The 54,705-nt window shown below is 35.4% G+C and overlaps 1 protein-coding gene across 2 annotated transcripts; it reads right to left on the bottom strand.

The window, feature by feature from the left end:
- Positions 1-6,717: 6,717 nt before the first annotated feature.
- LOC150095943 (galactoside alpha-(1,2)-fucosyltransferase 2-like) lies at positions 6,718-38,183 on the bottom strand. 2 transcript variants are annotated; one of them, XM_090409245.1, is made up of 2 exons: positions 37,870-38,183; positions 6,718-8,025 (listed from the first exon to the last, which is right to left on the bottom strand). In XM_090409245.1, the coding sequence occupies exons 1-2, from the start codon at positions 38,015-38,017 to the stop codon at positions 7,115-7,117; spliced, it is 1,059 nt and encodes a 352-aa protein (XP_090265371.1). In that variant the 5' UTR covers positions 38,018-38,183; the 3' UTR covers positions 6,718-7,114. The 2 variants fall into 2 exon arrangements, with proteins under 2 accessions (XP_090265371.1, XP_090265372.1); XM_090409246.1 differs by lacking the exon at positions 37,870-38,183 and adding an exon at positions 37,180-37,315.
- Positions 38,184-54,705: the final 16,522 nt, after the last annotated feature.

Genomic DNA, 54,705 nt, shown 5'->3' with positions numbered 1-54,705 from the left:
AGGAAGTACCTGAACGCTAGACTTTTTTAAATTGTCAGTTTCCTTATATTAACTAGAAAAATAAGCTTATTATTCTAACCGGAAGAAAAAAAAGAATCAATCAACAGTATCAATGTACTCAATTTACTATTACGTCGTCAAACATGTTAACTTTTCATTGCTAAAAAAAGCTTGGATAAGTGGATTTACAGAGAGGATACGTGCTTGTCTTTATTAAAATAAACAGCAGCGAATCTTAATAAAAAGAAGACCGAGATTTTCACACTGTGTAAACATCAATGATCTATAAATATCCGATGACTCATGACCTTTCTGTAACTTGTCAGGCATAACTTCTGAATATACAACGATGTTTAGAGAAACAACCTCATGTTTATAAAACGCAGCGATGTTACGCCCTCGCACGAAAAAAAGATATTTATAGAAGATACAAAAAATATTTATAGAAGATATGAAAGATTAATGGTGCTACATGATAGCAGAAGAAAGCAATTTCTTTATAAATTTTAATTTTATAAAATAAAATTTTAATTTTATAAAATAAAATTTTAATTTTATTTCAATAACATAAAATAAAATTTTATGCTATTGAAAAAATTAAAATTTTTTCAATGAATTGATAAGTTGCAGCAGAAGATCAGAGTCTGATTTGCTACAGCTCCTATCGAAATCGAAACGCAAGCTGAATTATCCGTTAACATCTTTTGTTCCCTAAAGGCAGAATACATTATTTAGCCCTAACTTTTGAAGACTATTAGGCACTAGTCTCCTCTTAGATAATCACAGAATAACTGGCCCAACATTGTTAGTGATTTTAATTGGCATCCCGAGAGGAGAGTAGGAAAGACGCCAGCCGCCATCTCGTGGTCCCTCACCCATATAGCATTATTTGAAATAGCGCGAGTTCTACGGTAGATTTTCTTGACTTTATGGGATGAAAAACCTTTCAATAAAAGAAAATGTTATCCAGCTTAGAACCGTCTTTTTTTTAGTCTACCTAGCGCTATGGGTGCAACCGTCATTTCCACAGATCTACACAAGCCTTCTCAATTTGCTTATATGAATACAGTTGTTATACTTTATTTCCGACTCGTTCAACTTTGGTTGCATTATATGATCCTTATGGACAATACCATTACATCACTGAAAACAAACCAACATCAAACTGATTACGAAAGCAAAATAACAACAATATACTCGGATGTTTCGACTATTTATGCGATGTACTTGTTAAGGCGATACTGTGAGTCAGGAAGCGAGTTGGCAGAAACATTAAGCATTTTTGCCAGTATAATATGAAGATACAAAAAGTAAACTATTGTTTATTTTTTGTATCTTCAACCCAATTCGCTTTATTAGAGCTTTCCAGTTATCAGGACCTATTTAAAAGTTCACATATTTCGTTTGACCACGTAGTTCAATTAACGTTTACAGCTCCAAAGCTACATTCAAATTACTTTTCTCTACCACTTAATTTTGAAATAGAAATTACAAGAGATGTGTAATAAGTAGGATAGAGATCGAAAAGTGCAATATTGCATTCACTTATAATGATCTGTATACCAGAATATTAGGCGCTATTATAGCCCTGTGAAAAGATCGTTTTCTTAGCTGTAGACCAACGAAAGATGGTTTTCAAGTTAGTCGACCATTAGAAGAGGAAGTAGGATTTTTATTTTCCAGTCAGACCATATGCATCCCTTTTTCTTAGAGATGAGTAAATGTTATTTAGAACAAATACTTAATATCGAGATAATTGAAATCTCGAAGTGTATTTTATTTGAAACTTCATTCACTGTCCAGTTTGTTAGCTATGATAGAAGAAGGACATTAAAATTTTTAAAAGAAGTTATTAGGAATAAGTAATGTTGTTAAGACCTTTTCGACTGAGTATAGAATGTTTAAAGAAAGTTAGCCATAACAATACACAAGAAATAACATGGGGTAGGCGGTTCGGTTTTTTTTTTTTTTTTCATCCATTGTATGATCTATGCTTCTCTAGCAGTCTTCGAAGTACATTTTTGTTTGCTATTACTTTATTTTTCAGCTTTTCTTGTCTTTCCATCACTGCATAGTCTGAAGAACAACGTCATCTGCACTTTTTGATTCTAAAAGAGATGGATTTTCAAATAAAAAGGATCATTAAAAATAATTACAAACATTATTTACAGAAGTAATTAGTGCTTGTAATTATGACCGCTTTACTTTGAGAGATGAAAAATCTCACTAGATTACGGGAGGAAAAACTTCTCCCATAACTTATGAGAACGGCTAGTTCACTTTCAAATGACAAAATTGGGTTTTATATGGAGATTCTGACCTACATGCTTCCAACCAGAAGGGCATGGTTATCATCGATTAAACTGATGGGAGCAGAGATGTATCCTCTTGCAAAAAGAAGAAGGGGAAAAAAAAGTAGGCTAAGAAAAAATATACTCATTGGGAACAATCATAATAGCGGAGTTCAATGGACAATGTAACGCTGCTTGAATACAATGAATTAGTTGTGCTATTGTCAGTTGATATCTGACTCTAGAAAGTGGGAATTACAAGCAAAAGGTAAAACTAGATTCGAAATTTGAGCCAAGGGTATATAATCTGGGGATTATACGCACATTAAATACCGATCAATACCTAAAACATCTGACATTGTTTGTTGAGTTAGCACCTGCCTTTCAAAGTCATGGTTGGCCGTTAGTATTTGTTTAACATCATAAAGATTTGCTTTCCATTGCCATTTTTGATATAAACATGTTAACTGTTACCCAACCCTTGGCTTATGTACAGAGAATACTATTTTAAAAGGACACATTCACTTAGAACAGTGTTTCTTAACGTGGGGCGTAAGCTCCACAGGGGGGAATTTCAATATTTTGGGGAGCAACTAGAAAATAATGTTGCATTCGTCACCTCATCACTGATATACTAAAAAAACTCACCATTGTCGGCGATAAATTGTCGATGTTTCAACCCTGACTTTCCGAGAAAAAGCTGACATCACTAGTACAGCAGTCAACATAAATACAGCATCAAGAAGAACTCTCAGAAAAGCAAAATGACGAGTCCATTAGCAACATAAAAGGAAAAATGGCATGGCTTTCTGACGAGACAGAAACGAAATACCGAAATTCAACTAGTTTTGCAAAAAAAAAAAAAAAAACTGTTGCCCTTCCCGTCGTCATATTTAGTTGAATGTGGCTTTAGTGCTGTAAATGACTTGCTACTGAAAAATAGAAATCATCTGGATATCACAAACCATGGGGATTTGAGATTGAAAATGACTAAATCAGCACCTCAAATAAAAACTCTTTGCAGCAGACATCAAGCTCAAGGATCGCATTAACTTGGATTTTATTTTCCCGAGTTCAGTTCGATTTATGTTTTTTAATATACAAAGTGTAATATAAAATTTATATCCATTGAAGAAAGTCAAATTAAAAACAGTTTTACCCAGTGCTTTTTTTTCTGGAAAAAAAGGTGCCGGTACTCAGCATGAAGATTTTATTACAGCAACTTCTATATTTTTAACATATCCTCCAATATACCCTCGTCGTCTCTAGATCGCTTCTTGTTTTTGGTATCAACTGCAAAATGACGACTTCCGAGCACCCATGAGTACACATATTTGCTAGGGTTGAACTGAGTGAGAGGAGAACCTACTATCCTGATGAACATCAGTGCAGAAGTTATCTGTACAAGCAGAGATGACTTAGATGAAGGTCATCTAAATAAAACCCCTTTTCATCTGAGAAAAACCCCTTTCACATTCACTGGAAGATATTGCAATTGTGCCCAAAGTGTGCTTTAGAGGAAGTAGTATATTTTCTTGAAGATATTCACGGAAACCACGAACTGCTTCCCTTTCATTTAAGTGAAATTTCCATGCTAACTTTTTCATTTCAGCTTCACCAAATGTCAGATGCTTGCCAGGGTTTTCTGGCCAATACTTGGAATCTAAAATCTTAGCACATTCAGGAAAATCAGCATCATCTCCTTCAAGCAGAAGCTTTCCAACAGCTTCTTTTGGACTTTTATAGAAAGCAGATGATCTTATTGCAGGACTGTGTCTTTCATTTTTGTGGAGCTCAATCCCTTTGAACTTCATGTTCTTCTGACTTTGAAGAGAAATACTGTAGTACGGACCAGGATTTTCAATTCTTTCTTCAAAAAGTTGAACTGTATGCTTTATCTTCATGCCTGCTTTGTACACGTCAATATTTCTCTCTTGTAAATCTAGACTTAGTGAACTAAGTTCTTGGATAGCATCACACATAAGACCCAAATCAAGAACAAACTCGCATGACGTTATTTTTCTTAAAAGGCCCTCATAAATAAAGCTATCTGTTTTGCTTCTTCTGATGTCTTCTTTTGCCTCCAGAAAGTGACGGACGAGGGCTTCAAAGTCTTGCACACTGCAGAAACAGTGCGAAAGCTAGAGGCAACCCAGCGAGTGCTTAAAATTCTGCCAATTTTAAGAAGTTGAAGTTCTAGAGTCGCTGCACATTCCTCTAGTTCCCTAGCAATCTTAGATGAAGCATCATAAGTCACATTAAGTTTGTCCACGAAACTCTTAAAGCAATTAATTCCTGCCACATTGTTGACTGTGTCACTAACAGACAGTTCAAGACGATGGCTACACAATGCCAGAAAAAAACACTAGGAAACTTCTCTTGCATTAGTCTCCTTACACCATTATGCACACCAAACAACACGGCTGCACCATCATAAGTTAAGACAATAAATACTCCTTTAAGTAATCTTCAGATAATCCTAAACACTCAAGATGACTAATTAAAGAGTTTAGAATTCCTATAGCAGTTACATCTGATAATTCGATCAAACACAGGAGCCGAAAGTTCAGGAAGAACTACACGAACAATAACAATTAATGTCGTTTTGTTACTCACAGTTGTCGATTCATCAATAAGTAACGATATTTTGTTCTTGGAGTTCATTATATTGTCTATTAATTTTTTTCTCATTTCATTTGCGATATGGCTCACAATGTTAATGCAAGCATTTGCAGAATGAAGAATATACCCCATGTCTAGGCCATTAAGTTCCTGTAAATTTATTTCGTCTTCAAAGTTGTTAAATGATTGATTTCTCCTCCCAACTTTGTAAGCGGTTCGAAACACTTTTCCTGTTACGTCTTTATTATGAGACGAAGTATTTAGGAAAACTTTCTCTGTTTCGTTTTTTTTTTTTTTTGCTTCAGATTTTATTTTTTGGCATGCTTTGTGCGCTGCACTCTCCTTATGATCGTAAATCTTTTTTTTTTTTTTTTCTTAATGACATTAACTGTTGTTTGCGAGATTCTCCAAAATGACTGATTTTACCATTTGCCCACTCCGCTGAAATTTTCGTTCCCATGTGTTTATCGACGGCAAGACTTCCGACATCACGACACACTTTACAGTCGAACATTTTATTCTTGACATACAGCCACTCGTTTCTCTCGCAGAAGTCATTTTTCTGCAAAAGTGTTCAACATTCGGGCCAATCATTATCAGAATCTGCTTCCTTTTGACCACGTTGATCTTCGGTCTTGGTTTTACGATCTTCTTCACCAAGTATATTTTCGGTGCTAGTTTTCTGTTTTACAGGCTCACAAGTACATTCAAACAATTTCTGCTTCTTCAGCGTTCCTTTTTTTTATATACTCACTGACATAAAGTAACTACTTATTTTACTAATTTTGAACAATGTTTGCACTGATTTAACTTAGATTAATTCAAAACTCACGTGAACACCTGCCTGTTTCAGAGTGAATATAGAATTGATAAACCGATATTGGAAGCAATCAGAAGTGAACACAACTTCCTGTTTCCGGTTTACGTACCAATCTATGAAACAGGAAAGCAGACTACCAACTTATGAGTAATCAAAACTGAAAATTCAATTCGTGAACACAATACCATCTACCGGAATATTTATAATACATTTTGCTGTCAATAAATCGCAAATTTTTAAAAACTTAAGAAAAAAGGTGCCGGTACTGCGTATACCGTTGAGTACCGCCAGAAAAAAATCACTGGTTTTACCTATTCCTTTTTTATTTAAAGTACATGCATTTATATTATACTTTTTCAGAACTTGGCTGACTATTACGCTAGAGGGAGGACTTCAAACTCTTTGAGGTGTTGAAGTGGGGCATAATCCAAAACACGTTGGAAAACACTGACTTAGAACAAAACAAAACAAAGGTTATTTCAGATTTGTATGCTGAGTAAATACATAAAACAGAACCACAAGTTAGTTTACTTTCTGTAGCTTCGTATTAACATTTTTAGTCATCCAGATTTTGGATAAATTAAATTAATGCAACTAATAATTGTTGAGATGAGAGAAATCGTCATTGAAGACTATAATAACAGTCTTTCTGAACTTGAAGAGCGTGTAGAGAACACAGTTTTCTCTCCTCGATTATTTCTTCCCCTCTCTTCTTTGGCCTGTGATTTCAGGAGCACACAGAATACATTATCCATCTCGAAAGGCTTGCGTTTTTCACTGGATCTCAACATAATCCAGCACTTACAGGTTATTTTGTAGCATACGGTCACTGCTTTTAAGTTATGGCTACAGATCCGTAGCCCTAACTTTGATTCCATCATCTACAGACGGAATCGATGTTGCTGTACATTCAGAATGCCGTCTACCGTCACAATTTAAATGTTATACCAAAATGTAATTAAATTAATACGAAAGTGAACAGTCAAATCTTCAACTATATCACTTTAATAACAATCACTTTTATATATTTAGAAAATCAAATATTATAATTCGGTTCAATGTACTTATCTCTTTATACACTCGAAATAGCGTTAGTTTAAATTGTATATTAACAATGAAAAAATATAATTTAATAAATATTGCGAGGCAAATAGTTTCATCTGAAAATTGGCAAACTTTTGCGTTTTAAATAAAGAGAAAAGTTTTTAGCTGTTTCTTTTACAATGGAAATATTCACAATGAAGTGATTCATGATAAAATCTTCGGTAAAGCTGGACATGGAATTCTTATCAAAAAGGAGATGAACAATAAGTACTTTAAATGATGAAAGACTACTAATAAAATGGCGCTGTGCACAAAATAATTAGTAAAACATCGTCCGCTAAAAAAAATCCCACCATGATTTTTCTTTCTTTTTAGCTTTCTCTTTCCTGGCAATCGTAAATGAATCCCAGAATCCTGCAATTGTCGTATTGATACCTATCCAGTTCGGAAGATAAAACATATCATAGGGAACTTGCTCAAGAAATTCGCTACCTGGCATTAAATAGTCATCGTAATAGACCACTTCACCACCACAGAGATAAGATGCCCAAAAACCGAACGTTCCATAGCTCATGATAGTGTGATTGCAACTAGCGAGTACTGCCATGTCGTATCCTGGTTTTGGAGGGTTTGGGGTAATTATGATATCCAGACCTGCTACCAACTTTTTGAAGTTTGTCCTACTATCACTGACTCCAACAAATATGGCATCGGGATATTTTTCCCGAAAATAGTTCATGGCTTTTTTAAAATATTCGCGATCCACTTCCTTACCACCAAATGCTGCTAACCATCTAGAATAGTCCCCACATCGGTAATGAACTCCTACAAATGTTGCTGTTGGTTTGTCTTGTTTTGCAGCTCTTAAAGTTTCTTGGGCATAGTCTGTTATGTGTTTGTGAAAGATGAATTCTCGTAAAATTTCTTCTCGTACATGATTGTAGAATGTATATGAAAGTGGGTAGAGGTAGCCATTAAGGATATTAGCATTGCGAGGAATATGCGTGTCTTTAGTCCTTAGGATTGGGCCAATATGGTATGGCTTCTTATAATTCTCGGGGAGATTGTTTATCTCTGGAATACTTAATTGGAAATAATCACGGAAGTGTTTTAGATTGCAATATTGAGCATAAGGTGTCCTGTTATTTAGTTTGCTGAGTCCTAGAAGAGTGGCATAAGTTCCCATTTGATTACCCAGTCGTCCATAATTGCAATGAATTGTAAGGGCTTCAGTATCATCTAAGAACACTGGAAGTAAATAAAAAAAAAATGTTAGTTAACGACATAAAATAGATAAAATTCTAAGAAAAGGTTAAATAAAATAGAACATCAGCTACTTATCTGAACGTTTCGACATAAAAACCGTAATAGACTACCGTCACTGCTATATGCACAGTACAGTATGGTATGGAAGTTTCCAGATCGTGTACTCACTTAGGATTTCGCTATGCGCCATATTGTCTGTTAGATGTCGATCCACGGTCATTGTTTACAAGAATGCTGTTCAACCAGGTGGCGGGGAGGAAGGGTCTGGTTTCATCCAGCCAGCGAAATAAATTCAAACATTTGTCATAATTTTAAATAAAGTACACATTACTCTCAGATACCGGATTTGTTTGCATTTAAAGAATATTAAAGCGTTCGGAAAAGCAGCTACCGTTTGGAATTTAAATAAGTAGACAGACGACAACCAATAGTTTGTCGAAAAGCTACTTCGCATCGCAACAAACATCAAAGTGAACATAAAAAAACATTAGCCCAGAAGCTTTGTCCACAATACTCTAATAATTAAAACAATTTTTTTAATATAGTCTTCTTTAAAATTTATTAAGTTTTTAAAGAATTATTGATACATGCTTAATTTATTAAATACGATTACCATGAACAGTTATTCATAGATATTATACATTGGAAAATTTGTTTCGTGGCTGTAAAGATTTTTGTCACAAAGACTTGCGAATTCTCTTTAAAACTGTGTACTTTGGCGAGGAGGCGCTGCAGTCGTGACAGAAGCAGACGACGCTTAGGACTTGATTAGCAAAGTTTCCGCTGTGTGTGGTATCCATTTTTTTTAAATGTGCCCGAAGTGAAAGAATAAGTACAACATTAGTGTTTGAAGGCAAATTATAATGTTTTTGTAGTTTCAAGAATCTTGTAAAGCAAGTTTGTGTCAAGTTTTTCAGAAATAAATAACATCACTAGAGTTACATCAGTGAAATGCGTATGAATGTGTTCTAAAAGTATACGTATAAGCGAGCATTCATTCTGCGTAATGATCAAGACTTTCACCAGCTTTACCACTCATCACAAGTCCGAATTTTACTGGCGCAGTCGATAGGACCTACAAGGTGAGAGCAATTCGTTATGTAAATGCATGCTCCCATGTTTTAGAGTTCTATTTTGATTATTTGGGCGAAAGTCTGTTTTAATACAAAACAAAAAAAAACAAAAATAGTGTTCGTAGTTTGTTCCATCCTGGAACAGTAGTAGTTTTGATTTCTCGCCAGAGAAAGAATACGTCAGTATTCAAATTTTGTTCCATCCTGGAACAGTAGTACAACAGTTTGGATAAATGAAAAACACGCCAGTGTTCAAGCTATATTTTCGTCCCAGATAGTTCAGAATAGTTGTTTTTTTTTTTTCATTTTAAATTTATTTTGTTCTGCAGTTACCGATTTGTCCTGTTTTGCATGTTAGTTCCATCTTGGAACAGTCAGAACTTGTGATTTCTCGCCAGAGAAAGAACACGACAGTGTTATCATAGTTAATTTTTGCATACTGTTTTGATAGTTGTTTCGAGATTTCAGTTATTATATAGTAGAGGTGTAAAATCGGAACTATTTTTTTGTTTTGTTTTTATATATCCACATATATATATATATATATATATTTGTGTATTTGAAAGTGTAGTAAATTGTGTAGTTGAAGTTTTTATCTGATAATATTGTAAGATTTATCTATGTTTACAAATGATATGTTGAATTTAATTATGAGTCCCATAATCGCCAAATGTATACATCTCTTTTTGGGCTTTTAAAAAAAAAAAAAAAGAAAAAAAAAAGTGCAATTGATTCTTTTTTTTAGGGTGATTTTTTTTTTATCAGTAAAGAGAGTTATTGTTTAGCACCATGACTTATTTAACCAAAGGTAGAAAGGAAGATTTACGTAAATTGGCTGAAGAATTGGGAGAGAAGACAACTGTTGAAATGAAAGTGATAGATCTTAAAATGATTATTACGGGAAGTAAATTTTATGAAGAAGAATTTGTTAAAGGGATGTTGGAGACGATTATTAGTACCAGACTCGAGGAAGAACTGATGAAGAAAGAATTAGAAGCTCAACGGCGGAAGGAAGAACTAGAAGCCCAATGCCGGAAAGATGAATTGGGGGCCCAACAGAAAAGAGAACAAATGGAGTTCGAGTTGAAGAAACTGGAAATTGAAGCGCGTGTTCAACCAACCTCAACTCCAGTATCCAGTGACAATAAACCATATTTTCTTGAACTAATTAAGCTAATGCCTAGGTTTAGATTACAAGAGGATGACATTGTGATATACCTATCCCTGTTTGAAAGACAAGCTAAGAGAACAAAAATAGATGTTAAAGACTGGATATCATGTCTCTTGACTTTGTTACCATTTGAGATTGTCCAATTAATTGGTAGAGAGTCAGAAGAAAATTGCGAAGATTATGAATATATTAAAACAATTCTACTAAAGAGATTTAGACTGAATCCTGAAAGTTTCAGAAAAAAGTTTGTGATGCACCAAAAGGTTGCTGAAAAATCTTGGAGGGATTTCTGTTATGAAATAACTAATTATTTCGAAGAGTGGATTGGTGGCCTTGATATCAAGGATTTTGAAGGGTTAAAAGATCTAATTATTACGGATCAACTGAAGAAGAAAGTACCACATGAAGTGAGAGAACATCTCTTAGACGACTGGACAAAATTCGTTTCTCCAACCAAGTTAGCTGACAGATTGGACGAATACGACAGTGTTCGTAGTACATCAAGGAAGCCCATCGGAGCTATTCCGAAGGACAAGGTTACTGAAAAGTTTAGACCTTATACTCCACCTGCTGAGCGAACATTCAAAAATAAGTTATCTCCCTCTCAAAGTCCACCGAGATGGTACCAGCCGTGGCGAAATGATGATTCATACAAGCCTCACTACAAACCAACTTGTTTTACTTGTAGAAGGGAAGGTCATATTGCCAAGTTTTGTATGAAAAATAGTCAATCAAAAGGTACTCCTACTACAGCACACAGTAACCTAGTTCAAACGTCTACCACTGGGAATGACGATAAATCAGGTGTGTTGACTGCCAAAATTTCCATTCCAGTATCCAAATCAGTGGACATTGATCGAAATGTAGATGATTTGAAGGTGGTCAAAATCAAATGTGGAAGTAGGGTTTTAAATGGAATAATAGATACGGGAGCGCAAATATCGGTAGTGCGCGAAGATTTAGTGGCAGATACGCCCCATGATGGAGAAAGTAAGATAGAAATATCTTCTGCTTTCGGAGAAAATGAAATAACACCCTTAAGGATTTTTGAAATGAAAATTGATGATAATTTACATGGTAATGTTCCAGTCACATGTGCTGTCTCAAGAAAACTGGTTACCGATCTGCTACTGAGCTCCTCTGCCTATGAAATGCTGGTCGAAAGCGTCGAGCTACATGAGAGTAGTCATCATTGGGAGACACCGGTTCTGAAATCAAAAGATTTAAGCGATAAACGGTCAGAAGATGATGAAGATGAAGACATGCCTTCGAAAATAACCAGTACAGCATTGGCAGTAAGTACGATAGAGTCCCCACCAGGTGAAGAAAATGAGTGTATACCAGAAAAAACAAAATTCGAATTCGGCAAACTTCAAAAGGATGATGAGACGCTTCGAAGGTGTTTTGAATGGGCAAAAAGACAGAAAAATTCCTATGCGTTTGACAATGGGGTTCTGCTTCATAATGAACATATTTGTGGCGAGAATATTAGACAAGTAGTGCTACCGCGTGTGAAACGAGAGAATGTCTTAAAGATGGCACATGAAATCCCTCTTGCTGGCCATCTCGGCGAAAAGAAAACCCGTCAGCGAATCAAGTACTCATTCTTTTGGCCTACCATTAAACAAGACGTGAAAAAATATTGCGAAAGCTGCAAGGAATGTCAAATGAGAAGGACTGCTACATATAGAGATAGAATCCCCATACGACCTATCGTCAGACCAGAAGCTCCGTTTGAGGTATGGAGCGTGGATTGTATCGGACCGTTAGAACCCCCATCGGGAAGAGGACATCGATTCATAATATGTGCTGTTGATTTATGCACTAGATGGGCCGAAGCCATACCTGTCAAGGAAATAAGTGCTAAAACTACATGTAACGTTCTAATGAGGATATTTACTCAGACTGGATTTCCTAAAATGGTCTGTACCGACCAAGGTACGAATTTCACATCTAAACTCACTCAAGCTTTTGAAGATCTGCTAGGCATAGCTCCACGTTTTTCCACTCCAGGACATCCTGAGAGTATGGGCGCTGTTGAACGTTGGAACAGAACTTTAAAAGAGATGATGAATAAGAATATACAGGAACATGGAAGAAACTGGGATTTACATCTTCCCTATCTTCTATTCGCATACCGAGAAGTACCACATAGCACTACTGGGTTATCACCTTTCCAGTTGGTATATGGAAGATTACCTCCAGGCCCCTTATCTTTGTTAAAAGAAATTTGGACTGGTGGACGAGTCATCCCAACTGCTGCCTCTCGCTCGGTTGAAAATTATTTACAAGAGCTTCTTGAAAATCTAAGAAAAGCTCATGAAATTGCATCCGAGAATGCCAAAGGGTCTCAAGAACAATACTCCTCCAGATGTAATCTTCGTTCCAAAGAAAAATCCTTCATGGTTGGTGAAAAGGTTTTAGTATTGTTACCTTCATCCTCTCATAAGCTTCTAAATACTTGGACAGGACCTGCTACAGTCGTCCAACTTACTAGACCACATTCTGCGAAGGTTGAGATGAAGGATGGAAGTATCAGGGAGCTCCACATAAATAAGCTTCGACCATATATTCAAAGAATTAATCATGTCGGTCTAGTTTTCGAACTAGATGAAGATTTCGGAACACTCCACTATGCACCTGTTGACAAGATGAATAAATCAGTTGAAGATATTAGGAAACACCTTGAGGATATGGAAGCTCTCTTGACGGAAGAACAAAAACAAGAACTTTTTGACATCCTCCGGAAATATGCAGATGTTTTTAGTTCCAAACCTGGTCATGCCAAAGTTGATGGACACTCCATCAAAGTTACAGAGAACTGTTCCCCTAAGAGACTCAAACCCTATAGGGTGCCAATCACTCTACAAAAGGAAGTAGATCGACAAGTCAAAGAACTGTTAGATATGGGTCTCATTGAGCCAAGTGTCAGTGAATGGGCTCATCCCGTTGTTTGTGTGGCTAAGAAAAATGGAAGTGTCAGACTATGCATTGACTTTAGATTGCTGAATAGTTTTACTATTCCAGATGCTTATCCAATGAAAATAGCTAGAGATTTATTATTTGAGGTAGGACAAGCAAGATTTATCACTGTAGTTGACCTCACCAAGGGATATTGGCAAATCCCTATGGAAAAGGAAGCAAAGCCCTTCACCGCATTCGTGACGCATTCTGGTCACTATCAATGGAATGTCTTACCGTTTGGAATGAAGAACGCTGGAAGCACATTCCAGAAATCATTAGATAAAGCACTAGCTCCTCATAAGGCATACTGCCGATCTTATATCGACGATTTGGCTATATTTTCTAAAACATGGTCTGAACATCTCACCCACATAGATGAAGTCTTCAAAACATTAAGAGAGGTGGGTTTAACAGTAAACCTAGAAAAATGCGAATTCGGGAAAAATCAAGTGAAGTTCCTAGGTCATTTGATTGGATCCGGTCAACATTCTCCAGACCCAGAGAAGGTCGAGGTTATAAAAGGTTTAGCGACACCAGCAACAAAGAAGGAAGTAAGAAGTCTACTTGGACTGGCTAGCTACTACCGTGACTACATACCACAATTCTCCCAAATTGTATTACCACTGACAAATCTGACTAAGAAAAGTGTCCCAAACAACATTCCTTGGACTACTGATGCTGATGAAGCTTTTACGAAACTCAAGGAAGAGCTTATAAAAATGCCTTCTTTGCATACTCCAGATCTCGACAAGCCGTTCCAGTTGTATACGGATGCATCAGCAACAGCAATTGGCGCATGTTTAGCTCAAAACAACGAACAAGGAAAAGAATTGCCCATTGCTTTCTTCAGTAAGAAACTAAATTCCTGTCAAATGAAATGGTCAACCATTGAAAGGGAAGCTTTTTGCGTCTTGGAGGCATTGAAAAAGTTTGACACATGGGTATTTGGTGCTGAAATACAGGTAATTTCAGATCATAACCCTCTGACCTATCTAACTAAAAGTGCTCCTCATGGTGCCAAGTTGTCCCGATGGGCTTTAGCCCTACAACGTTATAATCTGACTGTTACATATAGAAAGGGTAGTCGTCACGGTAACGCTGATGCCCTTTCCAGATTAAAAACTGATATAATTAATTAATGCTATTGGCTTGTTTCTTAATAATGATTATATATTTTCTTGATGTTTAGTTAATGATAATTATATAGTTTTTTTTGTGTGTGTGGGAGCTGCATCGCACCATAAAGCTCTCACCTCATTTCTTGTATTTTAGAGTCAATTACTCGCCTGAGTTTTTTTTTTTTTAGATGCAACATCGACACTCCTGTGACGGATGTGCTTCCCCCAAAGGGAGCTGTAAAGATTTTTGTCACAAAGACTTGCGAATTCTCTTTAAAACTGTGTACTTTGGCGAGGAGGCGCTGCAGTCGTGACAGAAGCAGACGACGCTTAGGACTTGATTAGCAAAGTTTCCGCTGTGTGTGGTATCCATTTTTTTTAAATGTGCCCGAAGTGAAAGAATAAGTACAACATTAGTGTTTGAAGGCAAATTATAATGTTTTTGTAGTTTCAAGAATCTTGTAAAGCAAGTTTGTGTCAAGTTTTTCAGAAATAAATAACATCACTAGAGTTACATCAGTGAAATGCGTATGAATGTGTTCTAAAAGTATACGTATAAGCGAGCATTCATTCTGCGTAATGATCAAGACTTTCACCAGCTTTACCACTCATCACAAGTCCGAATTTTACTGTGGCCATCATCTTTTTTATAAAAATGGACCTTTTTATAATAATTGTAACTTTAATAAAAAATAAAAATGACATATAGATCGTGGATAGAACGGGTTCATATAATTATTCTCAGCTATTTACGTACAATAAAAATATCTAATTTAACAAACACTTGTAGTATAAATTGAAGATTTCTTGAAGGAATGATTTAAGTGGACACAGGAACAAACATGTATGAAAATTGGAGACGATTCCATAACTTATACAGGACATCTGTTTATTTGTAACTTATAATTTTGTTTCGTTTTGCCCATAAAGATAGTCGGATTGCAACCAAAATTGAAATCACTACAGATTTCGATAAAATGCAGATAAAAAATTTCTTCAAATTTTATCAGCTCAGATAGGAGGGAAGTTATTACTTTCATTTCGAATCAGTTGAACCTTCAAAAAATAGTTTCGATATAAACCAGTATTGATCAAGAGCTGCTGTATGCGTGTGCACAGAGATATCAAATGAATCTGATAGTTATATATTTAATCATAATAGACGGCTACCAAGGGCGCTTTTCTTTCTCTCTCAAGATAAAATAAAACTGGATAGAGTGAGTGGGAGAGAGAGAGAGAGAATTTATTTTCTAAGCTGCGCTCTTGTTTTTGGACAACTCTATAATATGAATATTTCTACAAATTCAGTAACTAAAAGAATTTAATCGAATGAAAATACTTATATATTTTAAAAAGAATTAATATATCTTAAATATGAAATATTTTTTAAACTTAAATGTATATATTTTTTTTTCGTTCAAAGAGTTAAAATTATACACCCCCCCCCCCCCCCACGTGACAGCCAACATAAATAAAGGCAAAACTGCAATACACAATTTGAGAGATTTTTGATTACGCAAAACTCCAATTATTTTCACGCTGCGTTTGTAATTTGCGCCATCTATATTTAAACATATGACGAATTCATTTGATGTGCCTACTATAAATCAACAGACCAAAACCGATTGAATTAAAGTATATAAACGTCATAAAATCACAAAAGAATTTTAAAGTCGAAACATTTTCAAATAGTTTAAAATAAATATTTTCTATCTTCTGCGAAGTTAAGAGAAGTCATTGGTTTGAAGGAATCTTAAAATAGCCAGGAATCTTATTTTTATTGCACGACATTTTGCTGCTATCTTTGTTCAAGAAAAGATCGACTTTTTCCAAAATTCTTTGATGGCGAAAAATAAAGGGCTGCATAAAAATATGTACTGCGCTCTTATTTATTTTTTTCATGTTTGATAATGAGGAAACAGTCTTTTATCTTCATTTTATTTGTACTTCGCAGTTCCAATAATTGCAAATATTCCCGAGTTGTAAGATCAGCGTTGCCTGAAGAATTACGCATTGAAGTTTCTTTAAAATAAGGAATAGAGGGAGGTAAAAAATTACCATTTATAAGGAAAGCGCATGTTCAAATAACTGTAATAAACAGTGGAACTTTCCCTAACAACTTTTAGCTTTAAGTACCAAAACAACTATTCGCCCTTGGAAAACCTTTGTATGGCTACAATCCAAAGCACTGTACTCTGTTTACAATCATTATTTCCGCTAACGGAAATAACTGCGTATTGTTGGTAGTAAAATTATTTATTTCTTTCGCCATGTAAGCGCCAAATGAAATAAATTAACAAATAAGTAAAAAAAAATAATAATAAAAATAAAAATCACTAAGGAGACGATAAATTCATAAATTATTCTAGAACTATAAGCTGAATAAGTAGTGGGTTTTTTTTTTTTAACTTTAAAATTCGCTTTTAGGTTTATTCTAGAAATTGGCAATAAAGTGCCAACTGAGTTCTAGTCAAATAGAATTCCATCATTAACAGCATTATCATCATAACACTAATTACGGGTATAGATTATATTGGCCTGTTCCGGTCTCATTATCCATCCTTTTTTTGAGGTCTAACTTGCCTTCTCTTTCCAATTGGCTTATATTTTAGTATTTGTTTTGGATGTCGGGTGTTGGCCATTCGGTTTGCATGTTCAATCCATTATTGTTTATAATTGTTTAGTTTTTCTTCTATTGATTTTGTTTTTAGTTCTTTTAAAATGTCTTCGTTCCTTTTTTTGATCTAATAATGTGTATTTTGCAGTTCTTCTCATAAATCCCATTTCACTTGTTTTTATTCTTTGTTTATCTTGTTTGTCTATTGCCCAAATTTCACTGCTATATAATAATGTGGGCACTGCTAAAGTATTGTATATTTTCAAGCGTGTTTCTTTTTGTACTATATTTGGGTTGAGTGTTCTATTTATCAGGCCTATAATCAGTAAAAATTTTGAAGTTTTTAATTTTGTCTTTTTCTCCTTCATATGATATTTCACATCCAAGATAACTGAAAGTTACTTGATAGAATGACTTGTAATTTAATATGGATGCTTATGACAGATGCACGAACTTAGAAAAAAAATTGCCGATAGTGTTGTGATCTGTGGTCGAGGCCAAGAAGTTTTCAGCCCACCCTCGTAAAGACCAGAGACAAGGCTGCTTTCTAAGGATCAAAGCATTACAACCCAAAGTTGTGCCTATAAGTCTGTTTATGATATTTTTCCTAGTATGGATTCGATTTTGGATTAGAATCTTGTTGCGGAAGTTTATTGGCTCTTATGGTTATTTAGGTGGAAAGCCGAAAAAGTAGTTTTAGTTGTATTAGGGATAGTCCCCATGTTTTGAAGTAGTTTTGCAGTGAGCTCATAGCTTTGCTCACATTTCGTAAAGGCTTTTGAAGGTATTGTCTTGGGTAGTGATTGCTATGTCATAAACATAGATATTCAACTGGCTGTTGGAGGGATGCCACTTGTATACAGGTTGAATAGCTCTGGGGCTAGGAAAGATCCTTGTGGCATTTATGCTGTAGGATAAATGTTTTTCTTTTTTTCTTTCTTTTTTTTTTTTTTTGAATTCAGATGAACATTTATTTTTCTACTGGAGAGCATTTGTTCTAGTAGTTTAAAGACTATTTTGGGGATTTTATACTACGCCTATATTTTCCATATGGTGACATAGGCTGATAAGTTTGAAAAAGTAGTATCTGTTTTTTAAGGCCTTTTGGTTCCAGCTTCTATGTGGGTCATGAGAGAGCAGAACCTGGTTGTAGCAGCTTCTGTCAGGTCTAAACCCAGTCCTGTTCATTGGATAATATAGCTTCCAGTTTTGGAGAAACCCTAGATTTCTCTAAATAAGGAGTACTGAGTAGTGCCATAGGTGATAGTTATTATGGTCATCAGTTGGGTTTTGTCGAGACTGTTTATTACCTTCGATTCATTCCAAAGTTTTGAGTAATTTTTTATTGAGAAGAAATTAGATTGCCAGGTTTTTGTGCTTGGACCAAAGTAAGTAAGAAAATCAAAAGAATGCTATCAGAGCCAGAATCTACTTGTTTTGGTTAGTATGACAGCTGCATCAGCTTCATCTACAGTTACTGGATTGGAGTTTTTTTGTAGATGTAGGAGACATGATGAGAAAGCCTTTTTATAAAGGCGATGAATCTCCTTTTGGTATCTATATCTGTGACAAAGAACCGTTATAAGAGCTTTTCTACTGAAGATAAGTTAGCTATTCTAATCGAGTTAGCAGGTTTTTTTTTTTTTTTTCTTCCTGATGCTCTGGGTTTTCACCCTACATTGCAAACAGTCTGGCTGTAGAACATATTTACATGCATATCAATTTTGCTCATCAGTTGAAGATAAGAAGGAGGAGGGGTGATATGATTGAGACTTTTAAACTGTTGATAGGTGAGCCTGTGTAGCTCAGTGGATGTGGCGTTTGCACACCATGGCGCTTGGCTGCACGAAGGAAGACTTAGTTTCGAGTCTAGTCGGCAACTAGAGGAAATTTTTCTAAGCTTTTTTCGGCCGGTTCCCGAGTTAGTCGATCTCTGGCACGGGAAAGCGGGTTTTTCCTCCCGGAAACTCAAGAAAATCGACCGTAGAACCCACATTATTTCAGACATTAAAAATATATTGTGTTAGGGTTAGGGACCACGAGATGGCGGCACATTTGAGCCGTCTCTCTTCACTGTGTACCGCTTAATTAGTGATAGCCTTGGGCCATCTATCTCTGATTGGTACCAGTGGAGATTGAACTGCCCACTCAGTCTCCAAAAGTTAGATAGGGCTAAATGGCCTCGCCTACTCCCGTATACGGGAATAAAAAGGCGTTAGCTGATTTTTTTTTTTAAACTGTTGATAGGTGGTTACAGGGTTGACACTGGGGAGTTCTTTCGCTTAGTTGAACAGCGGGAAGGAGTCATGACAAAGGGCCATCCCTGGAAGTTACGAAAGGAAACTGAGAAAGAGGGTGAGGAGTGGTTTCTTTGCATGGAGGGTGGTTGAACCATGGAATGCATTGCCTGATGGAGTGGTGAGAGCGAGAACGGTCAATGCATTTAAGGCGTGGTATGATGGACTTTGTGTTTCTTAGAAAGGACCTCCCACGATGAGTCTTTTGACTCCATGGAGGCCTGAATAATAATAATAATAATAATAATAATAATAATAATAATAATAACCATTTTGCTTCTAACTGGAGTTTGTCCACAAAATGCCATTGTTTTAGTTTTATCTATGGAAATTTTCATTCCAAACTGTTCTACCATAATGTTTAAATTATATATTGCTCTTTATAAATTGTCTTCCTTATCTGATATTAATTAACCGCATTATTTTTATAATTAATATGTGAAAATTGTTATAATTGACCGAATGCAGTATAATATAGTAATGGTTGTCTATGGTCGTTATTGGTTAGGTTTATTTATATTTAAATACGCAAAATACTTCGCACACTTAGATTCTATACATAAGCAAGTTATTACTAGATACTGACTAGACGAATTTTAATCGAAACGAAAATTTGATATTATTTGGAAGACGCCAGTTACAGGTTAAGTTCCGGTCCCGTCTAGATGTAAAAAATGAGTGTTAGCAGGCTATATATACTGAGTTTTTTATTATTATTATTATGCCCCGCCCCAGAAACAGACTTTTCATCATAAGCAAACAGCATAGAATACATGCAGTGACATATACGTATTGCCCTCAGAACTATTGTGACTTCGGCCAGTTCGATAACATCTACGTATTACGCTATTAATTTGAACGATAGAACAATGCACCCTTTGATTAGAAAAGACTTCTATTCTCGTTGTGACAAAAGGAATTTTTATCTCATAGTTATGGATGGTAGTAGGGTTTTTTCCCTCCCGGAAATCCGGCTTTTTAATTCTTATCTCCATACAGGCAAATCACTCAAGAGAACATACGCAATTCCACACCAAGCCAACCATTTCTAGTGGCTATTTCACTAATCTATTTTGCAAATGTATTTTTCTTTCAATTGCATGTGCCACGGCTGGTTTGTCTGCTTTGCGAAATGTAAAACCGCAGAGTTTCAAGAACTTAACTATTCATGCCTTAAAACAAATCTTCAAGTATTTTTTTAAGTTTATTTATCAATTCTAATATTTTAAAATAGGCGATAGTAGTCAAACAATAACAGAGCTTGATAATATTATTACTATTATATGACATTTCCAAGGACTCATCGAGGGAGGGCATTGTGGGCAAGAGGAAGCATATAAATTATAAATTATTTATAATTATATTTTTCACATTATAAATAATTAAAAACGCCTCCTTCCCATAACTAGGTGATGTCACAATAGTATAAACTGAGTCATGTGAGAAGACAGTAATTTTATTTTTAATTAAAAACAAATTTTTAGGCTTTTTTAGAATAAGTGTTTCAGATCAGTAAAAATGTGCTTTGTCCACTCAAGTATAACTGAACACAAACTAGATTTTACGTTTACTTGTTTTGGTAGTCATGGTAACGAGTTTTTGCACTTCCAAGAACTCTCAGGAAGAAAAAGAAAACTGTTCGCAAGGCGTTTCCAAAGCTGTTTAGTTTCGATAGCAGGTCATGAGATACGTAGTGCTTCAGAAATCGAAGAAAATCGATTTAATTATTTTCCCTTTTGAATTTATATTTATTTAGATTTTCTTTGTCAGAAAATAACCAAAGGTCATTTTTTTCCCAGTATCAAAACACCTGTTTTGCTTTTAGTCTTTCTTTTATATTTTTTCGTTTCATTGACACATTCTTTAATACTAACACGATACATACAATGATGGCTTTTCTACGTGTTCAACACATTAATAGTCTATAGTTTCATGATAATCATCATACTTCGTAAGTCTTCCGCAAGAGAATTATATTGCTTATGGTAACAATAATGTATTTACTACCAGTCATAAAACAATTTATGTACTTTGTAGTTGTTAATAGGATTCTCTGATGAGCAACATGGGCTTGTAAATGTTTTGCTTTAGCAAGGTACTTGCATTTTATGACAAAATTATAGCGTGCTGGATTGTGCAAATGTGTTTTGAAGGTTTTCGTATGACAAAGGTGGTGTAAAAGCCAGAGGAAATGGTATGATAGTAGATAGATTATTCAGATACATATTCGTTGTCTAAACAATGTTGAGATACCCAATATGTTGTGTGTGTGTGGGGGGGGGGGGGAATCCAAGTATAAACAAGCAGAAAAAAACACGTGATATATTAGACAGAGAGAGAGAGAGAGAGAGATTTAAGTTTCCAAAGGGAGTTGGTGGAGAGTGGGAGAATAAGAAGCCATTATTGGAAGTTACGTAGGAATACAGTAAAGAAGGAAGTAAGGCGTACTTTTTTTTTTTTTTTTTTTTTTTTTTTTTTTTTTTTTTAACGTGTTGTGAATACCGAGTTGATGGTTCTATTTCACAGATATCGTATCTGTAAACTGGAACTGTTTTGTTATTAATAATCTATTCTATAATATATTTTTGTAACTAATAAAGTTGGAAATTGAATGAATATCTTTAAAGAACCCAAAGTCATCAAACGTATTATCAACGGCACAACTGATAAGTTTAAATTAATTCTTAATAATAATTAATATATATATCTGATCATTTGAGTATCTTTTAAATAAGAACCCGATTCAATATTTAATCTTATTAGTTACCGTAACGTCCTAGAGAATAATATTCAGTTATTTTTTGATTGACAAATAAATAAAATACATCCTTTTTTTTTTAATTCCTATTTGATGGAAAGTCATGAATTGGCAGAGGAAAAACAGAACTTATTGCAATTATCACTCATTATTATTGCAACAGAACCTCCCGATTTACGATTGACTGCAGAATAATAAAACTATACACATAACCAGTTTGAGAAATTCAGTTTTTTCCTAACGAAATAAAGTGAAAACCTTTACTCCGTCCTGAGTAAAAAGCTAATGAAAGATAAGGAAAAAATGAGTCATTGCTGGGGGGAGAGAACGTTCGTGTTCAGAATTATGATCACCACCTTGAAAGCAATTGTTCCACAGAAGTCGTGATTGCGAATGGGTGTTCGGTAGAGTGGTGAATGCATACATACACTGTCACACTTGTAGGGCGTTCCAAGTTGCACCTTGCCTTAAATGAGTGATTAGATCTTATTCCTGAATAGATTAACTGTCGAACTATTGGTGATACCATACAATACCATTGTTAGGGTCAGTAGAAGCAGGTAGTTGCCTTAAGGGTGCAGGTTCAAAGTACCTTGGATAGGCGTCACAGTTCAAATATATCTCCAACTGACGTATTCAATCATCACCGATGAGAGGAAAATGAAAATTTAAAGGACTAGGTAGACGCCCGAGATGTTAATTGGGAAACGATTTAGTTAATATGAGATTGACTCTAAAGTATCAAAATTTCGAATAGACAGTGTAAATATGTCATCGCAAGACAGTCCTTCACAACGTATATTATTTGCAGAGGTTTAACATTAAATTGTTTGATAAAATATTAGTACAAAAAAGGTCTTCATTGTTACCTACCTGATATTCATTTTTTTTTTTTTAAAGCAAATCCCAGATGTTTTGGGAGCGATAATTAAGCTAGGTTTTAAATTTATTCAATAATGCTTTACTCGGCATTTTACTCGGAGGAGTTTACGAATTTAGTTCACCCACTTCAAACCCTCTGCTTTTTTGGGAGGCTTGGAGTGACTTGTTAAGAAAAGTATGTTTAGAGCATCTGGATTATCTGAACCCTTAATCTATTGTACTAATTCACTTATAGTTAGTTTGCAATCCTTCATTTGATGGGATCGTCATCTAGAATTTTTTTTTAAAAAAAATTGTCAAAACTTCTATATATGAATATTCAGGACTTTATTTATGTCTTCGGCGATCACTGTCTTTCATAATTTGATTCCCGTAGTGTATGTAAATACTGCTATCACTAAATGTATTCCATTGCAAAAACCGACGGCAAAGCATTTTCAGCTCTCTATTTATCCTTAAGATTTTCAAACTCGAGATGAGTTGCATTATTTCGGAAATTTGTCAAGTGACTGTTGAATCATTAAAATAAAAAAGTAAAAAATTCACTTTTAATCATATATATTTTTTTTTTCATGAATTAAAATAAACTGATAAAATCCATATAGTCAGAGTCCGCGACAAAAGTAGAAAGTCAGGCTCAATTTATAAATCACCGACATTGAAACGATATACTGGATGGGTAAGTAATGTATGCTTATGGTATGAACTGGAACAAGGTTATCTGTAGGGTATCAAAGAGTAATGTGTGGAAGAGTTGACAGGATTCTCCTTGGACCATTCTTGTTTTTCTTGTATATTATTGACATTAGGGATGGTCTCTGGAGGGAAACATTCTATTATGTGTGGATAATACTAAGTTGGGTCGGGTGATAACGGACATTTCTGATACAGAATCCTTTCAGACTCACTTGAACCGATGATGCTATGTCCAAATGTTGATAATCGTCAGTTTAATGTTGCTAAGTTCAAGGTTATGCGTTTTGGGCTGAAGACATTAAAAACCGAGTATTATATCAATGGGAATTTGTTGTAAGTGTTTAATGAAGCTAAAGAATTATGGGTGATAGGGGACAGTAAAGCCACACTACCAAGATGGTTAAAGGCATCACGCCGAAAAATTCACTCATTTCACCTTGTTAAGTCCATGACTGGACTACTTTGCTTAGATATGGACAATTTGATTCCATAAAGATGAGGAAACTGTGAGAACTGGTCCAGCACTGGCTAACCAAAATTATATTCGACTTGTGGAGCCTTGCATATGAAGGTAAACTGAAGGAGTGTGGGGGTTAAAGGTTGGGAAATAGGAGAACAGATATGATAAAAACATACAAGATAGTAAGGGGGTTCTTACAGTAGCAGAAAGATTGGAAATTTTGCAGCTCATGACAGGTAAGAAGAGAAATTTGGAATCTGAGTAACGGTGAGGTCCAGGTTCTTTTCATGGCTATTCAGTAAATGAAATAAGCAATAAGCTGTCAATGGACATTGTGAATGCATCTTTCGATGAATGTTTTTAAGAAAAAAATATGATAGGTACTCTGGAATTACACCTTCCAAAGCCTTCTTTCAATGTGAATCTTGAAGAGCTGGTGATCAGGTCTGATCGAAGATTATTAAATAACGATGTTACATATCTTCAGAATATTTCATCCTCATTAGACGTTTTCCTTATAAAAGTTGTCTTCAAAAAACTTTGTTTTATAGGAATTTTCTGAAAAAAGTATTTCGTGTCACTCCTAAATCAAAACAATGGTAAAAAATAAATAAAGCTTATTGGGTGATAGGGCCAACCTGGTCTCCAACCCAAAGATTAAATTAGATCTGATTAGTAAAATATTTTTTATTTATATTAAAGTAGTTTAAAAGATATTGCTGGTTGCGTATTTTTAGAAGGTAGGAATGACAAGATATTCGGAGCTAAACTTGATTGAGCCGAAACGTACAACAAGACAAAGGTGTGGAGAATGAAGCTAAATTACGTCAAATTAAATGAGCATATTCAATAACCGAAAATGAAAATGGCCTTTAGATTATAAATGATTATGAATTAATATGAAAAGTAAAAATTAAGAAGGAACAAGGGCTAGCAAAGTATATACTCGTACATTATCGGCAACATGATGGTGTGCTGGACATATCACAGAAAACGTTGTCAGATGATAAACAACGCAAAACTGACCACGCGGCAAAGATTGTTACGTTGTTTAGGACCATATCTGTTTATGTTTAGGAACTTTTCGGTTATGTAACATTCTCCTACTTCCCACAGAAGTATTTATTATGGAGACGGATGAAGCAAGCTAACTTTTTTTTTTCGCAAGAAAAAGAAGAAAATATTATAAAAATTCGTTTAAGATAACTTATGACCCTGAGGGGAGGGGGATGTTTTTTAATTTTAGTTTCTATGGTGCATAGACATCAAGGGTCATACTGCGCCAGGACACAGGTCACAGCAGTACATATGATAATTGGTTAGTAGGACAATCACAAACATCGATGCCCTTGACGGGATTTGAACCCGCTGCCTCTTGGCTGAAGAGCGGATACGCTAACCACTTGGCCAACCAGGCCGGCGGGGAGGGGGACAGCTGGGATTATTCTGGGTACAGGCAAACCTCTTAAATAAGTCTGGCATTGCATCATTTTTTTTACGTAATTGCTCTTTAAAAACGACCTTCATGATCAGACTACGCAATGAGGCTTAGCTCTTTACATAATTAAGATGGCCATGTATGATAATTAAAAAGTGTTGCAATTTGTTAGGAAACACAGCTACATATCACATGAAAATAGCGTTGAGCTATTCTAATGAACGTCTTTCTGCAAGTTCTCAACTTAAACCTCATTATAAATTAAAAAAAAAGTCTAAGTCTAATCGATAAGTTAAGACACTTGTGTGTCCTCACACTGACATATCTAGGAAGGATGGAACACACACCACATAGAGAGAGAGAGAGAGAGAGAGAGAGAGAGAGAGAGAGATCAATTTTACCGATTTTATTCTATTTATAGAATATCTACAGTTGATAGGACACAGCGGAGAAATCTCGTTATATGCAGCCTAAAGGTGAATCATTTACTGCAAAAAGCGATGCTAAATCTATGTAGAAGAGGGAAATTTTAGGTTTAAAAGTAAGAATGGGTGTTGCTGGGAACAGAAGGTCAAGGTAAATGTCTATAACAATTTTTGCAAGCATATATGTGTTTACATGTTAACTGGACGAATGCAATTTATTTATTCAGATGTGATATAATATTATTTTTTCATTATTTCATACTGTTATAATGAAAAAACAGTTCACGCAGTACCATCGCCCATAAGTTGAGCCCAAGTGGTATACAGGAAAACCTCGCTTAACGCGAATTCGATATGCGCGATAATCAGTAGTGCCATAGACTGAAATGATACTCCGCTTTAAGCGAGTGATTAATCAGTTAACGCGATTTTTTTTACGTTATGCGAAATTTTACTTTTCGCGAAATTTTTTTTTGTCGCCAATTTGCAGCGAGCGGAAAAGCTGAAGTCATTAAGAGACATGAAAGTGGCGCTAGCAATACAATGATTGTGCGAGACCTGGGATACAGCGAGTCTACAGTTCGGACTATATGAAATAAGAGCAAAGAATACAGAGAACAAGGAAAGTTACTACTGGTTCTTTAAGCATGCAGATCACTCGAAATAGAAGCCATTTAATGATCGAGATGAAGCGTCTTCTATCACTCTGGATTGAGGATTATAACCAAAAATATAGGGAATATTCAAACAAAAGCTCTCAATATTTTTAATTCATTGAAAGAGACCAAATTTCAATATCCAAGATCTAACATTATTGAAGAAATCAGCACAATTGGAAAAGAACTTGGATTTAATGAATTGGACAATGAAGATGTGAGAAACTTGCTCGATCCCCATTTGGAACAGCTAAGCGAGAATGACCTCCTTCAACTAGATCAGTGATGGCGAACCTTTTTACCCATGTGTGTCAAACTTTTTTTTTTTTAAATATTGACGTTGTTGATGTGCCACTTGCATACATGCATTATAAATATAACTACATAATCATAGATGGTGACTTATACATATCATATTAGGCTATTTATTTAATAGGACATTGATATAAAATTTATGAATTCATATTATACAATTAATTTAATAAACTGAAATTACAAACTTACATTACATTTAATGACTTTTCTGTTGCTGACTACTGGTAGAAAGTTCTTTCAATGAACAAACCTACCTTCGCCTTAACTGAGAGCGATCTTACACGATTTATCGTAGTTTTTTTCATCAGAATACCAATATTTTTCAACATCCAAGGTGTGTCATCTGAAACCCTCTGAACCTATGACATGCGTGTCAGTGCTGACACGCATGTCATAGGTTCGCCATTACTGAACTAGATGAACAGCGTGCATATGAAGAAGATAAGGAGTGCGAACAAGAAGAGAATGTTACGACTCAGATAACTGCAAAATAGCTTGAGCTAGTTTTCAATCACAGTGAGCATGCTAAGGAAATTTTGTTTGATGCTGATCCTGATATGGAACGAAGATTCGAAGTCCGCCGAAATCTTGATGAAGCGATCGCCAGCTATCGCAAATTGCATGACAAGACGAAAACGTCGAGCACGATGCAAACATCTTTATTTAATTTTTTTTTTTTTTTTTTAAAAAGTAGCTCAATCAAATATTTAGACATTAAATAAAAATTTAAGGAATTGATTTTTATTAACCTTGATGATTTTATCCTCTAATATAGCTTATACTGTATTTTTCCCCAAATTTACGCTAACTGATGGATGAATTATAATTATTCCTATTGTTTATTGTATTCGCTTAACGCGATTTCGCTTAGCGCGCATTAATTGAAGGATTAATTAATCGCGTTAACAGGCGAGGTTTTCCTGTATTATGGATTGGTAAAAAATTCATTGCATTTCTTCAACATTTCCAGCTGTGGTGGAATTTTTGAAATAAACTAAATATGGCAGCCTGATTCAGTATATATTGCAATTCTTCATGTCTTCTCTGACGGTTTGCCCGTTTAGAGATGGAAAACATGTTTCATCTGGTTTGATATGAAAGTGAAACGGGCCATTTCTCTTTCGTATTAGAGCGGATAACGAATAGTCTGTAAGAGAGCACGATCCATTTTGAAATACAAACAGTTTTTAGTGTTGGCTACGACTTCTGCGTGAATTATTTCCTACATCATTTGAATTTGCCAAACCGGTAGGTATAGAGATCCTAATATGTTACATTCTAGCTGAAAAGTTTCTTTCTAAAGACAGGAAAAAAAATTATATATTGGAAAATTTTTTGTGGTAGAAAAAACAATCGAATACATACTATTAATCTTTTAATGGCAATCATACACACGAAATATTAAAGCTATCGTCCACTGGCACCGTGGATGTACTGAAGCTGAGAAGAAAGAAAGAAATGCAAGCAAGAGAAACTAAATATCAGTGTGAAAGAGAAGTAGAGAGAGGTCATTAATCAACCCTAGTCGAGGATTTTTAGACATAAGTCATATGCGAAGAGAGGGATTAGGATTAAAATCTATTTCTTCCGGAATGAAATATTCTGATCGATCATTCGATTGGCTTACCCACCTTATTGGAAATCTATCGGTCATCATACCAACCTTTTAGATTCAAGATCATTGATTGGCTTACCCACCTTATTGGAAATCTATCGGTCATCATACCAACCTTTTAGATTCAAGATCATTGATTGGCTTACCCACCTTATTGGAAATCTATCGGTCATCATACCAACCTTTTAGATTCAAGATCATTGATTGGCTTACCCACCTTATTGGAAATCTATCGATCATCATACCAACCTTTTAGATTCAAGATCATTCTTCCACAACTATTTATCTTATCTTACTACTGGCCGTATGAAGATATATCGTATTGCTGCCCCACCCACCAACGGCACGGATGTACAATATGTTTTGTAACCTCTCGTGGAATTAATATTTATATATTTTGATTCCCCTCTAGTCTCGTTTCTAGCTTGAGCCTTCTCCTAAGCAACTTCATTATTATGCTAAAGTTATTATTTTTTTTTAAATTAACATCTGGAGGACATCACCGGCTTTATTGGCCAGATGGGTGGTGTCAGAGGCATGAATGCTTGTAAATACCTCCAAAGTGAGATGTTTCATCAGCGTGAGATCACCGCCCAACTTATTGGAGACCCGAAGTAATTTGAAAAAATTCAATGGTTGTCTCTAGAGGAATTATCTAATCTTTATCCCATCAAAACCTAATAATACATGGTTTCGTGAGCCATATTCACGGCAAAAAATTCTGTGGATTTGTATGGCTCACCGCGTAGGGGAGAGACCACCCAGAAGAACCCTATTTACACCTATCAACAACACTCCTTAAAACTAATTTCATTTAAAAATGCCTCTGGTAACCTCTTCCACTCACTCTAACAGCAATAAATTATTCCTCACATACTTGCTAAATGCACTCTAGTCTGGGTAATCTTTTATTCTCTTTCCTTTAGTGATCCATAGAAAACTTCCTTATGTATCTCTGCTCTACAATTCTCTTAAACTATGTTTCTATCATACCACTGTTTCATTTTGCAACGTGAAAACTTTCAATGTATCTTTAGAGCATTCTCCATATCTGTCATCGCTGTAATCACCTGCCTTTGAATTCTTTCTACTTCTTCCTTACCGTTACGAAAGGCAACAAGTCTGTACACTAGTCCAGATGTTTCTGAAAGAGAAATAATAACTGCCATAATCGTATGTTTTCCGAATGATCCTTTGTGCTATTTCATCCACTTTTTTACAACTTTTTATCCACCTCTTGTCCACTTTTTTCACGTCCCCGAACTTCAATTTCCTGTCAGCCACTTTGGTTGACAGGAAGTTGAAGTTCGGGGACTATTTAAATCAACCTGCAGAATTTATACATTACATTTATTTATCTGTGTACCACTATCCTCAATTTAACATCAGTAAACAAGTGGATATTACTTTTAAAATAATCTCCACTAGTATTAATGTACAAACAGCAGTGGTCTAAGTACAGAACCTGACGCATACCACTGGTCACTTGTCTTCATGATGCTATTCTACTATAATATAAGGCAGAACAACATCACGATGCTGTTCTGCCTTAGTACTCAACTGTCAGCCACTGTCTTATGACCAGCTTCATATCTAATACATATTTGTCTTCAATTTATGACAGCCTTCTCTGCCCATTCTGTCAAATACCTTCGCAAAATCCAGCAATATTATTATAGAAAGTAAATTACTAAGACTTCCAAAACTGTGCCTCATCCTACCACTTAGGATTATTCTTCTATTAATTAATTCCGGAATTCGAGCCTTCACCACCTTTTCCAATACATTAATCGCAGCTCCTGAATTTCCCTGTGATTTGCTCTCTCTAGTTTTATGTAAAAGGAAAATATCTTAATCCTCTTAAAATAAACAATTTTCCAATTGTCTCACACTTTCTCCTGATATATGAGAAATCTCATTTAATGCTATTGTTTTCCCGTGGAGATTTTATAATTGTCTTAAGCACCTCCAATTCATTTACCTCTATTCTCACGGCTCTTCCTATTCCAGTCACTGTATTAATTCCGCTTGAATGATGATAGTTCTTGGCAAAATTATAATTCGGTAATTCAACTGTCTATTGCCTTTCTACTATTACAAAATGTTCCTACGTTTGTTTTTGTCCCATTTCTTCTGATTTTACATTTTTCGCTAGTCATCCTTATAAATACTGAAAAACATAAGTCAGCATAAGCCACACCTACACTATTATTTCCAAATTAGTCAGATTTTGCTAAAATGCGATTGAATTATGATATACAACTGAAAATATATTTCGGAGATTTTATATTGATTTTATAATTTGAAATAAAAATTCAGTAGTTTAAAATATATTAAATCTCAGTTTGATTATTTTAACATTTAATGTTAAAATAATCAAACTAAGATTTAATATTTTTTAACGTTATTTAACGTGGTGAAAAATGCTATTATTCATCACGTTAAATCTAAGCTAATTGAGAATTACAAATAAAGGAGGTACTATTCGCAAGATCAAACGTGCCTGCATGCTGACCCGCATCTCGCATTCATTGTAAGATTTCTGTAATCATTTCATGTTGATTTTAATCATATATAGTTGACTAATTAATTGTAGAAAATCTAAAAGTTGATAAATCCCCATTTTGTAAAAAAATTCTTTCTGCATTTTTGATAAATATGACTAAGCGTACACATTAATATAAGAACTAAAATTGTCACAAAAAAAAGAAGCAAATGTAAGAAGGACGTTCCCCAAATAGTGTCTATTAGGAAAGCTCTTATCCCCAAAGAGGTGTGAATGAAAATCAAGTACTTTATTTTTTAATTATTTTTCGTCGCGCGGTTAGCCTAGTGGCTTTTCGCTTCGCAACCATATGTCTGGGGAAGGAGTGTTCCAGATTCGATTCCCGTCGAAGACGTGAGGAACTTGAGGATCTTCCTCGACCATAGCCAAGTTAGCCGGTCTTGGGAGTGGACAGCAGGGTTTTCCCCCCAGTTTATCTGGGGTTTTTCATCCCGCAAGCAAGCAAGCCGTCCCCATGAACACACACGGATACAGTCAGGAATACTTAAGACAATCCCTCCAGCCATAGGTCTGAATTGTCAGATATGCCGGTCTGGAGCCCGGATAAAAAATAGAGGTTTTTGAAATGGTACCGTACCTCCCCGTAAAAGGGGCTCACGGCCGTTGAATCGCCATACGAAACTATTTTTCGACATAATCTCACTGCGTTTCGATACTCATTACCTGTGATTTGACCTGTTGGTCATTTTCAAGATGGATATTCTTGAGATGTATCTTCAATTTATGAATAAACAGTCTGATGGAGCCAAGTGTGGTCTATATCGACCACACTTGGCCCCATCATATGCCACCTTGTTTTGTCGTGTTAAGTTTCTCAAGGCCTTCACGTAGCTTTGCGAGTTTATTAACAGCACTTTCGCCATATAATCCTGGTGAGAGACATCTTTACAGTCCCCAAAATACAATCAGTATGTCTTTTCCGGCGGAAAGTTGGTTTTAACATTTTGGCCATCAAACTAGTGGGACAGTGATACTCCATAAATTATATTTTTATTTCAGGGTCATAACTGTGGACCCTGGTGGACCCAGGGCAGTGAATTTTAACAGCACCGATCACATTTTCAAAAAAGTATTATTGTGGTCGGTTCTGCATGATTCAGCAAACTTAAGACTCGTCCACTGTGTACACAATAATAGAGAAATACACTTTCGATCGTACACCACTGTATACTAAACTGTGGTGAAATGAAGGAAGAAAAGAAGAATAGATATGTTTCAAAGCCACCCATATTCTAAGAGCTGCGAGTGTCCACGGCTTATTTTCGGAATGCCCTTCGTAATGCCACAAACTGTGTTTGAAGCCAGTGGCGGCCGGTGAAAATTTCAAGTGGGGGGTGCTGCATATACAAAATAAAAAATAAAACAACTATTTTTTTCCTAATCAGTAACCAATTTATTAATAAATAAATTTACATATTAAAAATTGCTTTATTAAAAATATTTCACCCTCACCACGAACAAACACCAATAATAAAAGTTTTGTATCTCACAGAAATAAAGCGCCCATGCATACAATTTATCTGTAAGTGACACTGCCCAAACGAACAGTATCAGAATCACTTGTAACGTGCAATCACAAGCGCAAACGAATATCGGCGAAGTCTACTTGCATTTGGCCGAACGCATTTAATTCTGACACTGCGTTAGATCGCAGTGCATTTATTTCGTGTAACGATAATTGAAAAAATATAATTCGTTTCATATTTTCAACAATGACACTCGCCATAATTCAGCCTTCTATCTATAATAAATTAATTATATGTTATTTTAACAAAATAAAATAAGATTTACAAAAATAGTTCCCTCACCACGAACACGCACCAATAATAAAAGTTTAGTATCTCACAGAATATGAACACAAGCATACAATTTATCTGTAAGCGACACTGCCCAAATGAGCAGTGTCGGAATAACTTGTAACGTGCAATCACAAGCACAAACTAGTATCGGCTAGTCTAGCTGCAATTGGCCGAACGTAATAATTCCGACACTGCGTTAGATCGCAGCGTATTTTTTTCGTAATCTAAAGCGTTAATCGAACAATCCCAATTATTAGCTATTCAAACAACGTCAAAACATAAGCTGTAACCTTTAACATTTGTATTGCGTTTATATAATGTTGTAAGCATTGTTATTATTTATAAACACAAACAAAATTTAATTTTTTCATGTTTTCCTTGGGGATGCTGCAGTGCACCCCCAAGTCGCAGTGCTTATGTACGAGCCGCCACTGTTTGAAGTTATGTTTTGAATGAGTAAACAGAAGTACCCGAAAGAAAACCAGTCTAAATATTTCCACCTGAGACTGGTTAATATTGCTGATGATTAAATTAAAATAAGCAAAACAGAAAGAATGGGTTTTCGTTGGTTGGAATTTTGGCCAAAGCAATCCAGGCTATGAGACCTATGTATTATGTCTGTAGATTGCGCGAGTTCTTCTGGCCGGTTTGCCTGTTTTACAGGATGAAAAAATCTGAGATTTATCGAGAGGGAGAAAACCCTTCCATCTTAATAGAGACCGGCTAAGTCATCTTCAAATGGAAAAAAAAAATCTTACAGTTTCTTCGAGTCTAGACGGCATTCAATCCCAGCTATTACTTACCAAAAGACATAGTCGATATCCAATAGTTGATATTGGGGAGAATGAATAACATTCATATTATTATAACTTACATTAAATAATTTGTTTTTATTTATACTTATGTTTTATACCCATATGAAGGAATATTAGAAACAAAATGAATTAGTTCTGCTGGTTGCCTGCTGAATGTATACGCATCTATGCAGTTTTCTTGCTATTAATGTAAATACAGATATAGGTTAAAGTGCAGTATTGGGTAGAATACAGTAGAGTATTCTCTGAACTACCAACTATAAAGACGAGGGGGAGAGAGAGATTAAAAAAAAATCTGTTTGTCAGGATTATGAACAAAGAAAGACTTTGAGGAAAGTATATTGTGTCGGTTAACTGCATGTATTCTCTAGCCCGTTTGGGGGATGAAAAATCCGAGTTTCCCCGAAGGAAAACTGCCACCTAGAGAGACCAAATAATTGATTTCAAGGTGAAAGCTCCTATAAAAAGGGGCTTAGAACCTAGGTTTCTCCAAATGAATGGAAAATACTACAACAGCTTCGCAACAGCGCTACATCGATGCTAATTGAGGGTGTGGAGTTTACACCGTCAGATCGAGTCTTAATAACAGACGAAGCGTTATTCAGACTCAGGCACGAGGACTAATCTGGCCTATTCGACATTTCTAATCGCTCCGCGTTTCAATTGAAATATTTTAAAGATTTCTTCAAAAGCGATTCTCTTCAAACAATAGAAAACTTAAAACAGAAAAGTATGTTTTATAAATGTAAGCTACAAGCGTCTTGTATACTTATAACTGAGCCTGTTCCCAAAGCATTTCATTTTAAACCATCCTTTTCTTGAGAAGAAAGCAAACACTCGCAGATCTTCAGCATTCTTTTTGCAAACGAAGAATGCTTTTAAAATGCAATGTACAGATGTTCATATGGCCGTTAGAAATTCTATAAGTCGAGAAAGATGCTCTGAAGCGGCTCAATTTAAACAGGATGAGAATAATAGCTTTTATTTGTGGAACTGTCAATGGATTTAAAAAAAAAATCTTTCGAAATAGATGGCCTAACTGTTCCATTTCAAAAACTCACAACTTTTGGAGCTGACTTATAAATACGTACCACAAAAACTTGGATTCGCTAAGGCCTTTTATTCTCCAAAGGGAGTAGGCGAGGCCATTTTGTCCTAAATAACTTTTGGAGATTAGATCTTTGTACAAAATTGCCTTGCCTACTAACACACTGATCACATTGCTTGACTTGCTTAGGCCGTAAATTCAAAACAACCAATTTATGATCCATTCACTTACATGCATCCTCTGCTTCTAACAGGCCATGTTTTCCTAATTTTGCAATTCCATTCTTTCACCGAAAAACTTTCTTCTGATATTTAACTCCAATTCCATTCAAGTTGAGGTCAATCATATACTAGTCCTTTTTTACCAATTCAAATCATTCCATACATCTATAATCTACAAGTTGCGCAATGTTTCTCCTTCACAAACCAACTAATTGAATCACTTATTACGTGGACCATAGTTTCATTTCAACCTCTTATTTTTTTCGCTTCTTGTAAGAGTCTTGGTTATCCGCTCCCGTTTTATACTTATCTTTCAAGCTATTCCTACTGCCAAAATTATCAACTCTTCACTAAGAGTTGATAATTTGTCAACTATGAGTCATAGTTGATAACTATGACTCATTTCTTCACATTCAAGTACATCCAAGATTACGGAATCACCGTACTATGATTGTCCTTTGTTTTCTTCTCAAGTCTTCTTTCTTCGTACTATGCTATGTCCATTCTTTCGCTCACTCCATCTTTTTCTTTCTGCCTACTTATTACGGTCTCCAGCAGTCTCTTAGCTGCTTTTCCTAGCAGTCTCATTAATCTAGGAATGTATCGAAGGATCTGCTGAGGAACAGATAGAATATCAAAATAATTCTTAAACACAATACTTTAAGTGCAGGTTGAATTGAACTTAGACTATCCGTTAAATTACTTGAATGTTCCTTTATACCTGAGTAACCCTAGTGATACTACCACTATTGTATTTTTCCAAACTCAAGTCACTTCGTTTTGCAAGCTTTCAGCTCTGTTTCTTCATGACGAGTTCTTTTCCTTCCTAGGACTGTTACTAAAGTGACGTAAAGCCCCAGCGTAAGGGGAAGTCCTCATGGAGTAGAACTACGAACTAATGGTATGCTATCTTAACAGGACTCCAAAAGCTGGTGTTTATTAATACTGATTATGTATGTGTACTATTGATTCATTTATTTCATTTCGTGTAATGAATCATTACAAAGTGTCCATGTAGTTAAAACAGCACTTAAAATTGTTTTTAAGTTGATTAAATGATTTTCTCGATTCTTTCTAGAGGCTCTCTTTACAGACACACACACACACACACACACACACACACACACACACAAAAGTTGTTCCTGCTCAGCTATCTGGACGAGTAACGTGATTAGTTCCATGGGAAGAGAAGTCCTAAGGACCCCAGTCCTCCCATGTTTTTCCAAAGGACAGAGTTCCTCATTGAATCTGATGACGATGGAACTTTGTCAGGATATCTGCACTGCCTTTTCTTTCATACACATAATTACACCTGCATGTTCAAATGGTATACGTAGTTATAATAATTACGATTGGTTGTAATTATTATTATAATTATTAAGTAGTACTTATTGCAATACTTAATTTCTTCTCATTTAGTCAGCATAGTAAGTTTTTATTTATTACTGGAATCTGTGACATCCATCGTTTCCCAACACTCCAAATTTCTTCTGCTTTTTTATAGTAAATCGTCATGTGGTATAGTATTTCTGGTTCTTTACAAAACCCGCATTTTGGTCGGAAGACACAATGACGAAAGACGGGAGAATGTATCCTTCTACTGAAAAAGGATGGGAGTTCGATATCTGTCATGAAGAGAAGAATATGGGCTTTTTCAACTGAAGGTAAAGTAGCCGATCTCAAAAGAAGAAGCAGGATTTTTTTCATTCTACATACAAGTGAAAACCTGAACGATGGCGCAATGTGTAGATAGATTGTGCAGCTGATAGTATTCACGTAATGGCTTCCCTACAAGAGTCTTTGGATTCCAGGAGGTATCACGTAATAATAAAAATTAGCCTCAGTTTTTCTACACTATTATAGCAACCCAGCCAGAAGTAATATGGTTCCAGCGTCTGTCCTGAAGGAACAGTGTATTACACACACAAGATGCAGCTAATTCCGCTTCCTCTTTTCCCGTTAAGTGTATCCCCAGCTTACAATCGTTTTCGTCACTTGGATGTACAGTGATAGTTCATGTGAGCAGTCAATTGAATTAACTTCTCAGCAAGTTCGAGTGTTTATGAGAGAGAGAGAGTTAATTCTAGCTAGTTTTGGTCAGGGAGTTGAGAGATAAGTAAATTAATCCCAACCTTCTTTTCAACATTTTTCCATTCCACAGCATAAGTTATATTTAAATACAAGTTTTAAAGACAAACTTACCGGTACATTTAATTGCAGACACACCACGTCAATAATCAAAATGACACAGCGAAGGGTTGGAAACCAGATTAGCAACAAAAAAAATAAAATAAAATAAAACTATTGCTTGATGGGTGTATTCGTGCTTCTTGAGTTCAACGGACGTTAGAGCATATTATCTCTAAGTTGACCTTGGTACAAACATCCCCCTTCCGGTGACGTCACTTCCGTTCGCGAACGAGGACGAGGCGCCTGCTAACGCATCACGACATGCACAGCGGTCGCCCATAGACTTCCATGTTAAAAAATGGACAGTTGGAAAGGAAAGAGTTCCTGTTACAAATTGGATTAATTCAAAAAATATGGATTATCCGTTTCGGCGCTTGGTTGCGCTATGACATTCGAAAGGTAGGGGATTGTCATATATAATGTTTCATGCGTTTTGAAATTTTGAAAAAAGATACGTTTATTGTCAATAAGTACCCATTATGTATTTTAAAATCAAATTTTTTTCTTTAAATATTTATGATAATATTCTTCACTAGTCGTACTTTGATAAACTTTTCTTGTGTTACCTTTGCGAAAACAGAAATGGAATATACTTTTTCACAATTTTAGAAAACTGCATTTAGTATCTATTCTGCAATTAGGACATGAAATTCTTTGGTTAGTTATCTTCAGAACATTTATGATAGCTAATTATTTACTTACCTTCTGTGGATTCTTTCGGTGGATAATCTATAATAAAATAGTCACCATTGATAAAATAAAAGAGGTAGAAAGCGTAGCAGGCACTTATAAAAATTATCCATTTAAGGCCACTTTTAAGATTTCTATGCCTAAGTGGCGTGAAAACCATTTTATGAGACCAGTATTGTTTGTAAACGTATCGCCAAGGGAGCTTACCCAGCGACCTTTTGCATTAAAGTCGGAACTTTAATGCCGAGATCGTCACCGTACGCTGTCTCCTCATCCCCTGTCTTTGGTCACTGCTGTCAAACTTCTCTGTTCATGTCTTGAGTAACGCGCATGCGTTTATATCTGGCGCACAGTGAACGTTCTCTTCAACATTGGAGAAATCATAATGCTACTGCTAGCAAGCTGTCGTTTCGTAAATTCCTATGTCATCGCAGTTATGAGGCATAAATATTTCGAAATGGCCGATTTTTTGACTTGCAGTAATCATTGTACAGACCGTTTAGTTTCGTAAAAAGTGTGCAGTTCAGAAAGGTGTCACCTAACCGGGAATTGACTGTTTTTTTTTAATTTATTTTCCACTCGAAATTTATTATTATTAGTATTATTAAAATTTTATTTAATCCTAACTGAAATATACTCTGCAACAAATTTGCCGAAGAATTCAAAGTACTGACTTGTTAATAGTTATTCACATTTATTCGAAATATATTATTAGTAGTATTATTAAAGCTTATATAATCCTAATAAACATATACTTTACAAGAAATTTGATGAAGAATTAAAAGTACAGACTTGTTAATAGTTATTCATATTTAAATAAAATGTGCTATCAAATAAACTCCTTAATCACTGAGCTAGAGCACTCAATTGTTATCTTTGTAAAATTTCCTTGCAGCTGCAAAGTTTCTACGAAGCATTAGTGATATTCAGTTGGCCCAATAGGCTAAAATATCAAAATTAATACTTCAAAAAATAATTATACACAGCGGAATGTTTTTCATTTCGAATAACATACGGAAGTTTTACCTCTAGTTGATCAATATATATTTGTTAATCGCCAGAGCTTATGACTCATATCAAAATATCGCTCCTTAATAAATCTAAAGATTTATTTATGAATTTGCACTAGTGCGCTGCAAATATTACTTATCATTAGCGAAAAGTACCCTATATCAGCGCTTCCCAAACTGTGGGCCGCGCCCCCCCTTAGGAGCCGTTAGTTTTGTTGAGGGGGACCGTGAAATAATGAAAACAAATTTAAAATGTTTTAAGACCAAGTGTGCCATGTTAAATGTATATATGAGATGCTAAAAATGTAATATTTGCATTTGATTTTTGCAATATTCGATGCGTATGTTTTGTATTGAATATAAATACAATAAATATTATAATAATATATGTCTGTATTAAGAATTTTTTTTTCGATGGGGGCCGTGAAATACTTTAATTTTTCCAAGAGGGCCTTTACATCCATAAGTTTGGGAAACACTGCCCTAGATATTCAAACGTTTCGCCCATGATAATCACCGAATAAAGCTATATTTACTCACGTAAACAATTACTATATTGCCCAGAAATATCTCCCAGAGGAATAATAAGCGTTAGCGGATGATGATGATGATGGTGGTGTTGATATTAAACAATCACATGTGTGCCAAAATAGAAAATTATGTTTATTTTATAAATAATTCTCTAAGTACTTGGGGTTGGAAATTTTACAGAAAAATGTATCTAGTTCTCGGTTGTTCTTTTTTTCTTTCAACCGGACCATTTGAGGACCACAAAGTGACAAAATATGTCATAAATATATAATATCAATTTTTGATTCCAGTCAAATCATTTTATTTTAATTTAATAAAAACAATTCGATTAAGGGGATAAAAATCCCTTATTATTTTACAGCCAGTATGCGAAAACTACGATCGAAAACTACGATCTACGAGTTTCAATGCCGAAGAACTATCGGCGAATCCAAGCGTAAGTGACCACTTGGTAGTACAACACCAAAGCAACTCGAAGCAAAGGTGGAGCAAGCTCCCTCACTATCATTGATATTTTCTCATAATGTGAAAACACAGCTCCTAGCATCCTCATAATGTAAAGCAGTATTACATCTCCTAGGAGCTGTGTTTTCACATTATTAGAAAATATAAGTGATAGTGAGGGAGCTTGCTCCACCTTTGCTTCGAGTTGCCTTGGTGTTGTACTACCAAGTGGTCACTTACGCTTGGATTCGCCGATAGTTCTTCGGCATTGAAACTCGCAGATCGTAGTTTTCGATCTTAGAGTTTCGCATACTGGCTGTAAAATAATAAGGGATTTTTATCCCTTTAATTTAATTAACTTCGCCAGAAAATATAGCCGTTTGGCTTTTCATCTTAAAAACAATTCGAATTAATAAAATTTGGTGTTAAATATCTCCATTAAAATTTTTTAAGGTCGTTTAAACTTTTCGATTTCAATAGAAACTTTATTAGTAATAAAATTATCCCAAACCGAAGCATTATATGTCTACAGTACATGAACCAACAACTGGATAAAAACTCTGTTAACTGTTAATATACTCTTTGGTTGTTTACAAAAGTAACATCGCTCAACAGAACTCTGTTAAGCCAAATCCATTGGATACATCATGAATGTTCTCGAAAGCAACAGAGATATCTACACTCGAAGTGTTTACTCTGAAGTTTTAAAATGTAATGCATGCAAAAAATATAAGACGCTAGCACGAATACATTTATTTGATAATATGATTAAGTTTTATTGCAATAATTTTCTTCGTTAAGTCTAAGTTCAGAACTAATGAGTAGGATGATGAGTAGAACCAAACATCCTACAAGAGTAGGATCTTTGCTCTGGATGTTACAGTCATCATCCAGACCAAAAATCCTACTCTTAACCTAAACCCGAATTGCATTTACAACAGCAACAACAGTCCACCTTCACTGTCCGAATTACACACTTCGTGATTCCTCTCGCCACAAAGGTAGTAATTTTGCCTCTGTGAGAACCGACATTTCTTCCTAGAGAATGCCTAATTTAGAATCTTCTGCTTTTGATATTCTCTGGTTTAAAGTTTCTTGCCACATTCAATAACACTCATCATATATACAGCTCTCCAAATTCTGAAAACTACCCTGACCTCTTCGGCTTCCTATCCATGAAATTGAACTTTCGGTAATCGTAAAGTCATCTTCCTAGGCGACCTTGATAACTCCAAAAGTCTTCACTTTTTTCCACACCACTGACCAAGCGGAATGAGATCAGAAGTTTTTCCTGTAAGCAGTGGTCTAACACAATTGTACTGTAAACGTATGCTGTGCCATTGTAGTAATGTTATTATTTATTTATTACTTGTAATGTCTTTTGCTCTATACTTTCTATATCATCTACATCTGTATATGCCACTATTCTAATTTAGCTGTGTGAGCTTTTTTTTCTCTCTGAATCTTTCTTGCTTATATTATTACGTACTATGTTTATCTACCCTTCACACTATGAGTCTTATGCCTACTAGAAAATTTATTTAATTTAGACTGCGCCACTAATATCATTTAATTAGCATAAAACTCAATAATACGGCCTGCAGATTTCTCTCTCTATAACACATATTCCTTCAATAAAACTTTACACAAACAGTCGTGGTCTATTCTTTTACTTAACTTTATGCTTCGGCTATCTCACATAATTTCCCGCTCACAAGTCCAATTTATTTAGGAGCAGTGCAGTTGTAAAAATAAACAATCAGGCAGCACTCCTTTAACAAAAAATTCAAAACACATTTTTATTTACATTACTATGAAATATACACGAATTTAAACATTAGGGAGAATGCTTCTCTATCCATCTGTAAAAATTCTTTAGCATAAATTAGAACTTTTTACTTCAACAAAAATTTATTTCTTTAACTCAAAAACTTATTTACTCTCTGCTTACAATTTTCACTCATTAAACTCCTAGTTTACTTGCAAAGAGGTTAGCTACCTCTCTGTTAAGTTACTTTTACAAACTTTATATCAACTTCAAATATGCCAATAGATTCTCTTAATGACACTTCTTGTTACTGTGAATCTAAATCTTAATTGTCCAACTAAAACACATTATAAAAGGAATTGTACAAAGGTATATAACTTACAAAATCTCTGTATCGCACATTCAGTCAACGGTCTTGCACAAAAAGTTCTAAGGCAATTCTCTCATCTCAGATCTTGAGCTTCCTTCAGGAAATTTGGCTTCAGAAATATCTCATCAGGAACATAGCGGGCTGTGGACTCGTACAGATTCGTAATGGTTATTCTCCCACGGCGAAAAGAATAAAACTTCCGAGCGGAGGTGCTTCGGGTAATTTGCCTCACCTTTTCTCATCTGCTTGAGCTTGCCGAAAATGCCTGGACAACTGCTTCTTTTGTCTGCCATCTCGAAATAGCTCGAACTACCGCCAACTGTCAACCAGGATCCCTCTCTCTGGACTGGAAACTTTCTCTGGTGATTGGAACTTCTCCTTTCAGCAATTTGAAGCACTGTCTGTGGCCTAGAAGCTCTATCTCTGCAACTGCTGGAAGCAGGAAGCTCAGCGGGCAGCCTCTCTCTCTGGCAACTGCTGAAAGCAGGGAGCTCTGTCTGCAGCCTCTGGACACCCTCTCTCTCTGGCCTAGAAGTCATCTCTTTCTAGCGACGTCTCGAACTGGGAAGCTCTCTGTCTCTGGTGATTGCTGGAACCGGGAAGCCCCACATGCTTGGCTCTGTCCCTTTTTATTATGCCTTCTCTGAGACCTCGCACGAAGTTTGTAATTCCCAAAGAATTCGGTATGATTCTTTCATCTTAAGTTTCAAGTTCGGCCCCCTCTTTGTTCTCTTCTGTGCCTTCCTTTGATTGTAAGTTGCTAGCCATCGGAAAATTGTTTGAACCTTTCTAACTTTGGAGGTGTTTACATGCAGAGCTTGTAAGCCTTTCTCATACACACAAAGTTTATAAACATCTTTCTTATGCTGCCATGTAGATCTATTAGATAAAGCTCTGGCAGTAAAACATTGCCTTTGTTTTTAACACTCTAAAATATTCTTATTAAAGCAGTATACACAGTTAATTTCTAGAGAGTTATTTACAATAATATCTAACAAAATACACAGAGACAAACAAAGTTATTTTTTATAACATTCTTATGGGACTTGACCAAAGTAAAAAATCGATGTAATGTGCTTTGGAATATTTACGCTACAGTCCGAGTTTTTACAGTACATTTACCAACTTCCTGATAACATTTTCCATTCTCTCAGTTTCCGTGATCTTTTTAACCAGTTCTCCCTCCAGATATATTATATGGTAACTAAGATCACTATCTTGTACAATGCCTTCCTTCCAACCACTCCTAACCTCGTGCTCTATGGCACTACAAAAGTACCAAGTGGAATGGCCTCCAAAAGTTCTACTCATCCGTTCCATAATCAAATTATTGCTTCTGCTCTTCCTACCCAAATACCTGGTCTGAGGGAGTCACAGAAATTATTTTTGCTGGTATGAGGGTCTTCATTATCCAGCCTATCCAAAATTGCCTTTCAATTTCCCAACCCCTAAAACCTTTTGCGATATACATTTTGTTCTCCTTTTTGTTCGACAAAAGGTGTACAAACCTTTGTTCAAAAAAGCGATTGATGAAGCAATAAATGCAAAACAACTATCTGCTTATCTCACAAACCATGAAGTGATGACTGAATGAATCTCAGCTCACCCTACCCTTCTCCCAGTAATCTACAAATCACAGACAGGATCAGAAATTCTCTCCTTGGACCGACATTTATTTTCAGCCTCCGCTAGCATGAACACACGTTCACATATTCCTCATCTTCTAAAAAAACAAGGCATTCTTTTTCAAGATAAAACTTCCGTCCACCAAACTGCTAAATCTGTACCAATCCGAAATCAGCTCATCCTTAGAATGCTATCCACGTGTTTAGGGCGGTGCACCTAAAATCTCAAGAATATCAGGGAAGGGAACAGATAACATCAGTGTCGGACGTTCATTGAAATATTAAGATATTAAAATAGACTTATGAACTTATCATTATTTGCATTTAGGAATGCGTAAGTAGAGCTAATTTAAGATGCTATTATAACTTAAAATGGGAGATGAAATGTTAACAAAAAAATGTTTGATAATTGATAGGGTATGAAGTCCATCGAAAACGAATTGAACTTCTGTAGAAACGAGTTGAAATGCTATCTTAACTGCTTGAACTGTCATTGCATCTGCTACATCTCTTCAGAGAGAGAGAGATCTACCAGATGCTCTGACAGTTATCAAATAATAATGATGCAGAGCTGTATGTGTTTTGAAGATATATGATACATACACGTACATGTTGATAATACATTTATAATAGTAAATATACTGTAGTATAAATACAGTGTCTACCGTTCAAAAATAAATAAAAATAAAATAGGATTTTGAAATAGCAATTAACAAAAGAAAGTCAAAATTAAGCAAAATTTTAATTGAAGATTTTTTTTTCCAAAAAATCACAATTTAGGCAGTAGTGTCATGTATTCGTAACATTTGACTCAATTGTAAGCATCTTGTAAAAATAACTTACAGATACCTAAGAAAATTTTAGCATATTTATTTATAATAGATGTTTCATGAGAGATAAACTGAGGTCACCTTTGCTTATAGCAGTGATTCATTCTGGGTGTGTCATTCTTACAGTGAGTTGTTTCCATAAAAGTATAACATGGTGTGAGGGCATTTTTTGTATGCGACTTCCTGCTACTAAAAGTATTTGTAAACCTATAGTACACGTACCTTGAGTGGGTGGGATAATTTTCCCCCCTTTTTTTCCCATTTATCCTTAAGAGATTTCTTGATGCAACTCTTTAGGCGACTATAAATCGAGGCGGCAACAGAGGAACATCATGGGCTTGTCTTAAGTTAGTAAATGGCCTCATAAGTGAATGTTTTATTTCGTCTATCTCGTTTGTTGCAAGCTTCTTCTGTGGAATCGCCTAATAAATTTTGATTCGATTTGACATTAGATGTCTTAATTGAAAGAAAAACATGCGAATGCCTTAGACAACTTTCATGTTGTCTAAGGCATTTAAAAGTTTGACTTAATAATGCTCTACATAATAAAGTTGTATAGCCATTATATAGAGTCTCTGGGAAATGTTTTCTTATTTTTTCCCCAAAAGATGCAACTGAAATATCATTATTATCGGAACGAAAGAGACCATGTACATCGCGGGATGTTGAAACCATTATGGATTTACCCAAACGGGATTTTGCCTGAAAGCAGGAGCCTCTGTAGTTCAACCGATAACAACGACGCTCTGTGATTAGAAAGAGCTGGTTCGAAAATCCCCGTAGGACATAAAGAATCTTTACAAGTATTTTTAATTTGAAGATGAATTAGCCACTGTCATATATGGACTTCATGAGGTTTCCCCTTCTAGAAACTCTGTTTTTCTTTCCATAACAGTAAACCATTCAAAAGAACACACGCCTTTAACAGACATAAGTACCCTCATAGCAAATACACTGAAATGTTTATGTTGTTTGTTGATCTATTTCCCTCTTGAAATATGTTTGTTGATACACGTTTGATTTATCACCAGTTTAATGTTTCATCTTATAGAGATACTCTAGTTATTTAATCTTCTTGAAAAATACCTTAGGAGAATACTGCAACTGGATTGGTGTAGTTTTCGTATGCAGAAAACTTTAACGGTATAACTAAAATAAAGATCTGAGAAAGAAACCAACCACATTACGCTTCATCTTCGTTTTACTACTCATTACATATTATAGTATTTTTTATTATTTTTGCTCCTAAATCCTAAAATAGAGTTCAAGCATATGAAAGCATTGTGTGTACCATATGCTTGACCACTCTTTTCTTTCTTGTTTATTGTTATAAATGTCGTGAAGCCTCATCTCAAATATTGAAGTTGGACACCATTTCTAGGTACATCTGAAAAAAAATATTTGGTAGGATGACTAGAAATGTGATATTTTAAAAATTTCTGATTATATCTAGACATAAAGGGAATTTTTGTTACATAATACTTTCTTTTTGTCATTCTCAACAGCCATTTTGTTTGTAATCTGTGTATTTAATCTAATCGTAAGAACACTTGAAAAAAACTCAAAGTTCACCATGACATCTCAAATACTTCAGAATCCAGTAGAACACTCAGGATTTAATCTTTGAGGGGAGAGTTGAGTAGACGATTTGAGAATACACATTATGCATCGCATACGACCTATGACTGAGCATCTGCAATGATCACTAATTCATAAGTAGTATAGAAATAGAAGTCACGACACACTCTGTAAATACTCTGTATTTACAGAGTATGCACTTGGGAAGAGGAAAGATAATTTAACTGTATTTCCTTTTACTGAATTTTGTTACTATTTGTCAGATTATTGCAACAATTTAGGAACAGATCTTGTGTTTCCTATCCACCATTGAGAAGATCCTGCTTAGGAAACTAATAAGAAATAATAGGCTTCAAGGATGCGTTTATTCAAGTAATGCGCCTTAATAGTCGAATAAAAAATGAACCCGGACTAACAGCAGTGAACTGTCTTTTATAATTTAATGCGACAAGCCAACCACTGTCCTCAGCACATTTGTTGGAATTCCGCCATCTGATCAATTGATGCGTTTCTACTCTAAATCAAAGTTGAATGTGTTCGCTGTAACTACATTTCCAGGGAACCATGTGCGATGTTCTCATTGCTACTTATAGGAATATTCTGAAGTCAGGATTGTTGTATTTTCTTCTATATTTTGCTTAGATAGACGAGTGTCGAAGAGATGTGCAGGGTTGAAAGAATGACGATATAGTTTTCTATTCTGAAAAATATGCCTTAATCTTCCCAAACACGAGAATTTTCTTATCCTTTACAAGTGAGGATAAGGTGACGTTCGATTAAAATTTCAAATCTCTGGCCACATTGTATATTTATTACAGGAAAGAACTCCAGGAAAATTCTTATAATTCAACTTGAGATGAACATTACATCTATTCTTGGGAAGATCATCATCATCATTATTATTATTTTGTATATATGTTATTCGTTTTAATTTTTTAAAAAATCTCAGTTTAGACCTTTGGCTAATTTCTTATAATTATTTTTATTAGTTCTAACAGTTTCCTGGTATAGCTTCTACTATATTCTCAAAAGCATTTTTCATTTATGATTAAAAAGTAGCAAGGAAATTAATAACCTACACTTCGCCTCTGACATAAATTGCAAATGTCAAAGTGAGATCTCTTAATGTAGTCTTATCTTGTGCTGACATTCTACCTTTTATGAAAAATGTTCAGTCGGTTCAGATCACAGCACTTGGTTTACCAGGCCAATTCACGAATGTAGTTTCCACAAATCATTCATGCTGTAGTTCAAACTGATATTCATCTAAATAATAGCTTTTAATTTTATTCTGTGTTTCACTATATTTAATATAATCTTTGTTGCACGATTTAATAATTTTAATGTCCGAAAATGTTTAGTCTGTTTCGGAGGTATCCATTTCGGAGGTATCTTACCTGCTACACTTTCGCAGAAATTATGTACTTCCTTTCCTTTTAAACGATACTTCCTTTATTGCATCTCCCAGATTTTTTTTCCATCTGTTATCTCGTCTATACCTGCAGTTTCATAGTAATTCGTTGAATATTCTTTTGAATTTTAATTTTACTATGTTTTTTTTTTTATATTACCATTACTTGATGTTCTTTTTTATATTGCTAGTAATTTTCCTTTTTCCCCCTATTATCAGTAAATTTTTTTGTCTCATACTGTTTTACTTTTTTGATTCGAGATCACGAATATATGCAGCAATTATTCGAATATACCTTGTCATCTCTTCTTGCATTTATAATGTTTTAATTCCAGTTTTAAGTGATATTCGACTTCTTTACACATTTCTTTCATTCAGTTTCTTTTGGCTTTTTACATTCTAACTTAATTTTATTTCTTAGTCTCTGATATTCTTTCTTTCATTCTATAGTCTTCTTTATCCTTTCTTTCTTTTATTAAAACAAGTATATAATTAGTAATCTACACTTCGTAAGTTGTGAACTTGTATATCTTAGTACGCTGCTGGGTCTTTTAATTATTTTCATTCTGTTCAGCAATTTTGCATCTGTTTTCATTTGATTACGCTTTCACATGCATCAAGCATACCAGGCTGGTCAATTTGATATACCAGTACAGATTAATTACAACTCGGTAACAGTCACGGTTGCCTCCCTACCAAGAGCACTCCTGATATGTTTAACCTTTATCACTCCTTCACAGTGAGGAGTGATAAAGTTAACAGGACAGTTCAAGTTAATTTTTAAATCACCAGTGATAAATATTAACAAATATTAAACCCAAAGCAGCGTATTTTGCATTAGACGCCAATATATTTTCCCAACAACTATGAAATAGTTAACCTGCTTGGATTCATAGACTTTTTACTGATTAAAACGAATGTTTCTTCGAAATGTTTCGCTGTCTTTATTGGCTGAGTATCTTCAGAAAGATATTAAAAAATCTCGAAATTTTCAAATAGTCACAAGTTTACTTAAGTAAAGATGTATAATTAATCGTGCAGATATTTCGTGCAGATTCATGTGCTTCAGAAAAATCATTATGAAATTTGTGCAAGTAACTTATTTTGTGTTATCTTTCCAGAATTGTATACACAGAATAGAACATCTCCTACTAATAGAACATGCATTTTTGTCATTTCATGAAACAAATATCTTATACCTTTTAAGAAAATGCTTTTTACCATTCAAGCGAGATCTATTACTAGAGAAGAATGTGCTAACCCAGTAATATTGGGATATAATAAAATAACTATATTGTATTCTGAAGGTATCGTGATCTTAGTTCAGAGCTTCTCAGACAGGTCTGAAAAAACCACCGAAAAATAAAAACAAAGTGTATATATTTCTTAAAATGTTTTCCAGTATTTATAATGCCTTATTTGCATGTTTAACTTTCCATATTATTACCTCAATTTCTGACTATATTTCTTTCTTGTTTTTCATCTTCTTCTCCTTCTTCTCCCAAAGAGATTAAGCTGCATGAGAATACATAAAGAGATAACAACCAGTACTTTTCCTTTTAACGCAAGATGGTTCTATATTTAGACTGTACCAATCAATACAGTCGGCTACGTGAATGCTTTCTGGCAATACGGGGCAGAAGCATCTACAGGAAAATGCTACTTTATGAAATGTGTTTCCAATTAAAAGTAGAACATATTTCTAGTGTCTGAACACTTTTAATAAATATGGTAGTGTTACAGTGATTAATACATGAATTCCTTTTTTTACACAATTGTTTACTAATGTTTAGTAAAAAATCGTTTACTAAACGAAATTTTGTCAGAATGTTAAGATTTCCATTTAACTAAAAGATAATTAAATAAAAATACCTTCAGGCTTAGTAACAGCGATGCTCCACATTTCCCTTTCTTTTGGCTGGAAAGATGCAGGCTTCGAATCCCTTTTAGGTGGCGAGACACATTTATAAGGGTAATTCAACTGAAGGTGAGTTAGCCTGTCATACCGGTGCGAGTGTGAGGATTTTTTCTCTCTAAGATTTCTTGGAGACAAAATCCTATGTTTTCCTGACCTTATTCAGTTATATCTGTCAGTGCAACTTACAGTTTTTTCCAGTTTAATGTTACTATCTTTCTCTCTCTTTCTTTCTTTCTCTCTCTGAAGAATGAAGAATTTCATAGTGTGTATGTTCATTGTGTTCTACATAAAGTTTATCTTCAAAACATGGTTTGAGTTTTCAGGTTGTTATTATTCCTGTGTATAGCTTATAACCACTATTTAGGAGACTTATTCTTCTTTAATTTATCGTCTTTTTTATACTGGAGTGATGACGCCGTATTCCAATTTTCCGACCTTTTTCCTTGATACTACATATTGTTCTTTTTCTCGTTAAGGATTAAGCATTTGCGTGTTCCGGTTTCAAGGACCTTTCCATCTTGCAAGTGGTCTTCCTCTCTCTATTTTTCTCTTTAGTCTACATTTATCCACTTCTTTTATCAGATATATTTCCTCCTATATAAATGTTCTTTCAGATTCTCTCTATATTCATCGATCTTCTTATTTAACTTCTAAATACTTAGCTATCTTCTAATGTCCTCATTTTTTATATGATCTACTTTTGCGCATCCTGCTACCCGTATTCGACTTTGATCTTTGTTTTTAACATTTCATATTGACGAACCATATAATAAAGCAGGAGTGGCCATTTCTTTATAAAATTTAAGATGGGTTTAAGGTTTTGTTTTATTCAGTGTCCTTTTAATTATTCCACCTATTTTCTGAAATGTATTGCTGTTTCCATCTATAACTACCTTTTAGATATGTTATTATGCAACCTAAATAATTAAACTGTGTCACCTGATCTATCATTTTTGTATTCTGTTACTATTTTACTATTACTGGTTTTTGTTTTCTTTTGCTAAATTTTTGGATCATATTTTAGATATTGTTAAATAATTTTAATATCGTTTCACGAACAGGATGCCTGCATATTTAAAAAGTTCTATATTTATTCCATCTTCTCCAAGTGGTTTGCCTGATTTACTTTCGTATATTGTTTATTGAATTTCTTGTAATGTAATTTCTTTCGCTGTATGGTTTAGAAGTTTGTATTATATCAATTCTAGTCTTATTATCATCTTGCCATAAGGTTTGGAAGAAGTCAAGCAAGATTATCTCTGAATATTTCCAGTTATTGTGTGATTTTTTTGCCTCTTTGTTCATGTTTCTTAATATTTTTTCATGTATTTGATTCTTCACGGTAAGATCTCTTTCCAGTTTCACTATGGAGTGATCGTGTGCCATTTCTTCTCTTTCCTACTTGCGTATTTAATCTAATGTTTATATTCTTCTTTCTTTCTTGTCATTAATTATAATTTCAGTGTTCTTATCTCAGTTTCTTATTGCCTTTTCCTCGTCCATTTATTTTTTGTTCCGAGCTATTCTGTTGCTGCACTGGTTTTTAAATTATTTGATTTCATTTCGGTAATATAAATTTCTTTATATATATATACAGGGTGTTCGGGATAAATTTGACAGTTTCGTAAGGAAAAAGAAAATCTTCTTTGTATCTATTAAATTTAATGAATTGACAAAAAAACATTACAGGCAGAGTTAATTACAATACTATCAACAAGATTTACTCAAAATAACCACAATTAGCATCGATCACAGCTTCAATTCTGCTTCGGAACCTCGAACAAGCTGATGCTACAGTCTCCCTGGGAAGGGCCGCAAAAACTGTTTTAATTTTATCCATTAACTGGGCTTTTGTATTACTGGAAGTGCGATTGGTGTCTTTTTCAACTACGCCCCTTACAAAATAATCCATGGGGTTAAGGTCTGGGGAGTTTGGAGGCCAAACATTTGGACTGGTGAAGTCGTAGAAATTTTCAGACAACCATTTTTGACTTTTCCCAGAGGTGTGGCAAGGGGCCGAATCCTGCTGCCATACATACGGCCTACCATTGGCTACCCTTGTTATCCAGGGCTTGACTACAGTTAGCAACTCCACGAACAAAGCCCGAATTCCAATGCCATGGTTCTTCAACACCTGTTCCTGCAGATTTGCGAGGAATTCTGCTGTACGAACGCAATCAGATCGTCTGCTAGGGATCTTTCTTCTTGCTACATCCTCGTAGTCACCATTGCAAGTCTCTAGTTCATGCCTGATTGTTTTTACTGTATTCAGGGAGCATTGGGCAGCAGTCGTAATATCCTTATTTTGATGGCGGGCACGAATCATCATGATACAAGTTATTCTCTTCCATGATTCAGGTGGGTTCCAGCTATCCATCCTTTCTGACATCTTGTATATGAATGAAGAAGGGTCCAAACTTTTAAATGAAGAGAAGTGTGTGTTAATACATGTAACTTACGGAAAAATATAATTAATTATAAATATGTCAAATTTATCCCGAACACCCTGAATATATATATATATATATATATATATTTTTTTTTTTTTTTTTTTTACTTTTAATATAGCCCTTAACAAGTAAAATAAAAGACCGGTAATCATAGAAAGATACTTTTTGAAATCGTATCTTTGTATAGCAGGCATTGGTTAACACAAAAATTAACTTCAAGTAGTTTTTAGGTCATTTCACAAAATGTATAAGCAACTATAAGTTTTGTCCGTTTGACTCCACAGTGGGTGGGGGGGGGGGGGGGTGGGGGGGGGGGGGGGTGGGGGGGGGGGGGGGTGGGGGGGGGGGGGGGTGGGGGGGGGGGGGGGTGGGGGGGGGGGGGGGTGGGGGGGGGGGGGGGTGGGGGGGGGGGGGGGTGGGGGGGGGGGGGGGTGGGGGGGGGGGGGGGTGGGGGGGGGGGGGGGTGGGGGGGGGGGGGGGTGGGGGGGGGGGGGGGTGGGGGGGGGGGGGGGTGGGGGGGGGGGGGGGTGGGGGGGGGGGGGGGTGGGGGGGGGGGGGGGTGGGGGGGGGGGGGGGTGGGGGGGGGGGGGGGTGGGGGGGGGGGGGGGTGGGGGGGGGGGGGGGTGGGGGGGGGGGGGGGTGGGGGGGGGGGGGGGTGGGGGGGGGGGGGGGTGGGGGGGGGGGGGGGTGGGGGGGGGGGGGGGTGGGGGGGGGGGGGGGTGGGGGGGGGGGGGGGTGGGGGGGGGGGGGGGTGGGGGGGGGGGGGGGTGGGGGGGGGGGGGGGAAGCTCAACTATCAAATAAATAATTATAAGAGATTATTACGAAACTATTAATGATTCACGACTCTTAATGCTAAACACATAACGATTCATGACTACTTGAAAAAACGTTTTCTCCGTTATAATTCTGTTTTTATTAACAATGTTAACATGATAATAATATTTTTTCTTTCTTGCTATAATTGTTTTTTTTTTATTGGCAAAACGGTTTGAAATTATGATAATAATTTATGTTGACTTGATAATATTTAATAAAATATGGCATTTAGGATGGTTATTAAAATTTGGCGAGACATTTCATTTGGACCATTTCAATAGCAAAATTACGAAGTAAAAACAAGAATAACTTATGCCAAAAATGGCTTTAGATTCAATACTTGTCATAATGAACGTATCACTATACATGGATGCGATTACAAAACACTTCCTCTTTATCAGAGCTTGATCATATCTCTACTTGTTCCACTTAAAGTGCCAGGGAAAATACAGCACGCACTCGGACAAACAAGCGTCTTAGGGATAGCAAACAATTCCAATTCTGTGTCATTACAAAAGGCCGAAGGTGACGAAATTATCTCGCATTAAGCGACAGTCAACCTTGGCGGAACTCCATATCTTGATCATCGAATGACTGCTTCTTATCTTTATATTAGTTTTTTTTTTAGTAGCTTTCGCAATCATTAATTTTTATAGCAAGTTAACTTGATACAAAAGTGAATCCAACCTTTATTTATTTTTGTTTGTTTGTTGTTTGTACATCTGGAAGAGTGACTAACCTTCAAATAAGATCGATGAACTCTGATATTGGCATCAAAAAAAAACGTAGACAAGTTCTTGAAGTCGACTAGAATCAAACCTAGGATGATCTTTCTTCGGACATTATGACATTACTAGAAATATTGCTATAAGACTATATAGATAATTGCATCTTCGTTCATTTGGTGGATAAATGTTATTTTCTGGCCACGTGTTTGGTCTTCTTTCTTTCCTTCGATTATTATCAAGAACAAGTGGTCGTCTTAGGTTATTTCTCAACAATTTCGATCTTCACATCTGAATTTCCTTTCAAGCTTTTTCTAAAACTACTCTGTTTGTTATTTTCTCTGTTCGGCTTACCTTGTCGAATTTCGTCCGGCCTCTTCCTATCTTCATGGCTTCCGGTTTATCTCTACCCTGATCCAAGCATAGAATGATGCGTAGTAGAGAGTAAATCCTTCTTAGCTGTGAATGACGTTTTACATGGCTATTCTTGAATTGATTTCTTCCCGCATATGACATTTGCTGTCAAGACATACAAAATATGTGGATTTTGAAACTTGGTGATGATGGCTATATCATCTTTTTTGTGTTTGTGTGTGTTTAATATAAAAAGCCTCCCTGCAGGATCTCTTGTCAAATGCAATTTCAAAATCTACAGAACAAATGCCGGTCTGGTTGGACGGATGAAAATATATCCGACAACAGGCTGCGAGTTCCACAGTAGCATGAATCGTTAATATATACAGCAATCCTTCGATTAGTGCGGCATTTTTTTTTCGATACCCAAATTCGATTAGTGCGCCTATATACATCTTAAAAATAAATGTTACAGATTTAAATAATTTTCGATCTATACATTTCTTATGGCTAACTATTTTAAAAAAAATCAGTCACCAAGATGAAATAATTTAGTTATCGATTTGAAACATTTTACAAAGTTAATTTTTAATGGCATACTACACTATTTCCATGTACACTATGTTCCAAATTTACCGCCAAAATATATGTCGTCTGATATTTACATAGCATTTTGCTGATCATATCTCGTGCAATTATTTTCCTTACTTTTTTATTTTAAATTATTTTCCTAACCTTTAATCATGAGTAAAAGAATTAGTGAACAGAAAACAGAAGTGTGAAAATGATTCGAAAAGTAATCTTATAGGAAGAAAAACTTGAAATAATAAAGAAAAATGAACAAGGTGAGTCCAGAGCAAAGATAGGACAAGAACATAAAAATGAGTGAATCAACTGCTGAATACAAAGAGAAAGGCAAGGCTGCTTCAAGTTCATCATGCATGCACTGAGAATCAAAGTATTATAATGATTGAATTAGAGAGACGTCTTTTTACATGGATCGAAGATTGTAACCA

The sequence above is a fragment of the Typopeltis vanoorti genome, chromosome 19, assembly GCF_054136105.1.
Source record: "Typopeltis vanoorti isolate ZY-2024b chromosome 19, IOZ_Tvanoo_1.0, whole genome shotgun sequence".
NCBI lineage: Eukaryota > Metazoa > Arthropoda > Arachnida > Uropygi > Thelyphonidae > Typopeltis > Typopeltis vanoorti.
Note: the sequence above shows the minus strand (reverse complement) of the source record. Positions and strands in the feature narration are given on the sequence as shown.

Bases quoted from the DNA above. Each gene is read 5' to 3' on its own strand.
- LOC150095943 (XM_090409245.1), bottom strand. From the start codon at position 38,017: ATGGTTTTCACGCCACTTAGGCATAGAAATCTTAAAAGTGGCCTTAAA. The intron at 8,026-37,869 runs GTAAGTAAATAA...ATTTACTTCCAG, and splicing joins ACCGAAAGAATCCACAGAAG to TGTTCTTAGATGATACTGAA.